We start from the raw sequence: 72,089 nt of genomic DNA on the forward strand, positions 1-72,089 counted from the left end.
CAGCTCCACCTTTTCTCTTTTTAGTGTGGTGTCCACATACTTCTGGCCATGTAGTGTAGTTAAATATCACAAGAACAAGAGTAAGCTATTGTTGCTGTCAGTGGTGGAAGAAGTACTGAGATCTTTTACTTAAGTAAAAGTAGCAATACAACAATGTAAAGATACTCCATTACAAGTAAAAGTCCTGCATTCAAAATCTTACTTAAGTAAAAGTACATAAGTATTGGCAGCAAAATGTACTTAGAGTATCAAAGTAAATGTACTCATTATGCAAACTCTCCCCATTTAGAGAGTTATATTTTTCATAAATTATTGGAATATTAATACTGATTTATTGACATACATGTACATGTAAGCAGCATTTTAAAGTTGTCAACGTGAAGCTAATCTTAACAATTTAGCTATACTTTTGGATAGTCTAATCTATAACAATGCTATTTTATAGTTATTTTATAAAGATGATCAAATGTTTTAAATATAAAATATTGATCTGAAAAGTAACTAGTAACTATAGCTGTGAAATAAATGTAATGGAGTAAAAAGTACAATATTTCCCTCTAAAATGTAGTGGAGTACAAAGTAGCATAAAATGGAAATACTCAAGTAAAGTACAAGTACCTCAAAATTGTACTTAAGTACAGTACCTGAGTAAATGTACTTAGTTACTTTCCACCACTGGTTGCTGTAAACTAAATGTATTTTAATTTAACCCACTTGTGAGATGAGACAAGCAAGTCGAGGAATATGTAAGAAAAATTGCAAGTATGTAGAGCTTTGCTGGTTTTTTAAATGTCTTTTTAAAACAACTAATGTACACTAAAACGAAAGAAGGGGCAAAAACAATTTAGCCGGTATCACATCCGGGTCAAAAGTCGTAAGTCTTGTCAGTTGTACTTCTTCGCTGTTGGTTAGCCCTGTGTTAGCCTGCTAGCTGCTCTCTGGAAAATAACTTCTACCATTTATACAGAAAGTAGCCGTTGTTTTTACCAGTTGACGCGGCATTTTTCTACGAAAGGAAAGAGGTTTAAAGTCCCTGGGCAGAACCTGTAAGCTATAAAGTTACTAAGTGTGTTTCTGTTTTAATTTGTTGCTGAGTAGTTTTAGTTTTGGTAGCTAGCTAGTCGTCAGTTCCTGTTTAACTTGAACGGCTAACCTGCTAGCTCGCTTCTCCGAGACACAGACACTTTAGATTATTATAAAACGGATTTGACAAAGTTGATGGACAGGCAGCATCTGGCCGGCTGGCTGTGAGCTGTCTGGACTGGAGTTGTCGGTTTGTAAATCAGCTGTTGTGGGAAAAATAAAACGGGAATAGAGAAATTAGCTTGCTGTCTCCAACAGGAAGTGGGATTCACTATTAGATTGAAGTCAAATATCAGTAAACCAAGTTACAGTCTGCTGAGACAAAGTCTGCAGGTTATAAATATTAAAATAAACCAAACTAGGGCTGCACAATTAATCGGAAAAAAAAAAAATTAAAATCTTCATATGCTTCAGTTGCCAAATCGCAAGAGGCTGCAGTTATTTAATCAGAGTGTCTCCTAAACAAACTGATGCTGAGCCCAACTTCTGGTCTATAAATTAAATTGCACATTGGAAAAAAATGTCATTGCATCAGACACAACAAATCTTAAACCACAACTAGGGCTGAACGATTTTGAAAAAATATCTAATTGCGATTATTTTGACTGATATTGCAATTGCGATATGATTTGCGATATTAGAGGGAATGATAATTTTTACACCATTATTCTCATTTTCATTGAAAAACGTATTAAAATGATTATGGTGTGATTTTTGCGGGGATCTGTACCAAACAAAGATGTTTTCTTAAGTCTGTAGAATATGATGTGTAGGCCAGGACATCTCTGCAGCACGACAATATTTAATTTAAAATGGTATTTTGACACACATTTCACCTTTAACAAATATTGCGCCTCCTGCGATTTGAAAATTGCAGTAGGCCATATTGTGATTTCAATAAAATTCCAATTAATTGTTCAGCCCTAGCCACAACATCTCAGTTTTTTATTAAAACGGTTTCTTTGCTGAAAAATCTGAAACATTGAACAATCTCTGTGTTAACCGTATTTGCAGTTTATACCGCAATATTCAGCAAATAATCCCAAAATGATTATTTGTCAATATAATGCAGCCCTAAACCAAATGCTGCAGCAGCACATTTCACTGAGTGAGCTGCTGTAGTTGGTGCTGACTTGGCTCTTCATGGCACATGACTGGAGATCACTGACTTAAAATATGTAAGTAAGTAGTAGGGATGGGAAGATATGCTTATCTCACGATACAATTCGATATGCGATTCACGATTCAATACATTCAACCACGATACATGTAATAAACAAAAGTTCAGTGACAACAAAGTGACTGTGCAGAATTATGTTTATTTCTGAGACACAAATCTTTCTAGCGATGCCATTGGCTGCTAGAATGTAAACAACAATTTAAAAATCTCAATACAAAGTGACAATAATAGAATTGGGATGGAGAGCTTGTGAAACTGTGATGGTCTCATTTGTGATTACTACAGCAGAATAACATGGAGCTGATATCACCATTCATGTTCCTGACCCACGATACGTTTTGTCACATTTTCGTACTGCAATATACTGAATTTCGATATATCGTCCCATCCCAAGTATATAAGTGTTTTCTTCATGTTGACTGACACTGATTTTCCACCATGTTTACAAGTAGGGCTGCAACTAACGATTATTGTCATTGTCGATTAATCTGTTGATTATTTTCAATGATTAATCGATTAGTTGTTTGGTCTATAAAATGTCAGAAAATGGTGAAAAATGTGGATCAGTGTTTCCCAAAGCCCAAGATGACGTCCTCAAATGTCTTGTTTTGTCCACAACCCAAAGATATTCAGTTTACTGTCATAGAGGAGGAAAGAAACCAGAAAATATTCACATTTAAGAAGCTGGAATCAGAGAATTTTGACTTATTTTTCTTAAAAGATTACTCAAACTGATTAATCGAGTATCAAAATAGTTGGTGATTAATTTAATATTTGACAACTAATCGATTAATCGTTGCAACTCTATTTAGAAGGCTGAAGGTTATCAGTGCATCGTAACTCTCATCATTCAATTTTGAATGGCGTTCATGTGAAATTTCCAAGTAGGAAATGTGTTTTTCAGATGCGTCCCCTGGCACGTGAATGCAGGGTGAGTCAGTGAAACGAGCCGCTGTAGTGTTCGGGAGTGAGAACCTGCAGACTCTCGGACCTTCGCGGCTCCCGGCTGCCCCTCCCCCTGACCTGCCGTGACCTCATTTAGGCCGCAGCCATCCCAGCCACTCCCCCCCTTCACAGCCTGTGAAATGTAGAGCGACGGCGTGACATTCGGCGTGCTCGCGACAGTGGCGTTGAACCGTGTCAGATGCGTAGAGAGCCGAGTCACACGCCGTCTGTCAGGCTCCAGATCGGGAACCGCTCAGCCGGGAGAGCGGCGGCGGCGGCGGTGGCGGCTCGATGAAGCGGACCGGACACGGCGGTCCTGAGGACGCCCGTCGCCGCGGTAGCAGCAACGCCGCCAGTTTCTCTGGTTTGATAGCGAGGGAGTTTGCTGGGACACAATCTGATTTTTCACTGAGCTGTGAACTCGAGTTTTGTTGCGTTTCATGTAGGGCTGGGCGATAATTCGGCATTATCGTTTATCGTCTTTCAGTGGAATCGTATGGTGATGATCCGGTGATTTTGGGATATTGGTGTCTAAATTGATGAAATGTTATTTAAAAACTGATAAAATGAGGTATGAAACATTTTAAGGAATATTATTTGAAAATTTCGGAACATTTCCATTCGGTTCAATGGGATGAACATTCGATTATTTAAAGTGATTTTGCGTATGTGAGCCATATTGTGATATATATCAATATCGAAAAAAATCCTTATGATTATCGTGATATTGAGTTCAGCCATATCGCCCAGCCCTAGTTTCATGGGAGCTTTTACTCCACGCTGAATTCGGTTGTCAGATCAGGTTGCTGTCTGATTCATGCTTCCAGTGTGAAATATCTGGAATTTCTACCGCGTTGGGTCCGGCTTTTCACCGCTTTTTGTTTTTGTTCACTTATTCAGTTCTCATGTCTTCATCTGATATTCTACAGGTTGCCAAGTCTGGTCCAGGGTCATTGAGCGGTTAATGCACAGAGTCAAGAGGCTGAAGCTTGAAGACAAAACAGAAGACAGACAGAAAAGGTACGGAAGAGACACATTTTTCACTCCTATCAGTCTGGACAGGATTAATTTGGTTTCATTCTGATAAAGTCAAATATTTCTGCCATAGCAGAGTTTTGTCTGAGTCTTTTCTGTATTTCTGCAGCATATTGGACAGATAGCTCTTTCATCTGCCTCAGTGGCTGCGAAATCCCAAAATCAAGAGAAGTTCGTAAGAGATGAGACTAATCTTGAGAAAATATTGGGGAATTGCAGTTAAGAGCCTTCTTAAGAACTTTATAAAATTTCTTCTTAGGTAACTTCTTAAGATATATCTTAAAGGGAAGGTTCAGTTGTTTTATAAGCCTATCCCACTACTATAATTGGAGAGCGGTTTGTGTGTTTGTGTGTCCCGAGAGGAGAGGAGAGGAGGAGAGGAGACAAGGACAGGAGAGGAGAGCAGGAGAGGAGACGAGGAGAGGAGAGGAGAGGAGACAAGAACAGGAGAGGAGAGGAGAGGAGAGGAGACAAGGACAGGAGAGGAGACGAGGAGAGAGGAGAGGAGACGAGGAGAGGAGAGGAGAGGAGAGGAGAGGAGAGGAGAGGAGAGGACAGGAGAGGAGAGGAGATGAGAGGAGAGGAGAGGAGACAAGGACAGGAGAGGAGAGGAGACAAGGAGAGGAGGAGGATATAAATTCTAGTCTTATTAATCACTAATCAGGCCCCGTCGTAGAATGTGTCAGAAGTTTTTACATTAGAGCCTGTGTTTCTACTACCTCCTATTATCATTTGTTAGCGATGCTAGCACAAGTCAATGGGGTGTGAAACCATAACTCTTAAAATCACTTGCAAGCCATTCCATATACTTCCATAGTTGTAGTAATAGTAAGAATATGTAATAGAACTTGCTAGCAGGAGGCTCGTGCTGATTTCTCAGAGACAAAAACTCTGATGTAAAAATGTTTCGACTGTGATAATAGGTGATGAATAGTGATAATAGGTGATGGTTGGTGATAAATAGGACAGGCCTTTAAAACCACTGAACCTTCCCTTTAAGAGTGCTTTAGTGAATCCGGCCCACAATGTGTTCTTAAGATAGTTCTTAAGAAATGACATAAGAGGGAAATTTAGGAAGTTCTTAAGAAGGCTCTTAAGTGCAATTCCTCAATATTTTCTTAGTAACAGTCTCATTTCTTAGGAATTTCTTTAATTTTCCTACTTAAGAACTTAACTTAACTTAAGAAAATAGGGCCTGAATTAATTCTGGTTAATAAACTGGCTTACTGCCATTGAGGCTAGGAGGCTAGGAGACAAGGTTAGGAGACAAGGCTAGGAGGCTAGGAGACAAGGCTAGGAGGCAACCCAAAGTCCTTCCATCTACAAAACAATTGGGGAAAAACCTATTTAGGGCAACTAGAGCAAAGATTTAAACATTGGTTGCTGTTGGTAACTGTAAAATTTGCAGCTTATTTTCAACAGACATGAGACAGAGGCCTACCTGACCCTACACCAAATAAAGCTTTACAATAAATGTTCATCTTAATGTTAGGTGTAGGGGAAGCTATGAAGACTTTGAACTATAACCTACTTGTCTAAAATGTGTTTAAATATATGATATTAGAGGCTTACCTTTTCACTGTAGGAGTTTTAAGACAGGTGAAGGGCCGTCTTAAAGTTAAGAAAAAAATCAAGAACAAATTTGAGAACTTTCATTTCAAGAATACCATTTATTCCTAAATGTTTTCTTAGGAAGAAACATAAGAAAGTTAAGAAAACATATAAGAACTGTTTTTGAGAATAGCATTTTTTCCTATTTTTTTTCTTAAGACTAAAGTTAAGAAAAAATGGCACTTGAGAAGATTTTTTTTCTTAAGAGGGTTTTGTGAATCTGGCCCAGATCTTGAGAATATTGCACTGGGTGTTTTGTTTTCACTGCTTTACCAGCCAGCTAGATTTTTAGAATAAGTCTTCCATATGACGGTCGCTTCCCTGCCAAAATGAACGGTGGAAAAGACAAATTCACCATCTTCAGTGAAAGATGCTGCAGCATTTGGCCGGCGGCTGGTGTTAGTCTCCCTCTCTGACTCTGCCGTATGTCCCTCTGTTTCTCCGTCCACACAGTTACTCGGCGGCGGACATGACGGCGGTGGACGAGCTGTCGGACAGCACGGAGGTGGTGGAGATGGAGGACGTGAACCCCAGCCAGTTCTTGGTGGAGAAGCGGTCCTGGGACGGCCTGCGGAGGATCATCCACAGCAGCCGCAAGAACACGGGCGTGGTCATCAGCAAGGCGCCGCACGACTTCCACTTCGTCCAGAAACGAGACGAGGCCAGTCCGCACACTCACCGCCTCTACTACCTCGGTGAGCCGGGGAGCCGAACGCTGGGCTCCGACGCTGGTCTGGAGAAACCTGGAAAACAAATTTGATCATTTCTGTTTTGGATTTTTTGTTTATTTGTTTCTTAAGATCCCCATTAGCCCACGCCATGATGTCAGCTAGTCTTCCTGGGGTCCGACACAGAAAACACACATTTTAACAAACAATTATATACATTATATACATTCAGACAACACATTACTTACAAAGATCCACCATCAAATCATTAGACACTGCAAAAAAAAAAAAGAAAATCAGCAAGCAAGATGAGGCATCTACTGTTCCTTCAGTACTCTTTTATTGTTTTCTTGAAAGCAGCTCTGGTATTTGTTTTAATAACGTGATTTGGTAAGGTGTTCCATCCTGTAATGGCTCTGTAAATTACAGTAGATTTGAGGAGATTTGTCCTAGGTCTAGGTGGTAAGAGATATTCTAAACTGGCCTGTCTGGTCAGATAGTTGTGTTTGCTTCTGATGTACACTACTTGGTCAGAAAAATACTGTGGTTTCTTGTCATTTTACCATTGGATTAATCAATAAGGACCACCGTCACACTGGCTGACTTTCTAAGCCGATAACAAATTTACAAAATTGTGAGAATTTTTCAGCTGTAGGCTGATATGGCCGCTATGCATCATTTTGAACATGGATTAAAATCTTCAACCTAAGTCAAGAGGTTTAAGTCTGGAAAACACACACAGACACAAACACTCATTCAAAACCTCACTGGAAAGTTTGTTGAAGTTGCGTGTGACATTTTTTTTTAACTGTACGGTTATTACTTGCATGGTGACATGAATCAATTTTATTTCCTCTGTTCAATTAACATCTCAGTGACAGAGGGAACATTGTATTGTTAAGAAACTAAGAACCAGTTCTTAAAAATACTTGACCAAAGCACCGTCTGTCTCCAACTGACTGCTACACCTAGTAGTTTAACATGTACCAGTCCACAGGTTGTAGTGTAACTATCCCTTAAGCTGGTAAACTAGGGTGAGTGTGGCCGGATTCACCAATGTTTTCTTAAGACAGATCTTAAGAAATGACATAAGAGGAAATTTTAGGAAGTTCTTAAGAAGGCTCTTAAATGCAATTCCTTAATATTTTCTTAGGAACAGTCTCATTTCTTAGGAATTTCTTTAATTTTCCTACTTAAGAACTTCTCAAAATAGGGCCTGAATTAATTCTGGTTAATAAACTTTAGGCTTACTGCCACTGAGGCTAGGAGACAAGGCTAGTAGGCTAGGAGACAAGGCTAGTAGGCTAGGAGACAAGGCTAGGAGGAAACCCAAAGTGCTTCCATCTACAAAATAATAGGGGAAAAACCTATTTAGGGCAACTAGAGCAAAGATTTAAACATTGGTTGCTGTTGGTAACTGTAAAATTTGCAGCTTATTTTCAGTAAACATGAGACAGAGGCCTACCTGACCCTACACCAAATAAAGCTTTACAATAAATGTTCATCTTAATGTTAGATGTAGGGGAACCTATGAAGACTTTGAACTATAACCTACTTGTCTAAAACATGTTTAAATATATGATATTAGAGGCTTACCTTTTCACTGTAGGAGTTTTAAGACAGGTGAAAGGCCGTCTTAAAGTTAAGAAAAAAATCAAGAACAAATTTGAGAACTTTCATTCCAAGAATACCATTTATAAGTTTTTTCTTAGGAAGAAACATAAGAAAGATAAGAAAATATATAAGAACTGTTTTTGAGAATAGCATTTTTTCCTATTTTTTTTCTTAAGACTAAAGTTAAGAAAAAAATGGCACTTGAGAAGATTTTTTTTCTTAAGAGGGTTTTGTGATGGCTGGATGTTAGGTTGAATAGGCCCTCGACACCTCCAGTAGGATCAGTAGAGGCTTTCACAAATCTGCTGTCAACTTTGTCTGGCTGCATCATGGAGGAAGATTGGAGAATTGTCTGTTAGTTAATAAAGTAAATCTGTACCAAGCAGCTAGAAACAGAGAGCAGCTGATGCAGCTTGTTGTGGTGTGGCTGTAGATCCATTCAGTAACGTTCTCAGTAAAAGTGAATAGTCTGAAATGGTCTTTGGTACCAGGTGATGTCACCTTCTATAGAGTACAGGTCGTGACATCACCTGGCACCAAAGATCAGCCAATAGCAGATGGCCATTTCAGTACCCTACTTTTAACCGTTAGGTGTCGGGCTTCACCACAGATTTGGGTGGGGTTTAGTTACTTTTTAAGTGCGGTTGAAAATAACCTGAATTATCCATTAAGGCAGTGATGCTCAACCTTTTTCATATCAAGGACCCCTAATTTAGTCCACATTAAGGCCACGGACCCCCATTTGATGAGATTTTGTCTCTCAGACCCAAATCTGAGAATATTTGTATTGCTAGATATGATTTTGTCCAGAATTCCATGACTATCTGTATTGTAGGTAGAGAGATAACAGTGAAATTATAATCAAAACAGTCATTCTTCTACATTCTCTAACTGTGTTAATTTCTTGTAAATGAAATAATGGTGAAGTTTAACAATTCATCAATTTGCTGTGGACCCCCTGGAACCCCCTCAAGGACCCCTGGTGGTCCCCGGACCCCACATTGAGAACCACCGCTTTAAGGAGTCTGTCTGTCTCTGCTCTCTGTCCCTGCAGGAATGCCTTACGCCAGCAGGGAAAACTCTTTACTCTACTCCGACATTCCCAAGAAGATCCGCAAAGACGCTCTGCTGGTTCTGTCATGGAAACCGATGCTGGATCACTTTCAGGTGAGGAGACCAGTCTGTCCTCTTCCTCCACTCTCTGACATCCAGACAGAAATATTAGACGTTTCGCTCCAAATTATATCTACTATTATGGGAAAAATGTTGCACTTAGTCTTAGAAAACATTGATAGAACAAGATTAAAACATATTATAGTACCTTTTAAAGGCAGTGTAAGTCCTAGGTTGACAAAATGATAACACTTCTACAGACTGGGTCCTCTAGATATTAGCGGTATTGAAAGATGAACTTCATGTCGTGTTTTTCCTCCAAAATGTATAGGAAGGGGATTGGACATTGACTCTTCATTTTTCTCTTCTGGGAACACAGTCACTCACACAGGATATTTCCTGTCTGCAGCTCTCAGCAGAGCGGATGTGTCATAGTATAGTGTGGTGTAAAACACACATGGGTCAACTGAAAGTCACTAAGGCTGCTGTGATACTCCTGTCATCTGGCTGCAGCAGCAATCTGGTGACTCATCTTGGGCTAGTCTGTATGTCAGACTATTTCAGATTCAGAAAACTATATTGTCTATCGCAAGCATGACAGAAAATTGTCTTTGTCTTTGATGTGGCTCATAAAAAAGACATACCACATAAAAACAAATAAACAGACATAAGGGTTAAAAACATACATAAGATTAGAGGTAAAAGAGTAAAAGTGCAATGTGGCAACATGAAAATATGACAGCGTGCGAATGTTTTTCATTGTTTGTTTAAAATGCTGATGCCAGTTTGAGATGAAGGAGTTCTTATAAGTGTTCTATTTCAAATTCATCTTTATAATTTCAGTGTATCTGAACGAGGTAATCTGATAAAGGGCTGTGAGTATTCAAGCTAAGATTTTTATGCAAGAATCCAGCCGTCTTATCAGAGGTGGAGACTCGAGTCACATGACTTGGACTTGAGTCAGACTAAAGTCACAATTTTAGTTGCTTGAGACTTGACTTGATGCATGAAGAGAAGACTTGAGACTTGACTTGACTTGGGTTCTGGTGACTTGGGACTTGACTCTGACTTGTACTCTGATGACTTGAAAAGGTTTCTAAAGTCTTGACTTGAGATCTTGTGTTTGTGTAAATGACTTAGATTGAAAGTGATGAGATTTGTTCCAGCAGACGACTGAATTTAAATACAGTTTTCTGAATTTGTATGGAATGATTGACTTTATTGAAGTTGAAACTGATTATAGAAATCAAACTCATGATGCTCTTACCAAGTTTGTATCCTATTAAAACCATATTGCATTGAAAAGTCCTAGATATTTAGTTTTCTTTAAGATATTAAATTGATACTGGACTCTTGATTTGTTCTGACTTGACTTGGTGTTCTACATTTAGACTTAAGACTTGACATTAATGACATGGACTTGACTTGGACTTGACTTGGTAATCTACATTTAGACTTTTGACTTGACCTGAGACTTGTGCCTCAAACCTTGAGACTGACTTGGGACTTGAGCAAAGTTGACTTGGTCACACCTTTGCGTTTTATCAGCCTAAATCAGAAAGTGTGGCTGCAGCAGAAGAGCCAGCTAACCGAGACACGGTATATTCACCTTATTTGCCCAAATTAAAGTCTGGTGTCAGGTACGGACACTTCTCAGCCTGCAGGAAGAGACAAAACGAAACCGAAGAGTGAAATCCAAACTAAACAGCAGCAGAGAAAGCTGGACTCACCAACGTTAGATCTTTTCCTCTCTCGTCTCTTTGGTTTCCTTTGGTATAAAGCATCACAGACCGGCCGGGATGGGAAACCGTTTACTGATGACACCTTAGAGGATTTCTGGGTATTGAAGTTCAAACATTTTTCAAACAGTTACCTCTCGCTGCCATTTGGAGCCGCCAGTGTGCAAAGTTGCCTCGTTTTTGCAGTACTTCTTTGCAGGACTTGGATGGAAGATCAGGGGCCGGATTCACAAAGCCTTGTTAAGAAAAAAAATGTTCTCAAGTGCCATTTTTTTCTTAACTTTAGTCTTTACTTTCTGCTTATGTTTCTTCCTAAGAAAAAACTTAAGAATAAATGGTATTCTTGAAACGAAAGTTCTCAAATTTGTTCTTGATTTTTTTCTTAACTCTAAGACAACTCTTCTCCTAACCCTAACCGTAACTTCCTATAGTGAAAAGGTAAAGGTAATTTTAAACAATTAAGTTATAGTTTAAAGTCTTCATAGGTTCCCCTACACCTAACATTAAGATGAACATTTATTGTAAAGCTTTATTTGGTGTAGGGCCAGGTAGGCCTCTGTCTCATGTCTGTTGAAAATAAGCTAAGAAATTTTACAGTTACCAACAGCAACCAATGTTTAAATCTTTTCTCTAGTTGCCCTAAATAGGTTTTTCCCCAATTGTTTTGTAGATGGAAGCACTTTGGGTTTCCTCCTAGCCTTGTCTCCTAGCCTCCTAGCCTTGTCTCCTAGCCTCAATGGCAGTAAGCCTAAAGTTTATTAACCAGAATTAATTCAGGCCCTATTTTGAGAAGTTCTTAAGTAGGAAAATTAAAGAAATTCGTAAGAAATGAGACTGTTACTAAGGAAATATTGAGGAATTGCACTTAAGAGCCTTCTTAAGAACTTCCTAAAATTTCCTCCTATGTCATTTCTTAAGATCTATCTTAAGAACACATTGGTGAATCCGGCCTCAGGTGTTTATATGACGATTCTCTCTTTAACTTAGCATCGTAATGTTTTGTTCACTGTTTGTTTGCCTTCCATGCCCTGAACAAACTCTCAAACTCCCTCGGCCTCGGTCGGGCAGCTTTGTCACGCTGTGTGTCCTCCTGTCGCCCTGACCCCAGGCCGGCCCGCAGCACGGCGCCTTCTCCCGCGAGGAGGAGCTGCTGCGAGAGAGGAAGCGTCTGGGCGTCCTGGGCATCACCGCCTACGACCACCACGGCCCCAGCGGCCTCTTCCTCTTCCAGGCCAACAGCAGCCTGTTCTACTGCCGCGACGGAGGAAACGACAGCTTCATCGTGAGTTAACAGGGGGAATAAGGAAGATTTTCACTGCTGCGTAGAACAAAATGATCATAATATCAATGACTCAAACATTGCTTGGCTGGGTGCTGAGATTTCTGGCTTTCAAAACTCACTTTCTGGCCTGTACTCTGTTTTGGAACAAAAACTCCTCACTCAATATGAATTTCAAGACCAAAAAAGCCTCTTTCTAAAGCCAAAAAAGCAAATGACAAAGCAGTTTTATTATTCTACTATTGTGCATGGCGATACATCACCTCTTCACTAGACGTTTCTGTTGGATTTCTGCTCTAATTAGCTAGCTTATCCTCTCTATTGTGAAAATGTGACTTTATTGTTTATGTCAATCCCAGGCCATCATAGCTCAAGGGAATGGGAGGTGTTGTGTGTGTGTGTGTGTGTGTGTGTGTGTGTGTGTGTGTGTGTTGGAGAGGGGGGAGGGATAATGATGAATAATTAAAAAATGAAATAAGGAATAGTTGAATTTACTAGAAGTTGGCTGGTTGGTCTCCTCCATTATAATAATAATAATAATAATGATGATAATGATAATAACTTTATTTATATAGCACTTTTAAAAACAAAGTTACAAAGTGCTTTCCATAAAATAAAATAAAAGATAGGAAGAGTAACAGTTACAATAAAAAACAGACAAAGGAAAACATGCAACAGGTAATGAATAAAAGAGGCAAATAAGATTAAGCAATGAAACCATAAAACAATAAAACCATAAAACAGAGATAAAACATAGGTAAAAGGGGTGCGGATAAGAAATAAATTCAATAAAACTATAAGAAGGCCTTTGTATGAAAGTGAGTCTTAAGAAGTGATTTAAAAGACGACAGATTATCTCCATTGTTATCTCTTTACTATTTTGACTTTATTGTGATTATGTATTATCTTGTCTTGTGCTGCGTTGTTTGCCTTGCTGCAAGCCAATTTCCCTGTTTGGGACAATAGAGTCTTGTGTTTTATCTTTTGCAGACTTCTCCCATGAAGCCAGTAGAGATTAAGAGCCAGAGTTCAGGCACCCGCATGGACGGCAAGATCTGCCCCGGGGACCCCGACTTCATCGCCTTCATCAGCAACAACGACATCTGGGTGACGAGCATCGAGACGGGCGAAGAGAGGAGGCTGACACACTGCCACAAAGGTCAGGGCTCCCATGGGTCAGCTACGGTGGCCCACAGGGGACAGCAGCTGCTTTCTCATATAGAGATGGGACAGTAACCGGTATTAATATATATCGTGGTATAAAACAATGGTTATGACAACGCCCCTAATTTGTATTACTGTGAACTCCGACTTGTTGGGAGGCTGAATAACAAACACAAAAAGTCAAAATATTTTACATAAATATTTTACATATGTTCTACAGTCTACAGTACTTCTACAGTACTTTAAAATGTTTAAAAAAAGAGAAATGTCTTGCGATTGATATGATAAATTAGTTAAGTAATTGAAGCATATTACAGTCCGTTTTTAAGGGTTTCATCTTATTAATAATTATCGAGATAATATTGTCTATCAAGCTAATTTTAAAATTTTCAATTTTCATATCCGCACACAATATTCAGGTGAATACTTGACAACTCAAAAGCAAAAAGCATACTTTATCTGTTTTTTGTTTTTTTTTGCCACCTCATTTTTTATTTCATCAGCATTTTATGAACCTAAGGACATTTTTGCCCCTCAATTTCTGAACCTCTGAGAAATTAATCTTTCAAATTGCTTATGGGTTTGAATGAGCTGGTAATCATTCTACTTAAGGGTGGTGTCAGTCCATCCTTAGGAACCTGTAGACAGTTTTATGATCTGATCCTCTGGGACTTTCTGCCTTGGTTTGTCTGCATGTTTGTGGAATGGATTTGTGTTTTTCAAAGGCCATGAAAACCTCTGAAATGTGTTTTGTGTGAGCCGGAGTGAGACTCAGATGTTGTTTTCACTGGTTTGAAAGACAGTGCGGTTCGGTTCTCTGCTTTTGTCACAGTATTTGTCTCTCTGTGTGTTTCAGGTCTGGATAACCTGAAGGACGACCCCAGATCTGCTGGTGTGGCCACCTTTGTCATCCAGGAAGAGTTTGATCGCTTCACAGGATACTGGTGGTCTCCTGCTGCTGCTGAAGGTGAAGGAGGAGGGAGTAATACTCAAATAATAAAAATAATACTCACATTACAGTCACAATTTGCTTTACAAAGGAGTGTTATGACTACCATTATTATTATTACTATTAATACTAATAGAAGAAGAATGATCGAAGTTGGAAAAACGCTTAAATTGGAGTTCAATTTAATCTTATTATAAGTAATAAGAGGAAAACGAAGAAGAAGAAAAATGACAATAAAACTTGGTAGCGAACTTTTCTAAAACAAAGTTTACAAAGACTGGTTCTCCTGGTCTCTGACTGGTTCTCTTGGTCTCTGACTGGTTCTATTGGTCTCTGACTGGTTCTGCTGGTCTCTGACTGGTTCTCCTGGTCTCTGTCTGGTTCTACTGGTCTCTGACTGGTTCTACTGGTCTCTGACTGGTTCTCCTGGTCTCTGTCTGGTTCTACTGGTCTCTGACTGGTTCTTTTGGTCTCTGACTGGTTCTACTGGTCTCTGTCTGGTTCTACCGGTCTCTGACTGGTTCTATTGGTCTCTGACTGGTTCTATTGGTCTCTGACTGGTTCTACCGGTCTCTGTCTGGTTCTACCGGTCTCTGACTGGTTCTGCTTGTCTCTGTCTGGTTCTGCTGGTCTCTGTCTGGTTCTCCTGGTCTCTGTCTGGTTCCGCTTGTCTCTGTCTGGTTCTGCTCGTCTCTGTCTGGTTCTACTGGTCTCTAACTGGTCGACTGGTTCTGCTGGTCTCTGTCTGGTTCTGCTGGTCTCTGTCTGGTTCTGCTGGTCTCTGACTGGTTCTACCGGTCTCTAACTGATTCTGCTGGTCTCTGACTGGTTCTACCGCTCTCTGACTGGTTCTGCTCTCGGTCTCAGACTCGGACGGCGGTAAGACTCTGCAGATTCTGTACGAGGAAGTGGACGAGTCGGAGGTCGAGCTGATCCACGTCCCGTCTCCGGCTCTGGAGGAACGCAAGACCGACGTCTACAGATACCCACGCACAGGTACACACACACACATACACACATACACACACACACACACACACACACACACACACACACACACACACACACACACACACACACACACACGTTTGTTCTGACACTGCCAGGGTTAGGGGTTTCTCACTGGAGATGCTTTGGATAAATGTGTTCACTACATGGTTCCTATGCAGGTCTGGAAAGTCTGGAAAAGTATTAAAAATGAATTTGATCATTTCCAGGTCTTGAATAGTTTGGGAATTTGAAAAAATATCTGGAAAAGTATAGAAAATGTTGCGGTTCAGGTCCGATACACACATAATTCTAGCTTTTATGTTGTTGTAGAGCCACTTTGAGTCCACAGGTTTTGTTGATGTGAAGAATAATGTTCAGATAGAGGGACGCTCTTATTACCCAGCTGCTGTCAGCATGCATTATATCAAATACCCACCAAAATCAAATCCGGTCAAGAACATAGGGTCTGGGAAAAATATGGAATTTTAAAATGGAAACCGTGTAGGAACCCTGCCAATCATCTCACATATTCTGATATTTGTCACTGTGAAGAACAATCTTCATCTATACAGTGATATGACCTAGTTAGCAGGGGCAAGATGTCTATCTGCGTAAATCATATTGAACACCAGACAAAATCTTCAAAACGAATCAAGGTCTGGAAAAGTATGGAATTTTTTAATTGAAGATGTGTAGGAACCCTGTCACTAAATGGCAGATATTCTATAAATTTGACCTTATTATTGTGGAATTTGCTTCACTGGCTGTTGCCCTGCTGCTTCTTAGTCTGCTCATCCGGAGTCCTGTTGGTATCAGTGAGGTTTCATGATGTACAGTATGTTTCGTTTTGGCTCATCGCTGCATTTCATTTATCTCTAGGCAGCAAGAATCCTGAAATTACTCTCAAACTAGCAGAAATCAGAACGGACCGTCTGGGCAGAGTGAGTACACATTCAGTGCTATGAAACGTCCTGATATGTTGTTGATAATATGTTAATCCAGCTGCAGTAAACAGTTAAGTGTGAGCTGAACTGAGGTCAGCCTGCTGTTTCTCCCTCAGATTGTCAGCACTCAGGAAAAGGAGCTGGCTGTTCCCTTCAGCAGCCTGTTCCCCGGTGTCGAGTACATCTCCAGAGCCGGGTGGACAAAAGACGGACGATAGTGAGTTTCTTCACCAGGAGATAACAAAATTAAACCTGAGACAGACGACCTATGTTTTTTCAAATGCACCACATAGCACCCATAGCCTGTAATCTTAAAGTGCTGTTGAACTTTGGTAGTACCTTAGGTTGTGTAGCTTCCTGGCGATTCTCTGTTATCTGTTGCTCCTGTGCTCCATGAGAGGGGATTGAAGAATAGTTTTTCTCTCTCCATCACTGCCGAAAAAAAGTGGGAGACAGGACTTTGACAAAGCAGATTCTGCTAATATATAAAAAACATGTTTTTTTTTTACTATTTATAATTATTGACTCCTCTGACTGGATTTCGGTGTTACACTTTTTCCTTTTCATGTTCTGTTTCAGTAAGATGTGACAGACAGTAAAGTTTTGTTTGACCTCTTCCTGTGCGTGTGTGTGTGTGTGTGTGTGTGTGTGTGTGTGTGTGTGTGTGTCAGTGCGTGGGCGTCCATGTTGGACCGGCGGCAGCAGCGTCTCCAGCTGGTCCTGCTGCCTCCGGCCCTGTTCGTCCCCGTCCAGCAGGAGCCGGCCGGCCGGCAGCAGAGCCTGGAGGCCCTGAGAGACGTCCAGCCCTTCATCATCTACGAGGAGACCAGCGACATCTGGATCAATGTGAGGAGACACCACACACCGCAGCTCAAAGTCTCACAGTTCAGATTTTTTCTCTTCCGTGTGACTCAGATCTGATGTTCTCTAATCAGTGTGAACAGCAAAAAGCCGCATGGAGTCGCAGTTTTGCAATTCTGGATATGTGGTATAAAATCAGATGCTGAGTATGGCTGAAAAAATCAAATTAAGATTATTTGACAGAATTTTGCAATTGTGATTTAAACTCCGATTTATATCATCACAAGTCGCCTTGTCATACATTTTTTAGAACTTTAAAATTGTTTAAAGAAAAGTGATTTTGCTAAAAAAAATAGATGTCTGTGCAGAATTTAGTGCAGGGTTTGAGTCTGATGAAAGGTTTTGATTCATGGACCAAAGATTACCTGCAGCTCTAAAACACTTTGTTTAGAAATCCTAGTTTGACCAAACTCTCTGTTAAGAAATTAATTGCAGCCTCTACAATTTGGAAATTGCAGAAGTTCATATTCCTATTTTGTAATTGTTCAGCTCTAATCCTGAGGCATGCGACTTGTATTTGAACGCTCAAATCGGAATTTGTCAGCGTTGGCATCACAATAAATAAATCTTACATTATTCGCCTGAGACAATGAGAGAAAGCCAGAAAGCCTTGATTGTTATTTGGGGAGACGCCTCTCAGTTTAGTTAAAACTTTATGATAGACACTGTAACCGAATGTGTTGGAAACAAGCAGGAGAAGCATAGATGCAACCAATAATGTAACGTCTTTTGTTTTTGTTATGTTTTTTCGTCATCTCTGTCAGTTCATATTGGGGATATGGGTTGTCCCCTAGAATAGATATGAGCAGTCATCCAAAAACCTCAGATATGAGCAGCAGTTCAGCTTCAAGGCCCATGGTGTGAATGTACTGTGGCCTAAATCTGGAGCGTTATATTCCAAAACACTGTATATCTACTTTTTGGAAAACATAAATGTGTCCAAAATTCATCAAAGTTATAAATATTCACAAAATATCTGTGATTTAGGCTGATAAGATGGACGGATTTTTCCATAAAAATCTCGCCCAGTGCAGCTGTAAGTGACACAGAGCGTCTCCATGTCCTGCAGGTCCATGACATCTTCCATCCCTTCATCCAAACCAGCGATGAGGAGATCACCTTCATAACGGTGAACGAGTCCAAAACAGGCTTCTGCCACCTGTATAAGATCACAGCTGTGCTACAGCAGGGCCACTATGACTGGAGCGGAGGCTACACAAACGCTGAAGGTAACACACACACACACACACACACACACACACACACACACCAAAATGTCCTTATAAAAGGTATTATTACCATATTTATTAAAATTAGATGAATTTAGTTTAAACATTTTGAAAAAACACCTTGTGGTGCTATCTCCAATAGATAGAGAGAACAGAACTTATCAACGATGATCAATAGAGTATCACAAAAATTTTAGAAGCAGGCTTGTGACCAGAAGGTTGCTGTGATGTTTCTGGACCAACTGAGAAAATCTAGACAGGGAAAGTTAATAAGAAACGCTCTCCATCGTACTGGGCAGCTCCCAGTGTCCAGCAGTAGAAAACCGGTTGGGCAGTAATGTGTGGAACTGTGTGACAGCAGCAGACTTGGTGATTCAGTGTTCCCAGGATAAATATAGATGTTAAAAAAGACTTTCATTCATCCACTCACATGACATCATCCCTCCTTTTGTTTTTTCCAACTTAGAAAAATTTCAAAAATTAGGTCATTCCTATCTGCCAAGAACTTAGAAACAGTAATTCATGCATTCATCTCATCCCGGTTAGATTACTGCAATGCACTCTTCTCCTGCCTCACACAACCAAACCTCATTAAACTTCAGCTGATTGAAAATGCCGCAGCCAGACTCATAACCAGGTCCAACAAGAGAGAACACATCTCACCGGTTTTAAAATCACTTCATTGGCTCCCAGTCCGTCTTAGAATAGATTTTAAAATTCTAATGATCACTTTTAAGGCTCGTAGAGGGTTAGCTCCAGAATATATAGCTGACCTCCTGAACTCCTACAAGCCCAGCTGCACCCTGAGATCCTCTGGTAGGTCGTTCCTGGCCATTCCTCGGTCTAACCTTAAAACTAAAGGTGATCGGGCCTTTTCTGTTCGGGCCCCTCAGTTATGGAACGACCTGCCAGAGGAGATCAGGGAAGATAACACATTGTCTTCTTTTAAGTCACTTCTAAAAACTCACTATTTTAGACTTGATTTTTATTGATTTTACTGTTTGTTTTTTTGATTCTACTGTTTGTTTTGTTATCTTTTGTTGTATTTTATCATAAGAATTTTATTTACTGTTTGCCCATTGCCTTTTTTCTAATTGTATATAAAGTGCTTTGTAACTTGTTTTGAAAAGCGCTATATAAATAAAGGTATTATCATCATTATTATTATTATTGTTATTTCTCACCAGACGATTTCAAGTGTCCAATCAAGGAGGAGCTGACACTAACCAGCGGGGAGTGGGAGGTGCTGGCCAATCACGGAGCGAAGGTAAAGCCCCGCCCACACACATCAGTTAAAAGGGAACTGTCACTTTGCCATCATGTCACCATAAAACCACTCACCAGGACAGGGCCTTTTAGGTTTTTTTAGGTTATATTTTAGTTTAGTTCTTACACTGATCTGGAAAGTAAAATATGGAAAAATATTAGTATTGTCCTGATACAGATGTGACTACACATTTTCTGTGTTTTCAGACCCCTGTCATCTTAACATATTCTTATATTTGTTGTTGTGAAGAATCATCGCTATATATAGAGTGATGTGGCAGAGTTTGTAGGGGCAAGATGACAATCAGCAAATCAAGAAAATAAGAAAAAACCCCAAAAAGGGACAAGGATGACTAACAAACTAATGTTTATTGTGTATTGATAAGGATCCCCATTAGCTATACACAAGGGGGTCAGCTATTCTTCCCGGGGTCCCACTGTGTATTTTACTCTAATACTAATAAACCTGTCAAAACGGTTACAAAGTGCTTTAGGGAAATTAAAAAAGTAAAACATAAGCACCGTACAGTATGATAGACAGTAAAGAAATCAGAGATGAATTAAAAACAAAATCAGATAGGAATAAAACAGGCACACACAGAAATGGAAGGGAAATGAGATGGATTAAAAAAAGACACCAATCTAAAAAACATGATGATTTTTTTTTTCCCGCCTGTGACAAAACAAAGTAACGTTATTTCTTGTTCTGTGGTGTTTTTCTGGCAGCGCTCGTCCTCTCCTCAGATCTGGGTGGACGAAGCGGCCCGGCTGGTTTACTTCCAGGGAACCAGAGACTCTCCTCTGGAGCATCACCTGTACACCGTCAGCTACGACTCTCCGGGCGAAATCATCCGACTCACCAAGCCCGGCTTCTCCCACAGCTGCTCCGTCAGCCAGGTACACACACACACACACACACACACACACACACACATACACACACACACACACACACACGACTATGTTAATAATTCACACTGTGAGCAGCTTGGTTGATGTGTTGCTCTGTTCTGACTGGTTGTGGGCGGAGCCAGAGGAAGCTACAAAGTTTTGAAAAGGCAAATCATGTGTTTTTTGGTGCTCTGGTGTTGCCTTTCACAACGTTACATTGTTTTGATGAATTAATATAGCTAGCAAGTTGCTAATTAGGTAGTATTAGTAAAGAATAAACAACAAATCACTTGAAAAATGACTTCAGAGATTACCATCAACCCCAACGACGGATGCAACCGCTTTCCAAGCATTGTTCTTGAGGCGTTTACTCCTTTTAGTCTTTAAAATAAAATAAAAGTTGTAGAGAACTGGGAAGCTTTGACTGGCTGGAATCAACTTCTCCTCCATTTTGTACTTGTCAAGTGGAACTAGTGTCTAAACTGGCTCCTGGAAGAAGTGAGGAGCGGCCAAAAAAAAAGTCCTAGTCTTGCTCAAACCAGTTCTCACAAGGAGAGCAAAACAAGTACACACACACACACACACTCAGAAACACTTAACTATATTTGTTTATATGATTTGCTATTCCTTGTTATTATGTATTTTTATAAAACACTTTGTAAACTCTGCTGTTAGGTAAGTGCTATATAAATAAACTTGATTATTATTATTATTTGTATTATTATTATTATTATTATTAGTAGCAGTAGTAGTAATAGCAAAAGTAGTAGTAGTGATAGTAGTAGTATAGCACTTATGTATAAAAGGGAGAAAACAAACAGTAAACAGTCAGCTGTTATACAGACAAGACTGGAGACTGAACTTGGTGACTGAGACAAATGATTGACCAACACATCTGTAGTTTAATTTATATGTATCATGCATGCAGGCAGACATGCTGTAGATCAGTGGTTCTCAACGTGGGGTCCGGGGACCACCAGGGGTCCCCAGCAAATTGATGAATTGTTAACTTCTTGTAAATGAAATGATGCTGAAGTTTAACACAATTAGAGAATGTAGAAGAATGACTGTTGATGATGATCATAGTGATCATAGTTTCACTGTTATCTCTCTACCTACAATACAGATAGTCATGGAATTCTGGACAAAATCATATCTGACAATAAAAACATATTCTCAGATTTAGGTCCAAGAGACAAAATCTCATCAAATGGGGGGTCTGTGGCCCTAATGTGGACTAAATTAGGGGTCCTTGATATGGAAACGGTTGAGAATCACTGTTCCAGATCTAGAGCTGCAACGATTAATCGATTAGTCGATTAGTTGCCAACTATTAAATTAATCGCCAACTATTTTGATAATCGATTAATCGGTTTGAGTAATTTTTTAAGAAAAATAAGTCAAAATTCTCTGATTCCAGCTTCTTAAATGTGAATATTTTCTGGTTTCTTTACTCCTCTATGACAGTAAACTGAATATCTTTGGGTTGTGGACAAAACAAGACATTTGAGGACGTCATCTTGGGCTTTGGGAAACACTGATCCACATTTTTCACCATTTTCTGACATTTTATAGACCAAACAACTAATCGATTAATCGAGAAAATAATCGACAGATTAATCGACAATGAAAATAATCGTTAGTTGCAGCCCTATCCAGATCCAAATGAAGATCCAAATGAGAACACATTGCTACCTGAAATTCATTAGTCAACCTTTAAAAACCCCAGATGATTCTCTCCTCTCAGAAATATTTGGCAGGCAAATTAAGCTCTTCATATGACTAATAACTACAACAGTAACCCATAATGTGCTCCACTGTAATGACAACAGTCATTTTGTAAGTGAAGGGCTGAATGTTTTCAAACCATCTCATGTTGAAGGGAAACTAATCTGGTGCTTTCAGTGGAGATTTGTGTATTGAATGTAGTTTAGTGTGTGCAGCCCAGCAGTATGTAGGTCAGGGAGAGAGCCTGTCTGTTTTAAAGCCTGGGGGAAACATTATGGATGGGTTCGCCTCACTGCAGGCTGCTTATACTCTACACCTGCATTACTGCTTATGTTGCATTATGAAAATCCATGCAGGGTCCTGTAACGTCTCAAAACTCTGAGTGGAGCCCAAAGTTAGTTTTGTACCAACACTGGAACTTTCCTAAACTTTTCTAACTCTGTGAGAAACCAGTCGCTGAGGTCCTTTTATTTTGTACAGTTTTATTTTTGTCTTGTTTGTCTGCATAGAAAAGTTGGCTGCAGCAGAAGTTTCCACCGATCATGTATTAGCATTATATTTGCCGTTATATAGTGGTGTATTTCTTTCTTATCACAACAATATTGATGCTAAAGCTAGCAATCATCTAGCTAAAATTGGTCCTTGAAATTAGTGATATAGACAGATATGTTAGTTTGCCAGTATATGGGGCCAGTAGTGTCCTTTTTATTAAATATTGAATATCGGCCAGTCAGTGTCTCCACCTCTGATATGATGGAGGTTCCTCCTGACCTCAGATACAGAGAAACGGACTGGAAAACCTGACATGACATTTGATTTTCATTGCACATTTTATTTATGCATTTAAGTGTTCAGTAATGTTTTCTGTGAATCAATTCTTCATTTAAATTCAGTAATGTCTCCCAGAGTTTCTCTACCATTGAATAGGTGTGGTGAGTCACTCTGCCTTAAAGAGCTGCTGACACTAAAAGCATTTCATCATTCTGGGTTTCAGTGGAGAGTTTTAGTGTCCCGTGATGCTCTGAACGCTGCCTCAGAGGCTTTTCCACCCTGATGAGAAGAAAACTCTGGGGGGAAACATGAAAATGAAACATGAACATGGTCATATTTAAAATATCAGTATGGTCTCTCATACTCTCAAACTCATATTGGTCAAACCCTAACTGAAATGCACATTGGCACCTTATGTTCCTGCACTGAAGTGTGTCTTTTGCTATCTTTGTATGTATATCTTTCAGTAGAAACATGGATGGATGGTTCAGTTCAGTTCAGTTTATTCACAAATCAGTTAAAATACAAGTAAAATCATATGAGATATAATGGAGATGTGAAATGGGACACCCTGATAAGCTATCTGAAGCTTGAGGCCCAGACACTAAGCAGATAGTGTTTAAAATATATGTTTACTAACACGTCTAGATTTGAAAAAGTGCATGTATTATACAGTAACACTTACAACCTACAAAACACTAAGACTAACCTAAGACCCTAAAAAGTACTACTAAATGGTCCTAAGACATTTATTCCATCAGTCTAAACATTGATTAAATAGGTGAGATACAATAAATAGAGACATATGGAAAGTGGAAATAACAGAACAATTTGAATGGATTTCAGAGTAGAGTAACTAGTTTAGAAGTCCCGAGCCGTTCAGGGTGTTCAAGCTTCAACATATTTTAGCAACAACTGCTGCCTTAAACTCTTTTTGAAAACAGACACAGATAATGACATTTTTATAGTGTTATCAAGCTCATTCCACACCTGTGGACCTCTGCTAACCACACACTAAAGCTCATACATTTAAGTTTACGTTTCTTACCCTTTTATAAGATGCTTTTTTCTAGTCTTATATGTATGCGAGGGAAGGTAAGTCGGAATAAGGTCACAAAGGCTCAGTTTGACCCCCCCCCCCCTTCTCCCTTCTCTCTTCTTCTCCTCAGACCTTTGACATGTTTGTCAGCCATTACAGCAGTGTGAGCAGTCCGCCCTGCGTTCACCTGTACAGGCTGAGCGGCTCCGACAGCGACGGCCCGCGCAAAGAGTCCGAGTTCTGGGCCAGCATGATGGAGTCCTCCGGTAAGAAATCACTACTGAAGGCTACTACAGTTCGGTTATGACATGAAACGATGTCTTGCAACTGTTAGGCAAGCATGATATTGACAAAAGAAAAAAAATCTTTTGTAATTCTTTTGTAAAAGATTGCAAAGCACTGTGATTTTTTTTTTTTTAAGTAACTTCTTTTTATGTTATGCAGCTTTACGTTTCTCAGTTTGAATAAAAGGAAAGATTTTTGTCCAGCATGCAGTGTAGTTTGCAGGCCAGGGATTCTGCACTGTGCAAGAACACCTCATTTAGGCAGCTTTTCTTCTAAAAAAAAAAAAGGAAATTGAAAATTAAAATTGCAGTTGTCAGTATTTTTCTGATCAGTTGTACAGCCCTCTTTCTGTTTAATATGACAGGGCTTTAGGCATTTATACTTATATTTACTTATATAGAGTGCCTTAAAATGAGTGAAGTGAGAGTTGATAATGAGTACAGTGAGTTTAACAGTGCCTTCTGTATAGGGCTGAACGATTTTGAAAAAATATCTAATTGTGATTATTTTGACTGATATTGCAATTGCGATATGATTTGCGATATTAGAGGGAATGATCATTTTTACATCATTATTCTCATTTTCATTGAAAAACGTATTAAAATGATTATGGTGTGATTTTTGCGGGGATCTGTACCAAACAAAGATGTTTTCTTAAGTCTGTAGTATATGATGTGTAGGCCAGGACATCTCTGCAGCACCACAATATTTAATTTAAAATGGTATTTTGACACATTTCACCTTTAACAAATATTGCGCCTCCTGCGATTTGAAAATTGCAGTAGGCCATATTGCGATTTCGATAAAATTTCAATTAATTGTTCAGCCCTACTTCTGTACTGATGTTGCTGCTGTTCTTCCTCAGGCTGCCCGTTAGACTACACTCCTCCAGAGATCTTTAACTTCACGGGGAAGTCGGGCTTCCAGCTGTACGGCATGTTGTACAAACCGCAGCAGCTGCTGCCCGGCAGGAAGCATCCCACCGTCGTCTTCGTGTACGGAGGCCCGCAGGTTCGCTCTCTCACACTGACAGATCAATGTCCAGCAGGCTCAGAAACTACAGAAAGAGGAAAAGAAAGTGTCGGTTTTATGTGTTTTTGTTAGGGCTGGGCAGTATATCGATATTATATAGATATCGTGAAATGAGACTAGATATCGTCTTACATTTTGGATATCGTAATATCGTGATATGGCATAAGTGTCTTTCCTGGTTTTAAAGGCTGCATTACAGTAAAGTGATGTCATTTTCTGAACTTACCAGACCGTTCTAGCTGTTCTATTATTTGCCTTTACCCACTTAGTCATTATATCCACATTACTGATGATTATTTATCAAAAATCTCACTGTGTAAATCTTTTGTGAAAGCACCAATAGTCATCCCTACAATATTGTCGCAATATCGATATCTTGGTATTTGGTCAAAAATATTGTGATATTTGATTTTGTCCATATTGCCCAGCCCTAGTTTTTGTCAAATGAACGCATCTCAAAAGAATTTGAGAAGTGATACCTCAGTCCTAAGTTCTGACTTGGTCACATTCAAAGCCGTTATAAAATAATAAATACACATCTGTGACCCATAACGGTTAATTTAAATTTTAAAGCTGCTCTAGGAAATATTTTTATATAAAAATACACCTGTCCTATCAGCCTAAATCACAGATTGGTGCTGCAACAGAGAAGAGCGTCCCATTCCCCTAATTTAGACTTTATTACTAAATGATTTAGTCACTCAGATCAAATATGAATGTAATCGGATTATACAGACAGACGATGCCTACCTGCATTGTCCATGGAAGACAAACATTTTTTCCTGCATTTGATAACACATTGCTGTAAATACGTTTTTCTTCCAGGTCCAGCTGGTGAACAACTCGTATAAAGGAGTGAAGTATCTGCGGCTGAACACGCTGGCCTCTCTGGGCTACGCTGTGCTGGTTCTGGACGGGAGGGGCTCCTGCCAGCGGGGGCTCAAGTTTGAAGGAGCTGTGAAAAACCAAATGGTATCTATCCCATGATGCTTTTCACCAGAATACATCTCACTGCCTTAGAAACTTTGAGAGAGAGAGTAGAGATGTTTCGATACCATTTTTTCCTTCCCGATACCGATTCCGATACCTGAACTTGCGTATCGGCCGATACCGAGTACCGATCCGATACCAGTGCGTTAAAAAAAATAAATATTATTATTATTTTTTAACAGCTGTATACTACTAACCCTGTATGGATGTGATATAATTGCTGTCATTGTTGTATGTCCTGGCTCAGGTTAAACCCTAAATACATACAGAGAATGAATGCCATAGAACTTTATTATCTAGTTTGACAGTCATAACTGAAAAAAACATAAATAAATAAATCTAGGAATAAACAACAATTCCTTTAAAAAACTGTTTAGTGCAGCCACAATTTAGTAAAATAAAAGACATTTAAAATTTTAAATAGTACAGTAACAGTATAAATTTAATATATAAGTATAGATTTTCGGGAAAACGGCTGTTTTATCCGGGTGAAGCTACTTTAAAGTTGTTTTTTTTCGGGGCTAATAAATTATGTGATATCGGATCGGTGCATAGACTCGCGTACTCGCCGATACCCGATCCAGCATTTTAGGCTGTATCAGAGGCATTTCTGGTACGGGTATCGGTATCGGAACAACTCTAAGAGAGAGAGATGGATAGGCAAACAGACAGACGTATAGGTAGATGGATAAAGATAGACATGAAGTGAAAAACAAACTAATGCTTAAAGTTAATGTAGTTGATGGTTACTTTTTAATTCAATCATTAAAATTTGGTCATGGAATTTAAGGAAAAATGGGTCATGGGGAAGTTTGAGAATTTCATCAGTGAAGGAGTGGGAGCCCTGGACATGTAAACGGTCAGTGAAGGAAGGTTTCTGCCTGCTGAGTCCTCTCCCCTCTGCTCCCCCCAGGGCCTGGTGGAGATCGAGGACCAGGTGGAGGGTTTACACTACGTTGCTGACAAGTACAAGTTTGTGGACCTGAGTCGCGTCGCCATCCACGGCTGGTCGTACGGCGGCTTCCTGTCGCTCATGGGCCTCATCCACAAACCCAGTGTCTTCAAGGTCCACACCACAAACATTCACTTTACTAAATGTAGATTATCAAGTCAAGTCCATGTCATTAATGTCAAGTCTCAAGTCTAAATGTCGAACAGCAAGTTAAGTCAGAACAAATCAAGAGTCCAGTATCAATTTAATATCTTAAAGAAAACTAAATATCTAGGACTTTTCAATGCAATATGGTTTTAATAGGATAAAAACTTGGTAAGAGCATCATGAGTTTGATTTCTATAATCAGTTTCAACTTCAATAAATTCAATCATTCCATACAAATTCAGAAAAACAGAATTTAAATTCAGTCGTCTGCTGGAACAAATCTCATGTCACCGTCTATACAGTCGGGCTTTACACAGATTTGGGTTTGAGGTTTAGTTTCCCTTTCAGAAGGAGATCCTCCAGCCTCTGTCTGTCTGTCTTCCTTGTTTGTGTCCAGGTCGCCATAGCCGGAGCTCCGGTGACGCTGTGGACGGCGTACGACACGGGCTACACAGAGCGCTACATGGACACGCCCGACAACAACCAGCAGGCCTACGAGGACGGCTCCGTCGCCCTGCAGGTCGACAAGCTGCCCAGCGAGTAAGAAAAACAAACTTAGTGCATAAATACACCAATCCTCCAATGTCTCCCACCTGTTAACCACTTGGATATACCTCCAGCCGTCCGCCGCCTGTCTCTTAGCAACCCAGGTTTCTACATCTCACAAAATAGCACAAGTGGTCGTTAACTTGCATCCTGCGTGTTGGTAAATGTAGGTGTATTATAGAAGTACACTACCAGTCAAGTTGGAACACACCACAGTTTTCTTTATTTTTACTATTTTTCACATTTCAGAATAATAGTAAAGACATAAAAACTATGAAATAACACAAATGGAATTATGCAGCGACCAAAAAAGTGTTAAACAAATCAAAACTGTCTTATATTTTTGATTCTTTAAAGTAGCCGCCCTTTGCCTTGATGGAAAGGCAAAGGCTTTGGAAAGAAATTCATACATAGGAACAACTTCATTATTTATATTTGTCTAAGAAACTAATTTGAAGCATTTAAGCAGAGGCCTTTAGATCAAAATGGCTTTAAGAGAATGAAAAACATAGAACATTCACTCAGGGTCATTTGACTCTGATTCTGCTTTCCTGTTTACTGTAGACTGCTGCAGCTCTAGGTGTTAATATGAATAAATAAATTAAACAAATTCAAACGTTACATTTCCTCTTCCTTGCAGGCCCAACAGATTGCTGATCCTCCATGGATTTCTAGATGAGAATGTGCATTTCTTCCACACAAACTTCCTGGTGTCCCAGCTGATCCGGGCGGGGAAGCCGTACCAGCTGCAGGTAAGAGGAGATGCTCACATGTTGACTCGTATTCAGACTGTGGTAAACATGTGGATCATGAATATTTGGCTGCTGTGATTGGACTTAAAAGAGGCTGGATGGGCTTAATTCCTAAACCAGCGCAGGACAGTATTGCCGTGGTGTCCAGGGGTTAGAGAGGACGTCCTGTAACTGGAAGGTCCCAAGTTTGGTTCTTGTGAGCGAGTGTGTCCTTGAGCAAGACACTGAACTCTTTCCTGCTCATTGATTTTAAATCACTTTGGATAAACTTCAGCTAAATGCCTAAAATATGAATGTTAAGGCAAAGTGAGGAGCAAAATGCTTAAAAACTGGAATAATAGCCAGTAATCTGAAAAAATGAATCCAGCAGCAGTAATGAGCGTATCTCAGCAATACATCCTTACCCGAATTTCCCCAAGGGGATTAATAAAGTGATATCTTATCTTATATTGATCTGGGTCTGCTGTGTAAAGGTGCAGTTCGCCCGTTTTTTCCCCCAGAGTGCAGCTTCTCCAGTTTTTCCAGTGTTTCAATCCAGTGCAGGTTTAGAAAGAAAAGAAAATGAATTTCCCACTCTTCAAAAAAGGTTGTGAATCAAACAAAAAAAACACAAATGACATCTTACACACTTTATGATAATTGCTTGTGAAGAATAATCTCCTGATAAAAGTATGTAGTTTTGAGTTGTAAAATGTGTAGGAAGCAGTTTGTCCATTCTGATCATACACATATCTTTTTGGGGTTCCTGTTCTTTCAGATTTATCCTAACGAGCGCCACAGCATCCGCTGCCCCGAGTCTGGAGAACATTATGAAATCACACTGCTGCACTTCCTGCAGCAGAACCTCTGATCATTCCTCCACTCCTCCTTCCTACCTTCCTACCCTCACATCCTCCCTTCCTACCTTCCTACCCTCACATCCTCCCTTCCTACCTTCCTACCCTCACATCATCCCTTCCTACTTTCCTACCCTCATATCCTCCCTTCCTACCTTCCTAACCTCATATCCTCCCTTCCTACCTTCCTACCCTCACATCCTCCCTTCATACCTTCCTACCCTCACATCCTCCCTTCATACCTTCCTACCCTCACATCCGCCCTTCATTTCCTCCTTTCCTACCCTCTCATCCTCTCAGATCCTGCCTTCCTCCACTCCTTCCTTTCTCCCTTCCTACCCTCCTACCCTCCTCACCTACCCTCCTATCCTCAGATCCTCCCTTCTTCCACTCCTTCTTCCACTCCTTCCTTTCTTCCTTCCTACCCTCCTCACCTACCCTCCTAACCTCCTACCCTCAGATCCTCCCTTCATCCATCCCTACTCTCCTACTTTTCCCGTGTCTCCTCCCTTCCTACCCTCACATCCTCCCTTCATCTCCTCCTTTCCTACCCTCACATCCTCCCTTAATCTCCTCCCTTCCTACCCTCTAATTCTCCTTTCCTCCCGTAATCCCCTCCCTTCCTACCCTCACATCCTTTCAGATCCTGCCTTCCTCCACTCCTCCCTTTCTCCCTTCCTACCCTCCTCACCTACCCTCCTAACCTCCTACCCTCAGATCCTCCCTTCATCCATCCCTACTCTCCTACTTTCCCCTTGTCTCCTCCCTTCCTATACCCTCCCTCCCTTTTCCCTTCCTATCCTCATATCGTCTCCTAAAGCCTTCCCTTTCTCCCTTCCCCTCTTCTCTTCGTCTCTTCTTTCCTCCTCCTCCTCCTTCCATCCCTCCTCCTCCTCCCTTCCCTTTTTATATCTGCTGAATGGAAACTATGCCAAACCTCGTTGCCCGGTCAGTCAGCGATCCGCCTCGTTTGGCCTTCGGGAAGCAACTTCTGAGCGATTTCTCCTTTTACTTTTGGATTTTTTTTGTGCCATTCCTTCTATAGCAAACTCACTTTTTCCCTGGGATCTGGCTGACAAAATTTTCTTTTTTTCCGTCTTTGTCAGTGGAGAAACACTGGACTGGAAATAGTAAAAATCAAGCTCTGGCAACATTTAACTACACAAGCACTTACTCCCCTTTCTCGTGGTCCCTATTGTCTGTTTTTTGGTTAGTTTGTTTTTGGACTGTGCTGTCATGTGTTATCATGGATGACTGGATGTTTCTTCATGTAGTGCGGATCAACGAGCAAAAGGCCACATGCGGCATCTGCTGTTTTTAAGTGTGTATTATTAAAAAGAAAATATTTTTTATTGATTCCTATGCATTTATAAAGGGTGGGGAACCTATTTTGACTGCAGTCTCACTCAACAGCTCACTCTGATTTTCTTGGAAGTTTTTTTTAAGTTTTCCTTTTGCCTTTTCTTCTGCTGCTGAGGACTTTGATGTGTCGCACGTTTTTCTTTTGCACAGGATGCATTTGCATCGGCACCCAGGAAGCCAAACTGACCTTTAAGACGATGTTGAACAGAACTGCTGGCAGTCTAAGGTGCCTTGTGAGGGTTTGAGAGTAGTATAATATCAGGGAATCCTTTTGAGGACCTATGACCATGAAATTACTCGATACTTAGAAAGTGTCTGGCAACCATTTGTAAGAAGAGCTGCTTCAATCTGTCCATGGAAAGTAATGCACTTAAGTGATGGAGAAATAAACAGAAATGAATCAACATTCTCAAAGTTTTCTCTTCCCCCAAAAGCAATTTTGAATTTGATAAACAAAGCATTTCACTGTTTTTTTTTGTGGAATAATAAACCAGAGAAATGAGAATCTGTTTAGAGTCCGTACAACAGGCTGAGACAGTTTTAGCCTTTTTATTTGCAGTGATAAAACACAGAAGAGAAGTGATGAAAGTGAAACAGAAAACAGACATTGCAATAAAATGCACAGATTTCAGTGAAAACCCTCAAGGGACTTATAAATACATCAACTCTCAAACAAGAAGAAAAAAAATCACTTAATTCAATTCCAGGTTTATTGTCCTGTCAATCTAGATTGCTGGTAACTTGTCATTGCATATTCACATTAAAAAGAAGTGTAGATTGTCAACATCAGGAAAAACTACGGCTGTCCTCTGTCATTATTTCATGCCCTCCAGTAGTTTCAGTATTATTTCTCTGGTCTTGACTGAAAGGGAAAAAGCAGCAGAACGGAAGAGAAAGTAAGAATTTGTGAGTCACTGGAAAGACCAAAGAGTCTCGTCTTGTTTTCACTTTTCCTGTGATTTTTGGAGCTATAATACTAACAATTAGACATACAGATTCACTATAACCAGTTTATCTATTTACCAGAGTGACAATGTGTTTCTTCTTGTGATTATTGAGATTAGATTGGTTCATTTCAGAGAGGGAGATTCAGTTATAATTTGTCATCTCTCTGTCAGACATAGAAATGAACTCATGGTTGGTACTTCGATCCTACTGCTTTTCTTCAGTCAGAACGAAGCATCCATGTTTTATCTTTTCCCCAGCAGGGAGCGGTGCTGCTGCATAAAACCTGCACATATACAGATATACTGGACATATACTGTATATTCAGCTGTATGGGACCTACTGTATGGGACATTTAACAAAATTGCAGCATGCAACAAATCATGCATTTGAAAAATAGGACTGGGAGAGTCACTGTTGATTCAAATTCTCTTGAAATAAATGTTATAAATGACCCATGTTAACCATATGAATGCCCATGCAATCTTTCAATTCAAATAAAACAAACACCAAAATTGTGATTATTTGTTTTGCACCCAACAGCAGTTCTATAGGATGGGAGCTTTAAAGTGCTAAAAATGTTTCAGAAACCTGTTAAAACCGTGTTGTCGCTAATATTTTGAGTTCAAACTTTATTGTCCTGCAAGAGAAATTTGGTGTGCAGTGTTTGCAGTAAAACTTTGGTAAAACTACACTACACATCTCAAAACACTGTTTGCAGTAAAAAAAAATTGTATAACTACAGTAAAAAGAAAAACACACAACGTAAAAACACAACTTCCCTCTACATATACTTATAGAGGCCCACTTCACTTGATAGGACCAGACAATCAATCATTCAATAAATCATTCATTCATTATTTTTTTTACAATTAGCCATGACGGTACATCTTCAGGTCATTTTCACCGATAACTGGGGGAGTTGTGGTTCATTTCCAATGCTGCAGTAACTATGAACTGACACAGACATGGATCTCTCTGTGAGGCCGAGTGGCTTGACAGACTGCAGCCGACGCCTCACAGGTTCCTGCTGAAGTGTCCTTGAGCAAGACACCGAGCTCTTACCTGCTACCTCATTGTAAGTCGCTTTGCATAAATGTGGTTAAATGCCTAAAATGTAAAATGCATTTTTCCGTTTTCTATGGCTTTATATCCGTAGATTGGGCTCCAGTAGGGGGCGCTCTGTTTGCACGGTGAGCATAGTGAGGCCTGCAAACAGTAATATAGAGCCAGAATGTACGTTTTTCAAAACTTTATTTTCATCAATTTGACTCATAAAATAGGTTTGAATAGCATTTGAAGCTTGTAAATGACAAAAATATAAAACAATACACATAGTTAAAGAATATATACGCATTTATAAACAAGTTTCAGAAGTATAGCCCTTATAAAGGGAATAACATAGCAGTCATTATGACTGAACATATCCACTGAGACAGTGAGTTAACATAATGGCATAGCATATAAATAGCTGACTATCCAGTGCATTTTCAGGACAGATCAGTAATGTGCAGATTGCAATAAGCAATATGATGCTTTAGTTCATGGTAGTTCAACATCTTGTTTTGTATAAGCATCACTGGAACTAAGTTGAATATGCTCATGTTGGTCTATCTCAACAATGTCTTTGGTCCACTGGTTTCAAGGCAGACTGATCCACCTATTGCTTGACTGTGGCTGGTGCAATCTTCAAAACGGTGGTCTTCAGAGAACTGTTGCGTCCTTTTGCGGTCGTCCAAAACATCCCTTGTCTCCTGGACTGATGGCTCGGCCTTCTGGGATACTTTCCGTTGAGGTTCGACTCACCGCAGCTGCTGAACCACCAACCTCCTGCAACAAAATAGTGTCCTTGTTAAAGATTGTGCCCTAAAATGTAATTTTTCATTTGGGGGTGCAGGGTGGACTAAGGGTTACAGTAACCATCTGATAACTGAAAGGTCACAGGTTCGATTCCCATGCTCATAGTTGAGTCTGGAAGAGTTCTTGAGCAAGACATTGGAACTTCTACCCGCTCGCTCATTGCTCTGAAGAGTAAATTCATTTTAAGGATGCTCATAGATGTTCCTTGCAATGCAGGTTGATGAAACATATAAGCTTTATTTTATTTTATCCTTCATTCATCCCAGCAGGATCTGCTGAACATCCCTAATCTCTCTCAGCAATGTCTTGGTTCCCATTGTAATCTATTGGTTGACCACTGAGGAGCTTCACTGGAGCAGCTGGAGTGTAAGTGCCTTGCTCAACGGCACCTCAGTGGGAGAGCCTATGGAAGAGGTTAACGAATCAAACCCACCTGAGAGAAGCCCGGCACAGTTGGTGTCTGCACTGAGGTCATTGTCTCTGTCGGAGGTGGAGAAGGGAAGACCGGCGGCTCCGGTCGTCATGGTGTTCTCCTGAACCCCAGAAGAAGAGTCCTGGTCCAAGTGGAGGGCGTACTTCTTCTCTTCTCCGTCCAATTTGAACTGGTAACGAGTCGACTGCTCCTGTCCCGCCCAATCAGAGAGCTCCACCTGCAGCGTGTACTGGCCTTGTTTGGAGAGAGAGTGGATGTTCTCCAATCCCAACCAAAACTCGCCTGACGAGGAAGGAAAAGGATTAAGATTAGTGTTTGTGACTCAAGGAAGAAGACCTGCTACTGTTTGATGATGAGGATCTTGTAATCGATTGTGGAACATTTGGGCTCACCAATCAGGCTGCCGAAGCCTTTCTGATAGCTTTCCCACAACTGGTTGAAGTTCTGGGATCCATCATGGCGTCTCTGGATGACGGTCCATCCAGCTTCTGTGTCGGGACAGACAGAGGGGAGAAGAGGTTAGGCCAGGCTATAATACACTTTTCACAAAACAAGTCTGTCCCAAAGTGCTTTACACGGCTTTACAATTAAAAACATAGTTTTAAGATTCAGTGTACCACCACAGCAGAGCTCCAGCATTTTGGACCTTATCCCTATCAGATTAAAGCTGAAGGATTCATTACCCAGAAATCAAAACATGACGTCAGTAATGCACATTCCTCTGACCTAACTTTTTTCTACTTAGTAGCTGGTAGGGGTAGAGATGGTGGAAAGAAATCTTTTGGCAGCAAGTTCAGCTATCATTAATAAGTCCAGCTTTTTCTGGAAGGATGATGGACCCTGATTTGTGATTTAGGCTAAGACGGTGTATTATTACATAAAAACCTTGCCTAGTGCAGCTTTAAAGCTTTGTAGCAGCTTTGTCACATTAACTGAGACCTTTGGCATAGTTTCTGCTGGACTCACCTGACGTCATTTCACAGAGGACACTGAAGGGCCGGGAGTCCTGCGGCTGGATGGTGTACACTCCGCTGGCTCGCTGCCCCTGCACAAACAGCTCGTGGCAATCTCTGGCCAAACCTTAGAAAACCAGAACACAGAGAACTGCTGTCAGATGATTCAGCACATTGGACCTCTGAGGTCATTGTTCCCATCGGGGCTCCTGAGTCGATCAGGGCAAACAGCCAAATACTGGTGAATCTTAGCTGTGGCTCGTACTGTAGGTTTGATTACCAACCAGCTGTCACGTAAAGGTTTGGTTCTATACAGCTGGTAAAATAGTCAAAGTGGTTGGTGAATTTTAGGATTTCAGTAGTAAGAACGCACACCCAGCGAGGTGCAGACATGAGGCTTTTGTAATACTTCCACTTCCACATAAAGAAAAGTCTATATGACTCATGTAGCTGAAATGTTTGGTGGGATAAATAAGGCACGAAACTAAAAGAGAAGAGAAGATTTCTAAATTTGGGGCTTTGCCAGACACTTTGGCCATGATCTTGTGTGTTGACCTGTTTAATGTCCAAGGCCTGCTAATCGCTAACAGTGTCCTAGCAGTGTAGGGGAGTTGAAAAAGCTGCTGTCCTCATTTTCATTAACCTTTGGACTGACTGAGCTTCACTGCCAGCGAGGTAGTTCTTGTAAACTCAGGGACAAAGGTTCACTCTTATTCTCCGTGTCACCGTGCGCTACGTGACGTACGAGCGCACTCTGACACAGTTGGCACGCTCGTAAATGCCCGTTCTTGTCGATGGATGCAAACTGGATGACATTTCTTCAGGATGAATCACAATTTGTAATGAGTGTTGGACCTTTACACTCTTAAAGAGGATGTGTCATTTGTCAACACTGTAGGTTGATTTTGGGACAACACACATAGATACCTGTACAGTGTGTGTTGAAAATAATATCCTGAGTCTGTCTTTGTCTATTGTTCATACCTCAGCACTTTGTTTGAAAAAAAGAAATGTCAAAGTCCTGATCTCCAGCCGTGTGTTAACCAAAAAGCATAACAGTACAGGATTTGTACTGTTTAGTGCCCAGATAAAGAAGTTCAGAACCAGGCTTTGAGCAAATGAGGGGAAAGGTTGCTTGCTGCCTAGGGACGGGTTATGAACTTTAACATTTTATTTTTTCTAGAGCAGCTAATATTTTCAGCTTTCAAAAGGATCTCAATCAGTCTGACTTTTAAGAGCGTCTACCACTGTTGGTGAAAGTCTTTTCTGCATCAACAATCTTTTCATAAACGTGACTTGTTAAACACTTTCAGCGTTTAAAAAGGTGTCAAACATGAGAAGCCGGTTGTCGTCTCACCTGTCGGAGCATTGCTCTGTTCTGCCTCTCCCTTCAGCACCGTCTCTTCATCTCTGCGTCTGTGTGACTTGATTCTCTTCTGTGCAACCTGAGGGAAAAGACCAGGGTTAGAGGAAAGCATCTGTAACTTCTGTCCCTAATCGACAGTATTTTAACACAATACAACACTTCAGCAAGGCATCCTGTGTCTGACAGATCACTCTAACACCCAGGTGCCCTGTTGAGTGTTCATGTCCCCTCCCTGCTCGGTCATTTTCAGTATCTCTGGACGAGCACATCGGCTAAAATGCGTAAAATATGAACCGTGTTTGCGGTGTAACGCACCTTGCTCTGGAGCGCCTGCAGGTGCAGACTCTGCTTCTCCAGTTTGTCTTGCTGCTGCTTGATTTTCTCCACCAGGCCGTCGATGCGTCTGTTCTGAGCCTCCAGCATCCTCTGGAAACAGCAGGTAGAGAAACACCTTGTCAGCTTCACAAGTATGTCGAATGTAACATTTGTCTATCTGGGGTGAGGAAGAACCGGTAGGTGCCAAGATGACAAACGCAGCTAAATTTGGTTTGTGAAAGTGAAAGTGTCTGGGGAATTTTTGGAACTGGTGGATGAAAAGATTTGTTCCCACATCGCACAGTAAATATTCCAGTTTCTAATCAGAGTTGACAAGTGTTGATTGGAAAGTTGTTAGTCTGCTCATAGAGCTGATTTGGCTCTTGGGCAGCTGTTCAAAACTATATAAACGTGTTAAATTAACTGGACTGATATAAACGCTGGCACAGTAATAATTTCTACACTCTGAGTTAAATTATTAGTCATGATTTTGCTGTTTACTTTCAGTTTTCACTCATCACGGATTCCCATATCTTTTTGAAGCATAAGTATTAAGATTTTTTTTTCCCCAACAAACGAAAAAATGAAAGTGATATTTCTCTCTCACCTGGATGAAAGGGACTCTGCTGTGATCGCTGTCGTTGCTCTCCACCTCCGGGTCTCTCACCGCTCCCTCCACCTTCTCCTCCAGTCTGTCCATCCTGGAGTGGATGTCCTCGCTCTCCGCCTTCACCTCCTCCACCTTGGCCTTCACCTCGTCAGCCAGCTGCTCCACCAGCCTCTCCCTCTCCTCTACCTCCTTGCTTCTGGCCTTCAGATCCCGGTCTTGCTCCTGCTGCCTCCTCCCCAGCTCGGCGGCGGTGCTGTTGAAGGCCTTCAGCTTGGCGTTGACGTCTCTCATCTGGACCTTGGTCTTGTCCACATGCTCCTTCAGGCCCTGGCCCAGCTGCAGCAGGCCGTGCGCCACCACATTGACGTCGTCCCAGGAGGCGTATTTGGCCTGCGACCCTCTCCTCTCCGTGGGGAAACTGGTTCCCGCCTGCACCAGAATGATCAAGACTAGAAGAAGAAGAAGTGGCGTCTGCATCTTTGTGGTCTTGTTGAGGTTTCAGTACGAACGCTCGTCTCGGCTCAGATGTCTCTCTGTGTTTGCTGCTGGTGAAAGGCACTGTGAGGTTTATATAACCTGCTTGCACAGTGCAACTGGAGGGAGGCCGCTCTGATTGGCTGCCAGTGCTGAGGGGAGGAGTTTCTCTCATAGTGGAGTTGGACCATGATGCAATGAACTGTCTGAATTACTGGTTAAACACTCAGTGTTACTGATATATTTTCAAAGCTCAAACAGACTTTCACACCAAAGCACTTCAAAGAATTTTAGAAGTCAGGATCTTTTCTTTTAATAAAATATCCTGTTGTTTTTCATGGGTAAAAATCAAGGAAAAGTAAAAGAAGCTTAGGAAAGAACAAAAGTTGGGGAAAATCCACAGGATATGCATAGAAAGGTCATCAAAAGGGAATCCCCAAAAATATAGTCCATGGCAGTCTGTCTCTTTCCAAAAGTTAAAAAGCCTTTATTGGTTATATGACAAGGAATATTAACAACATTGAAACAACATGTTGCTTTCATCAGAGAACGAATTTTAGAAGTCTGTATCTTTTCTTATAATAAAATATTCTGTTGTTTTTCATGGGTAAAATTAAGGAAAAGTTATCAGTCTGTTGGCAGTTGTGCTCCCACTGCGCTTGTGTTTGCTATTCAAATATATCTATTTGCATAACTACAGCCTATAATACAATGTATATGCAAATCCAGCATGCAGGATTCCTAATATAACATCACTACATCCCCAACAAACAACTAAAACAGTATTACAGATAAACAGTATTATATTATAATTATAGTTTATTACAGTGGTTTATATGGTTTATTATAGTGACTAAAGCAGGCCAGTTGCTGTCAGTGTTCACCATAAATCTCCAGTAAGACTTCCCAGCCAGGAATGCTGTAAAAAGCTCTATGGGACGGACGGAGCCACTGTGAGAAGTAGGGGAAAGTTCAACGCTCAGAGCTTTTTACACACTCATTCCTCACAACAAGATCTGACAATCACACACACACACACACACACACCCCCCCTCACACACACACACACACACACAGACAAGGCACGTGGTGTTCTGATGAGGTACAGATGGCATGTCGAACACTGGAAAAGATGTCTGGCATGTTATGGCTTTGTGACGTTCTATCAAACAAGTATTTACATGCAGTTTTCTTTTGAGTTGCTGCCATGTCCCAGATCCAAATCTTAAGAGTTTATTTTGATGTATAAAGAATGAATGATTGTGTAGATGAGATAAAAAAAAAAAAGGGGGGGCTTGTAAAATGATTTCACCTCAAACGAAACAAAAATCGATGTGAAATTAACGTTCACATCTGAATAGGACAAAAGCAACTAAATCACAGCAAAACTCAAAGTTCAGCTTGTTAATCTTTGCCTACAGTAACGAGAGTTAATATCCAACATTTTGTCCATCCTTCCCCGCTCCCTCATTTCTGTAATTATGGTGTAAAGAAATACAATAATGGATAATTTTCAGAAACTACTAATGCTGCAAAAACAAAGGGAAATTAGACATTGATTTCATCTCTAGACTGATTTATTATCAAACTGTGATCCTCCAAACTCCCCACCCATTTTCTTACAGTTTGTAGTTAATGACAGAAAAAGGAAGCAGACAGCCAAAGCATGATCATCAAAGCAAATATGAAGAAGAAGAAGAACAGCTATATTTGTACGGCACTTACCAAAGTTACAAAGTACAGTAAGATAAAAGGAACAAAACAAACATTGACAGTCGTCTAAAATAAAGAACTGGACTCCTGATTTCATTTGTATTTGTACTCCAAATATAGCTTCAGTTACAGCTCACTTGTAGGTCACATTCATGCAGATCTTTTTGTTCCCTATGATGAAATCATGGGAGGGAGTATATGGATCTGCTCCCGTCCGTCCGTCACGCACCAAATCTCAGGCGCCACTGATCGGATTTTGACAAAATTTAGGGAATGATGCGTCTCATTGCGACATTCTGGCATTTTCAAAATTAGACTGATTGACCTAAGGGGGACGCTTCAATGTTAACTTGTCTGAACTGTTAACTTTTTGCCTTGATTGGACTGAACACAGTAGAGAGAGACAGGAGAGACAGCGGGATGACTTGCAACAAAGGTCCCAAGCTGGATTCAAACCCGGGACTTCACAGTTTCATGGTGTAAGCCTTAACTGAGCCACCAGGACACCCAGGTTTTCACTAACTTAAGGGACTGATGCTTTTCGTTGCTCTGTTTCGACATTTTCAAAATCACACTGATTGGTCAAACGGGGACACACCATTTTATTGTCTGTACGTCATTAACAATATCTTGGACGCTACTGATTACATTTTGACGAACTTTTGAAACTTAGTGGAATGATGCGTCCCATTGCTGCGTTCTGCCATGTTCAAAATTGCTCTGATTGGCTAAAGGGGGGCGCTACAGCGTTTAATTGTCTATACATCACAATATCTTGGACGCCAGTGAATGACTCTTCCTCTTACTCTTTCCCTGCTGCAAACAATCAAGAAACATGAGCGAACATGAGGACGCCATGTTTACTGTTTACTGGCTTATATTGTCTTACGTGTTGCTGAGGCGATCCTCTCTCCAAGCATATTACATGGAAGAAAGGGGGACTTTTATTTTGTAGACAGGACAGTACTGGGACCAGTACAGTTCCTGATGATGGGACGGTCTGTGTGTAAGAGCACGTATCCCTGAACCTCCTGCACCCAGCTGACGTCCGGCGGGGCGATGGGTTCTGCCGGACTCGGCCGGATCAGAACAAAATGTTCGACTTGCTAATGGAGTTGTGTTTGGACGGACCGGCGCATCTCCGTCGCCTGGCCCGGTTACAATAACAGCTGGTTCCTGAAAGTTGGAATAAATGTGTGATTATGATGCAGAGGTTACAGAACAGTTCACCAAACCACAAACTAAGGGCGTTGGAGGGTTTCTGGTTTCAGATGATTGCAGAAAAATTACCGTTGTTTAAATCTGTGGTTATGGTCATCACACAGGCTCATCTTGGACTGAATGTGTGTTAAAGATTCAGGAAGTTATGAAACAAGTTCCCACAAACTGAGAGCGTTTGAAAGGCTGGCTATGGGTAAATGTTTAAAAGTCATTCTGGTTTAACTGCATCTTGAGGTAGAGTTCAACCGATACAAGGTTTTGAAAACCACCATTGACATTTAGGCTGTTGATAGCTGATATTTTGTGCCAATATTCAAGATCTCTAAATTGGACCATGTTCATGACAAAAATTCCAAGTATTCAGAGTTTCCCCCAGAGTTTTCTTCTCATCATCTCACCAACTCTCCACTGAAACCAGACTGATTAAATTCTTTTAGTGTCAGCAGCTCTTTAAGGCAGAGTGACCCACCACACCTATTCAATGGTGGAGAAACTCTGGGAGACATTTATGGAGAGAGATTAGTACCAGCAGAGACTGTATTTGAATTGTAGAAATTTGAATTTGTCACGCTGTTAAAGTAATAATCACATTCAATTTCAGGCCACTGCATTCAATTTCAAATTCTGCCTTACATATTCAAATTGAATTAATGTATTCAACAAGTCATTTTTTTTTAATTCAATAGTTTAATATGATAAATGCAGTCTCTGATGGCACTAATCACTTTCCATATTCATTAGGCCATTACGTGAATAACCAATTTAAAAAAAACGGTAAGACTTTACAGTAAGAATACATTAATTAAGGGTTAGTTAATAGTTAAGTTAACTTAATAAGCATTAACTAACCCTTAATTAACAGTTAACTAATGTGTCTGGTAATCATTTACTAATGGTGTTCATGTTAACTAAGGTATTCATTTATACATTATTTAATAGTCATCTTTATAAACTATTAACTAATGTATAAATTAATAACATAGTTAACATGAACACCGTTAGTAACTTACACATTAGTTAACTTTAATTAAGGGTTAGTTAATGCTTATTAAGCATTAACTAACCCTTAACTTAGTGACCCTTATTGTAAAGTGTTACCAAAAAAGCATTATTGAACAATCAAATGAATAAAATGGGCAAAGAAAATCAAAAGTCTTGTCAGGTTTTCTGTATCTGTGGTCTGGAGGAACCTCCATCATATCAGAGATGGACGACATGACTGGTCGATATCTGATATAATAAATAAAAGGCCCGATATTGACCTCAAATATCAGTCTATCTTGGGTTAACTGCAGATGATGCTACAGAGGTAAAGCTCCACTCCCCTGTTATCACAGCTCTAGTAGGAAGTCAGCTGGGTTTTTGTCGTCTAACATCTGAAACGTTGCATCATTGTTTCTGTGCCGGCAGGCCGCCGTAACTCTACAGATTACAACAACATTATCTCCATCTGACAGCCTGTCCTATCACACTGCTGCACATGTACAGTACATCAGCTTCCACAAGCAGGGGAGGGGAGGGGAAGGGAGGAGGAGGGGGGGAGGAGGTAGTGTTTTTAGGCAATAGCGGGTTAGTGTGTGAAAGGTGAGGATTGGATCACGTGTTCGGTACTTTGCAGCAGCCTGGCGGGGGCAGAAAATACCCCCTGTGTCTGTTTGTGATCAGACACGCACAGCTGGAGAGGAGAGCCAAACCCCGTCCAACAACAACATCCTCCATCACCGCTGGAGCTGAGAGGACCTTTCACTTACTGTACTGGGCCGCCTTTATTGTTCATGTAAAAAGTGTCATGTAACAACAGCCAACAAACCCAATCAATTCCTAGAAGAAAAAAAGATGAAGGAAAAAAAACAAAACATAAAACACAGAGTAAAAAAAAAAAGCAGTAGGCTAAAGGTCAAGTCAACTTTAGCGATGCTGCAGCAAGACTGAAAACACCCAGTGGAGTACTAGAATATCAAGTACTCAAGTAGAAGTACTGTTACTTTGCTGATATTTTACTGAAGTAGAAGCAAAAGTACTGGCATAAAAATCTACTTCAGTTAAAGTAAGAAGTGTCTGATTTAAAATGTCCTCAGAGTAAAAGTTCCTGAGTTCCTCTTTAGAACAGAGAACGGTGCTAGCTGTGATCTTTTCCATGTGATTCTAAAAGGAGAGAGGACAGAGTTCAGACTGGATTCTTTTCACTGGAAACATTAGAAATGACAAAATAAAGTGCAGAAACAAAGTAAAGTCAGATTCCTCTTCTCACTGTGAATGGATCCACAGTTTGATCGATCCAGTTTCTGCTGCTGATGGAGAGACACACAATCTGTTCTGTGATGGATGAGATTTAAAATGTATACATACAATACACTTGACATTAGTTAGATTAGATGAAGTCCAAGGGAGATGTCTCAGCAGAGGCTTTCATCTGCAATATTTGCATCATAGCTTTATAGTTTAGTGCTGCCAGATCTTTATTGAAACTGTCCTGCTTTTACCACAGAGCATATGTTTTTTCAATCTGAGGGAATGCATTTATTCATCTCTGTAAACCATTTTCCAATTAAGAGAAAGATTTTCCAAGAATCAGACTCACATGTAGCTGCAGTGCATTTCTGGCTTTACAAAGAGCTTTGTCTCTGGATCTCTCTGCATTTTCATTTTAGGATTTGTCCTTATATCGTTTTGCACTGATGCTGGTACAGTTTCCTAAAATATATAACTCAGGTTTGTTATATAGGAAGCTGGGGTTGAGATTTTTTTAACTTATTGTGTTGAATAGTTTGACTTTATAGATGCACAATATTGTTTTTAGAACTTTCTTTGGCCATCAAAACCTTTCATATATTCAACATTTCATGTTTTAACCTTTCATAGCCTCAAAATGCAAGTAATATTCATGGTTAGCTGTCTCTTACTGTCAGTCCTTGTATCAAAAGTTCAGACAACACGTCATTTCAGCATAAAAAAAAGTTTTCAGTCCAATGAATCACTACTTAAACAAAGCCAGTACCTGTCCTGGATTTGAAGATTTCATTTTCAAAAGATACGTTTGAAAAAATGTTAACCTTAAGTTCATCGTAATATTTTCTTAAATTATAGAGAATCCAGTCTGTAAAACTGCTATAATTGTTTCACCCAAGGACGTGAATTATCTACTGACTCAATTTTGTGCTTTCAGTCTTTTTCTAAGACCAGGTGTCATTTTTCTTTGAAATAGTAGATATGTCATTTTTGAATAAAACTCTTAAAAGTTGGACTGGGTCCTTCTGTTTACGTCAGGAGGATCTGATAATTGCGTTTGGCAAAACAGCTCAGTGAGTGAAGGGTGGCGTTTACACACGGCCCCATATGTTGATGTCATGGGGGATTCGTTTTGTCCTGGAACCAAAAGCAGCTGTTATTTACTATTCAAAGGTTGAAACTCCATTCAGTTCCATCGGGCTGAACCTTCACCCAGATTCCAGACGCACAGCATCTGCATCCTCCTGTTCCTACTCGCTTTCAGGGCTTTCTGCCTCTTCTGATCCGTCTGCCCGGTTTGCACTTTCACCTAGAAAGCAGCGTCTTTCCTCTGAGCGTCAAACCTCAGACCACAGAGCGCACACAAGGCTTATACTCTAATAAAATATAAGCCAGTGGTTGGCTTTATGAGTTAATGTACTCGTTTTGAAATAGATTTGTTAAAGACAATTAAGTTGTATTTCAAAAACATTATATATACACATTTTGGGGGGGGGTGAAATCATTAGTTCTTCCCCCAGAATGTTGAAAATAGGGAAAAGAGAAGAAGTTCCAGTTTATAAAAGTGTCATTTTGTCAGCCAATCTACTACACTTTCAAAAGTACCGTCATTCATTTAATTTTTTTTTTGTTTTTGCTATCAATCCTTTTGTTAAAACAGATGCCACTGATCTCAAATGGTAGACGTCTCTTTGGAACAAAACTCTTCATGTTATACTCATTTTTTCTACTGACACTGTTGTCGGTGTGCAGCTCGGACACTGAATGGGAGTCTGGACTTTGTGGAGTTTTGGTGTTTCTGTTACACATTCATATGAGGTTGATATTACAGAACTGCTGTTGGTTCTCAATCTGAAAATGCTCTTGGATCAGGAAAATCACCTGAGGCCGTCACAGTCACCGCTGTCTGTCTTTTTTGAACTCAATATTTGAATCAGAAGGAGTTGCCACACTCTGTTAGGTAAATAAGGTAAATAACACTCACTGTCTTTAAAGATGCTGTGGTTAGCATTCATTTTGAGACATTAGTATAATCACCTAACAAAGGCAGGAAGCACCAGGGCTTATGTGAAAAACGCTTACACTAACAATACCACTGGTGTGAGATAGAGACCACCAATCGTCTCCACTATGCTCTTATTTGTTTACGATAATTATCACAATTAATGTGACAATGATATACTGATTTGATGGTGAAGGCCCTGGTTAGCTCTGTGCTCTCTCTTCCTCCTCCACCTTCCCTCTGTGGCTGTTTCAGTTCTGTGATGTTTTTTTGGGAGGTGCAGAGCGTCCAGCCTCACCTTTCTTAAGGCGGTCAGACAAGCAAAAACCTACACGGAAATGTACTTCCTGTTGACGTCAATTGAAAACCATGCAAAGGGCGAATATAAACAATTGCTTCCGGTTACGAATCAATTTCGCACTTTGTCTTTATTTATTATTTATTTGAATTTTATTTGATCAGGACGATGCAATTTTCAACTCTTGTCCCTAGCTGGGCTTTTACATGTACAATGTAATTAAAATATACAGCTTTCAGTATCATAAAACCACAATACACTACAGATATGGAAATACAATAAAATACACATACCACAATACACCAATACACATACATCATACACCAATAGTAATTTAGAGTACAATTAGCTAAAAATGAGTACAGCTTTGGTTTGCTTTTAGCCAGCACTTAACCTTTGTTGTAAAAGATTTTATATCTGGAATGAATTTGATTTCAGTTGGTAATGTGTTGCAGAGTTGACAGCCCTTTATGGAGAAAGCTGATTGTCCAAATTTAGATCTACGATGTGGTATGTTACAGTTGCCATTCACCATGCTCCTAGTTACTCTGTTACTGTCTTGTCTTCGGATATATCTGGAAAGAGGCTCTGGGGCTCGACTGTTGATACATTTGAAAACTAATTTGAGAAAACAAAAAAGAGTAAAGCTCTCAAGGCTAATATGAAATATAATATGAAAAATAAGAGAAAATCTTTCGTCTTCGCGCAGAGTTCAAATTCGGTGAACTTTGACCTGCAAATTTGCGCACCCGGCTGATAGAAACACTTGTTTGACCTTGTTGACCTCTGAGGAAAACAAGCCTAAGAGTCTACCAGCCCCGCAGCGTTGAATTTTGTGGAAGCATCTCGGCCGGGAATTGAACTCGGCTTGTTCTGGCGGCAGATTTAACAAATAAATTTGCCCCCAGAACAAGCATGAGTCTTATAGCCTACTGTGCTCGGGGCAGATAGGACAAGACTGCCTACACACCGGGGGAAAAGCAAGGTGAAGGTGTTTATTTCTGCCTATTTCTGTTAAATAAAACTAACTATGCTATGTAGCCAGCTAAAGTTAGCTAGAATACAAGCCGTGACCAAAGAATATGCAGCTGGCTGTCTAACTGATCTCTATGGCCGTGACCAGACCGTAACTACTAGCTAACAGCTAACTTGTTTACATAGTCAGCAAACTGTTACACCTGAGCACCTGTCTCCTTCTATTTAATAGGAAAGTTGAATGAAATACCTACAAATAAAAAGCAGTTGTGTTAGCTAACTTAACCTCTGCCTGCTCTGCCCGTCATGGTCCTGCTTGAAGTTTCAAATTGGCCAGCCTCCTCTCTTTTTTGATTGGTCGCCTGATTGAACCAATTATAACAGTTTCTGCCCTGAGAAGATGTTTCAATAAGCAAAACACCTATCTGCTGCTGTCGCGGGGCTAAAAATCCAACATGGAGGAATCCATAAAATTGTATAATATAGACGGTACATTCATGGTGTTCCTGTTGAAATGTAGCCTACAGTTAACATTAGCTAGCTAACCACATAGCATCAGAGTAGCTACGTTAACTTGCTAACCAAATAATGTAGAATCGGAGTCGAGCGATAGCTTGTTAGATACTTAACCAGCTACTAAAGAGTGAATAAAGATTGATGTGAGGTTGTTCAGAAAGTGTAATTTATTGTAGAAACCATGGTATTTGTATTCTACCGATCTCCTCTGGTACAACTTTGAAATGCCACCTGACACAAAGCACAGCGTTCGTTGCGATGTGTGAAGAGAAAATGCTGGACGGATTTAGGTGTGACCGGCCCGATAGATTCTAGATCTCACATTACTATCAAGAGCCTTTTACTTACAAAGCAGAGGCATTTTAGGGAATGAAAATATCTGTTTTTATGTGTTGAACAGTGAACTTCAGGTAACATTTTTATCCCAAATCCATATTTTTTGGAATGAAACTCTTCAACTGTGTGTGTCACGTGGATTGAAATATAAATAGCCTGCTGAACTCTGTCCTATTTCAGAAAATAAAACCCCTGTTGACCTTTTCATGGAGGTATTAACCTCTGCTTCAGCGGTCCAGACGTCTATTTACTCATGTGGGCTGCTGGTTCATTGCTCCCTCCATCCCATTACTTAACGCTCTGCTTGGCCTGGCCGTGACTCCTGCTGTGTGAAGGGCCATTCACTCTTTTCCATGTTTCACCTTTTACCTAGAAACCAGAAGGAAAGCCCCAGGAGTGTGTAACCGAAGAAAAGAAATTCACACGTTCATCTCAAATGGGTTGTGTTTGTAACAATAGACAGACAGAGACAGAGCTCTCCGATGTACACAGAGAGTACAAAGAGAACAATGTTTGATTTTCCTACCAACTAAAATTCACTCAGTATTTGGGCTGGGCTATGTTGAGTAAATATATAGTGTTTCATAGTGTATAAGTAGTTTTGTGTGTTTTTGTTTGTTCCGAGATGAGATAATTTAATTTTTTTTGGCTTTTTTATCTTTCCTGCTCAAATTTGATGTTTTTCTTCTATTTGGTGTGTATTATTTATTTATTAATTTTTTAAATCATTTTTAGCTTGGGTTTAACCAATACTGACATTTTTAGACTGAAATCGCCAATAGCCGATATTCAACATCTTTAAATTTGACCATTTTCATGCCAAATAATAAAATATTCATTGTTTCCCCCAGAGTCTTCTTCTTGTCGGTGGAAAAGCCTCTGAAGCAGCGTTCAGAGCATCATGGGACACTAAAACTCTCCACTAAAACCAGACTGATGAAATTCTTTTAGTGTCAGCAGCTCTTTACGGCAGAGTGACCCACCACATATATTCAATGGTAGAGAAACTCTTTAAATAAACAATTGATTTACAAAAACATTAGATTAATGAGATTAATTAATTGAATGGATTAATTAGATGAATACGGAAGCCGAGAACGGCCGTGCTTGCAATTTTTTTTTTTAATGCCGTTATCTCGAGATCACAAATTGATTTTCTCGTGATCTCGAGAAAACGAGCTCGAGATAATCAACCTGTTATCACGAGAAAACAAAATGTTGTTTCCTCTTATTACTTATAATGTTTATCAGAGATCAGGAGCCATGCCAGCATGCAGAGATGGCGTCTTGACAACTGACAACAACGTAACTGCAGCAAACAAAACTACACATTTATGCCTTGACTTCCTGTTCAGTTCTGAATCCTCCCCGACAGTCATGACAGTGATCCTGAAGGCTGAAATCAGCTGTGATCAAATGAACCAGACACTCATTTTCGAGTTCTCCATAATTATCCCGTGATCTCGAGAAAACAAAAGTCGCTTTCTCGTGATAAATTATCTCGTTATCTCGAGAAATCTGCCTTTTGTTTTCTCGAGATAACGAGATAAATTAACCCGTTATCTCGAGATAATTAACTTGTGATCTTGAGATAATGGCACTAAAAAAATAATTGCAGGCACGGCCATTCTTGGCTTCTGTAGACGAATAAACGTATTAAGAAAATGAAATATTGTATAACCTGTTTCTTCAGCTGTGTTCAGGGAGGAACCTCCATCATATCAGAGGTGGACGACATGACCGATCGATATTTAATAAAACACCAATATCAGCCCAATATATCAGTCTAACCCTACTTCTAACACGTTTTTAATACTGATATGTTTTATGAGTGTGCACCAAAACTAAACTTTAAAACAGTAATAAAGGTACATAGCCTTGTCTCCTGAAGCATGTTTCCCTTTTCCCAGGCCTTGAAGCCCGTGCGGGTGTTTACGGCCGCGTCCTGTGCGGCGCGGCTGGATTCTCCTTGAGGACTGCGCTAATGAAAACATGTTTTGCTGTCGGCGTCTCTGGACTTTGCCGTGGCCTCGCAGGCGGCTGACGGACAGGTATCCTATCTCTATCCTGTCAGTACGGCGGCGTTGCCACTCGCCGCTCGACGGGGAAATGAGTTTACGGCTCATTGTTCTGATAAAGAGCTTCGCGTTGCCAGATCTCTTATCTGACCTCCAGCTTTGTTTTCCTCTCTGGTCACCGTGCACAAGGGTTGACCGTGAAATTACCGTTAAGTTTTATATTTAGCGTTAGCCATGTAGCTGATGATGATGACAGCCCACGACATGGCTTCCCTTTTCTAACCAAGTATTGTGTTTACATTTCTCCAGACCCCCTTCATTTGAATCGGAGGTGTGGCTACGCAAGATTAAGTAGCATTAGACTGAAGCCCAGTGAAGAAGACAAGAGGTAAGAGAGGAGGAGGCTAGTGTTATGAAGCCTCGTGCTCTAACTGAACAGCAGCTGAAACTGAGCCAAAGGAGAAATCCCACTTTATTGAAGATGAGTGATATGACATTACTCATGAGGAAAAAATGTCTGTTCTTTACCCAGCAATCCTACTATAAAATGAGGAAAACTCTGTCTGTCTGCATCCATTTTGCTCCTCAATGGGTTGGCCAATCAATCTGAAACTGCACATGGGCATTGAGCATTGGCATAGGCAGGGACTGATGAGGCAGATTTTTCCATTTTCCCAAATTTACGCTGTTTATGCACATTTTTTGTCTGCATGTAGTTGTGGCGCGTGCATCCCCGGGTATGGACTAGTTTTGTTTAATACATAATTTAAGGGACAGGAATATTTGCTCCATCACTTGTCTCGATCCTGCTCATTAAATAATCAAAGATATGCAGAAAACAGACCTAAATTCTACCTTTTCTCATGGTTCTTATTTTTTTTTACCAAGCACTTCTCTGTCATACGTGATTATTGTTTTGTTTTAGTTCTACGGCTCTCTGTGGCAGAAATAAAGTCCATTGAGTGAAAGCTCAGTGGTTTACTAACTGGTGGTGTATTTGGATGCCAAATGAATATCCGAAAGTGCTCTCCTTCTTTTTACGGATCACACAGACATGTAGAGTCACTGTGGAGAAACCAGTGAGATCATTGTTCAGCCTTGTTCCATTACAGGCACTTTCAGTATTTCACTGTTGAATAAAAGGCATTCTCATGGAAATCATGACTCAGACTGAAAGCAACAGAGCCAGTTCTTCACCGTGGCACCCGCCCATGTTCTCTGGGAAAACTGAGTGGAAGTTCAGCTGCTTTGAGGCATTTGGGGAAAAATTAAGGTGTTTCCTGCACAATTCATGCTGTGATACGAGGAAAACACTCAAATGTGGGTTAGGGTCGGACGCCTTTTAGACTGCTGCACTGCCAGGATGATGATGGATGGACCGTTTACAAGGCCAGTTATGCAAAGGGTTTCTTATCAAAATGACCTCATATGACATTACAGTACTTTACTTAAAGGGGCAATAACTAAACTTTTTACTGCCCCATAGCACAAAATGACCATAATATATCCATGGAGGTTGATAGTGTTATTGATCAATACCAATGACTCAACCATCACTTCACCACCTGCTGAGAGTTCTTGCTTTCAAAACTCATTTTCTGGTCTGAAGTCTGTTTTGGAACAAAAACAACCCGTCTGCTGCAGTTTAAAAACACTCCCATCGCTACACAAGCTAAAAGCTTGTTCTCAAGCCAAAAAAGCAAATGCCAAAGCAGTTTTATTATTCCAGTATTGTGCATGGCGATATGTCACCTCTTCACCAGATGTTTCTATTGGATCTCTGCTGTAATTAGTTTACTCCTCTCTGCTGTGACTTTATTATTTGTGTCACTTAGAGGCTGCCGTAGCTCAAGAGGACCGGTGCAGGAGGAAATCAGCTCTATCAATGTTGTTGCAGTTCCTGCTGTTAGACAATACAGGTCAATAAGCATCATAGATCACTTATTGCCCCTTTAATGTTAATTTGCCTGGTATGCTGTGTACTAATGCTTACCTAAAATTGGGGAAAATATCCACAATTAGTGATATGGTAACACTTTACAATAAGACATTAACTAATGTGTCTGGTAATCATTTACTAATGGTGTTCATGTTAACTAAGGTATTAATTTATACATTATTTAATAGTCATGTTTATAAACTATTAAATAATGTATACATTCATACCTTAGTTAACATAAAGTTAACTGTTCATTAATTAATTAATGTACCCTTATTGTAAAGTGTTACCAGTGATATTTTCTAGCGTGTCACAAAAGCTTGTCAGGGGCAAAACGTGAAGAAGTTTACTCACTAAAGGTTTACAAGTAATCACTGAATTTATGACTGGCTGAGCAGCAATTAGTCTGGGTGCAAGTTTAAAAAAGAAAACAGTAAATTGCTGTACAATATCTGCAAAAAGTATGTTTTTCAAGAATGAAAATAATGCATAATTTCTCATTTACGCTTGTATTTTTGAAGTTGAACAACCGGGTTTTAGCAGATTTCAAGGATGATGAAACTCACTCAAGACCTAAATAACCTGTAATCAATTCAAGGAAAATAAAAACACCACAGTTGCAGTCGGGTTTAGCCGACAGCAATGAGATGCTCAGTTTATCAGCTCATCTGGACGGGGGGGCGGGGGGCAGGCAGGGGGTGGGGTGGGGTGGGGTGGGGCTTCTGTGTCCTGGGGGGCCATCCAGTCCACTGTGACCATCTGAACCAGAAGTCAGGCTGACCTGTAGGAAAGAGTCAGGCTGACCTAGAAGAAAGAGAAGCCATAAAATGTGTCGCTGCTTCAGCTTCCTCCATCTGGACGCTCTGACAGAAAGCTACTCCTTCTTTTCAGTGGGAAGGACACACTGCTGCATGTCCTGTAGGGTGTTTAGAGCTTTCATCAACAGGTAAACAGATAGACATTCAAAATATTTCAATTTTTAGCAAAATATCAGATTTTGAGTCGTCTCATAACAACAGCCCACAAGAAGCCCACATGTCCTGCTATAGCTGAAAGGAGGGAGTGGATACAGAGCTGAAGATATGACAGGTGGCTCTTCTCTGACAGATGTGAATGTTGTATATACTTCTATACCACAGGAATAGCATATTTTAAAAGGGCATGAAAGGACAATTCTGGTTATTTTCAACCTGGGCCTTATTCTGCTTTTTGAGTTTTCCTTTGCCCTGTTGGGCTGTATTGGGGGGCAGCAGAAGCATCGTGGCAAAAACTAGGGAAATATGGCCCAGGTTGAAAATAACCTGAATTATGTTTTAAGAAAGCAGCTCCAGAGGGAAGATGAGCCGGGTCACTGAACCCAGACTGAGCTGACTGGTTGAGGTGCAGGGTTGACTGATCCTGAACGCAGATGGAATAGTTCAACCCAAAAATGAAAAATCCATCATCATCTCCTCACCCTCATGCCAAATGAAACACAGGTGAAATTTGTTAGTCCATATAACACACAGGGAGGCTGCCGCACAACTTGGTAGCAGCCTTCTCCAAAACAACTGAAGTCAATGGGGACCTGTTCTTTAGAGCTCCAAAACAAAAACAGCCAAACAATCACACTGTGAATAGAAAGACCTATACACCATTATTTGTTGCAAATCAATCAGCTGTAGTTAAGATTTGCACTAAATGATGGTGTAAATATACTGTAGGTCTTTGTGGAACTCTGAAGAACTGGTCCCCACTGACTTCAGTTGTTTTGGAGAAGGCTGCTATGGAGTTGTGCTGGCAGCCTCCCTGTGTGTTATATGGACAAACTTCACCTGTGTTTCAACTGGCATGAGGGGGAGGAGATGATGACAGGATTTTCATTTTTGGGTGAACTGTTCCTTTAACAGCAGTTTTCGCCTTTGGCCCAACAGTTATGGCAGAGACTTTATTTTGACGGATGATTTCTGGGTTTCTGTGTGAAAGGGCCGCGATTACAGAAGATGACAGATGGGTCTGAGACGAGAAACAGCGCTCTTATTTTGAAACACGGGCCTTGACATCATATTACTCAACTGATCCAGATAAACTTTTGATATGCGGATAGATGAACCTTTAAGCTACTGTTCTGCAGTTCTTCGTAGCACTGTAATACTACATACTACATAGTTCTGTTTTTGGATTTGTGTAGTTTGGTCTGTATTACATGGTTCCTCAGTGGAGCAGTCCAATAATATTTACATAGCAATAGCAATACATAATGAATTTGACTTGAAGAACCTGAGTAGTTTCATACAGATCTGGGGCCAGATTCACCAATGTGTTCTTAAGATAGATCTTAAGAAATGACGTAAGAGGAAATTTTAGGAAGTTCTTAAGAAGGCTCTTAAGTGCAATTCCTCAATATTTTCTTAGTAACAGTCTCATTTCTTATGAATTTCTTTAATTTTCCTACTTAAGAACTTCTCAAAATAGGGCCTGAATTAATTCTGGTTAATAAACTTTAGGCTTACTGCCACTGAGGCTAGGAGACAAGGCTAGGAGGCTAGGAGACAAGGCTAGGAGGCAACCCAAAGTCCTTCCATCTACAAAACAATTGGGGAAAAACCTGTTTAGAGCAACTAGAGCAAAGATTTAAACATTGGTTGCTGTTGGTAACTGTAAAATTTGCAGCTTATTTTCAACAGACATGAGACAGAGGCCTACCTGGCCCTACACCAAATAAAGCTTTACAATAAATGTTCATCTTAATGTTAGGTGTAGGGGAACCTATGAAGACTTTGAACTATAACCTACTTGTCTAAAATGTGTTTAAATATATGATATTAGAGGCTTACCTTTTCACTGTAGGAGTTTTAAGACAGGTGAAGGGCCGTCTTAAAGTTAAGAAAAAAATCAAGAACAAATTTGAGAACTTTCATTTCAAGAATACCATTTATTCCTAAGTTTTTTCTTAGGAAGAAACATAAGAAGAAAGTTAAGAAAAAAAATGGCACTTGACTTTTTTTCTTAAGAGGGTTTTGTGAATCTGACCGCTGACAGGTTCTTCATAATACTGTAATGGTTCCATATATAAATGAATGGGATTTATTTGGTCTGCAGTGATTCCATACAGACATATTTGGTGTCGGGTGAAAACCTTGTATCTCCAAAATGTCAACTTTTCAAGTGTATAGTTGAGTCTCTACTATTCTGTATTAGTTGTTTTTCAGTAAATAGGCATAAAACTTGATATCATTTCTCAAAACAAGGTCTTTACCAAAGGTGTTTTGAAAATGATTAATAGCTAAAGAGCAGCTATTTGGTATTGATAAGTATCTTTTTCTCCAGCGTGGGAGGTTTGACCGCAGTGAGGTTAGAACTTTTGTTCCCATCACTCCCTCTGTCCTGCGACAGAGGGAGTGAGGGTGTGTGTGTGTGTGTGTGTGTGTGTGTGTGTGTGTTGTGTTTTGGCGATGTCATTATGGCGACCTGCCAAACCCTCCATTGTTCCCTCTGGTCTGCTGTAACCGAGTCTTCCTGCCCGCCGTTATGTTTCATCATGCAGAAAAAGACTTGATGTGGGAGCCAATCCTCACCGCTGCAGTTAAATTCATACAAATAACATTTTCCCTCCCAATGACGCCTGAAAAATAAAGTGCCAAGATTTCATTTTCCGTAAAGTGTTTTTTTTTTTAGTCTCCATCTTGTGGGGACTCGAGTCACATGACCTGGACTCGAATCGGACTTGAGTCACAATTGCCTGAGACTTGACCTGACTTGGGTTCTGGTGACTTGAACTTGACTCTGACTTGTACTCTGATGACTTGAAAAGGTTTCTAAAGTCTTGACTTGAGATCTTGTGTTTGTGTAAATGACTTAGATTGAAAGTGATGAGATTTGTTCCAGCAGACGACTGAATTTAAATTCTGTTTTCTGAATTTGTATGGAATGATTGAATTTATTGAAGTTGAAACTGATTATAGAAATCAAACTCATGATGCTCTTACCAAGTTTTTATCCTATTAAAACCATATTGCATTGAAAAGTCCTAGATATTTAGTTTTCTTTAAGATATTAAATTGATACTGGACTCTTGTTCTGACTTGACTTGCTGTTCTACATTTAGACTTGAGACTTGACATTAATGACATGGACTTGACTGGACAACCACTGATATGAACAAAAATACAAACAAACATTTTCAAGGCAAGGCAAGGCAGCTTTATTTGTATAGCACATTTCATACACTGAGGCAATTCAAAGTGCTTTACAGAATAATAAAAGATTTACAATTAAAAAGTGCAAAAGTACAGACAAGAGATACAAAAGATAAAAGACTTAAAAAGTAAACTAGTGCAGTTCAAATCAAGTGAAATAGAAAGATAAAAGAACACAACCAATATTCCCACTTTTAGATACACATTGTGATTTCACAAAATAAAGAATACATTTTTGTTTTCTCTGCCCTTAAAAAACCCTGTCCTCATAAACTTCAACAGTTTAATACTACTGACTATGATGTATAACCTACTATAAATTTAATTTAAGGTTTATGTCAGGTCCAAACAGCTGGTAGACTCTATTCTGCAGTTAAAATAGTTTATCTGGTTCACCCTGCTTTACCTCTCTGGGCGTTCAGTTCCCAGTCATGTAGTTATTAAAATGAATGATAGACAAGACAAAAACAGAGCTGTTTATGCAATCCCAGCATGCCTTTCACCATGCCAAACCACCAGGGTGAGCTTTCACCTCCTCTACCCGGGTCAGGCTGTTTATTAGAAACTGTAAATCAGTCACTGTGCTATCTCTGACTCCCTCTCTCCTGTTTTAGCAGCTCAGTGGCTGCTGTATATCTGACACCTGGTGACTGTTTCTGTAGTAAAAAGTGATGAGTGAACATAGCGTCCTACATGTGGAAGTTCATTCCAGTTCATTCATGGAGGCTTTTTCCAGAGAGCAGGAAGGCCTTAAAGGAGAAATCCACCTCTGAACCTTCCACTGGTTTATACATCAGTCTGTAATCAACACATTCCAGCAGTTATTTAGCGATGAAGTGTTGTAATTTACTTTTTTTGGTGAACCCACTTTCCCTCAACTTGCCTCGTCTGCTTCTACTTCTGTTAGTGATTTCCTACATTTCCCAGAATGCCTTTCAACAACCCGCAGAGAACAGGCATGAACTTGTTTCTTTCAGCTATGGGTTTTATGTGTAGGTGGAGAGAGAAATATCAATAGCGGAGCGAGAGTTTTTCCATCTGAGAAAAAGTTAGTCTCCCCTTCCTCCAACCCCAACCTGTCTCTCTGCTGCATTGCATTCTGGTCTCTCTCCTGCTCCTGCTGGTGGAGAAACTGGTCTCTCTCCTCTTCTATGATGGATTTCTCCCTGTATGATTGTTGAACGTCTCTTGGTGCAAAATGGCGGCTCTAGAAAGAAGCCCTCGCTCTTTGATTCTGAGGGACTGACACCAAAACCTGACGTTTACCGCTGAGGTTTTACATCCTGAAACATTTTCTCATATCAAACTCTGGAAATATCTGGAGGTGACGTCACCTCGTCTACGATTGGCCGGTTATCCACCAAGAAGAAACACACAACAAACTACTGGATGGAGCCAGGAATGCAAAGAACTTCACCAACAGCTGTTTTAGGGTGAACTTTTCCTTTAAAGCAGTGATTCTCAACCTTTTTCATATCAAGGACCCCTAATTTAGTCCACATTAGAGCCACAGACCCCCATTTGATGAGATTTTGTGTCTCAGACCCAAATCTGAGAATATTTTTATTGTTAGATATGATTTTGTCCAGAATCCCATGACTATCTGTATTGTAGTTAGGGAGATAACAGAGAAACTATGATCAAAACAGTCATTCCTCTACATTCTCTAACTGTGTTAACTTGTAAATTAAATAATAGTGAAGTTTAGCAATTCATCAGTTTGCTGGGGACCCCCTGGAACACCCTCAAGGACCTCTGGTGGTCCCCGGACCCCACATTGAGAACCACTGGTTTAGAGGAATCTGCCATCTGAAAGACAACAGCGCCCCCAGCTGCTGGGAGGCGGAGCTACAGTTCACCAGCCTTTATTATGGCTTTTCTAGTTGATTCAGTTTTGACTGTAGCTTCACCACTAATGAATAATAATATGATATTTTATTGCGCTCTGTAGGGAAATCCTCTTATCTCTTGTCCCCTTACAGATTTCAACCACATTTAGTTCTGTTAGAGAGGCTCTGTTACAGGAATTCACGTTTTCCTCTATTCATGATTACAAATGCTTAATAAAGGTGTTCAATTTCATTTTGTTTGAGTGGTTAAATTTAAAGTTTATTGCATTTTCAAAAATCCGTCCATTTTTTCCATGCAATTTCAGACTCACATCACATCACTGGACTTGGTCTTGATTGGTTCTGCTCACTAAACAAAATCCTAAGAGTTGGGGGGGGAAAAATAGTAGAAACCTCCTTATTGTTTTTCTCAGTTCTTCACACCAGAAGCATCACCTGAAGTGTGAAGTCTTGTTTTCTCCACTTCCTGTTGAGCGGCTGAAGCCTGTGAAGTTCTGAGTTCTGGGAGCGATTAACAAAGTCTGGGTCAGCGTTTAGCAGAGAGGAACCAGCAGCTCCTGATCGAGGCAGGATGCTCGTAAAAAAAACAAAAACAAGGCAAGTTGTTGTTTATTTTAACACTTCTGGAAGGCTGCAGGAAAACAAACTGGTACACAGAGAGAGAAGGAGAGAGAGAGAGAGAGAGAGGGAGGGAGAGAGACAGAAAGAGAGAGGGAGAGAGTGAGAGAGAGAGGGGGGAGGGAGAGAGAGAGAGAGACAGAAAGAGGGAGGGAGAGAGAGACAGAAAGAGAGGGGGAGGGAGGGAGAGAGGGACAGAGAGAGAGGGAGGGAGGGAGAGACAGAAAGAGGGAGGGAGGGAGAAAGAGACAGAGAGAGAGGGAGGGAGAGAGAGACAGGGAGGGAGGGAGAGAGAGACAGAGAGGGAGGGAGAGAGAGACAGAGAGAGGGAGGGAGAGAGAGAGACAGAGAGAGAGAGAGGGAGAGAGACAGAAAGAGAGAGGGAAGGAGAGAGAGACAGAGAGGGGGAGGGAGGGAGAGAGGGGGAGGGAGGGAGAGAGAGACAGAAAGAGAGAGAGGGAGGGAGGGAGAGAGAGGGAGGGAGAGAGAGACAGAAAGAGAGGGAGGGAGTGAGAGAGGGAGGGAGGGAGAGAGACAGAAAGAGGGAGGGAGGGAGAAAGAGACAAAGAGAGGGAGGGAGCGAGAGAGACAGAGAGAGGGAGGGAGGGAGAGAGAGAGACAGAGAGAGGGAGGGAGGGAGAGAGAGAGAGAGATATTTTTTTTGTCTACATCGATAAAGATGCAGTGGCATTTTGTAAAAGCTGCCAGTCTCATACATAAGTGTGTGTCAGTCTTAACGTCCCAACCTGTACACAATACACACTTTTTCTTCCTGTATCTCTTTCACAAATAAAAAAAAGCAGATATTAAAGCTGCACTAGGCAAGATTTCAATATAAAACTGCAGCCGTCTCATCAGCTTAAATCACAAATTGGGACTGAAACAGAAGAGAAGATTCACCCAGTTTGCCCAAATGACGTTCTGCTGTCAGTATGAACTCTGATGTCCACACAGGGAGCGATGAATCCAAACTGAAATCCAAAAATGAAAATGTTGTCATTATCTCCTCACCCTCATGTCAGTCAAAACACCAGTGAAGTCTGTTAGTCAGTATAACACACAGTGAGTGAGCTATTGGGCGCTATCGGATATATCGGAAAAACGAATTTCCTACTTGGAAATTTGACATGAACATCGTCCAAAGTCAGATGATGAAGTCGGAAACTTCATCATTTTGCTCGATCAACTTTGTCATGAATACTTGGCTTTATAAACTGGTCTAAGGACATAATTTTATTTGATACAGCCAATTACATTTAGTCTGGAGTCATGTCCAATGCTGCTTGGCTGTTTGCCAGTAATGTACAAAATGGACAAAGTTCAGTAAAATGAGATTTAGACTTTTATAGTTTTTCCAGCCTAGCTGTGAGCTAACATGCTAATGCTATTCCCACTTGGAGATGTGCAGATTTTTCAACTTGTTATGCTCATTAAGAGATGTAACTGTTATGGTTAATTTTATTTTCCCATAGACATGAAGGGTGGAGTGGATAGTGACATCTGGTGATCAAACTCACACTTTCAACACATTAACTCTTTCTAATGAATGAAACTTTTTAACCTTTCATGGTGGAACTATGACACATATTTTCACCAGGAAATTGACTTTTTGTCATCTTCTTCTTCCTCTTCGTCTTCATTTTCGTCTTCATCTTCTTTCTTTCTTTATTTTAACCTTTCAAGTTGAAGCAACCACAGTTCCAGCTGCTTTCAGCCAATGCCCATTGTCTTATGAAATAGATTTTTTTTTTTTTTTTATTGTAATTATTTTGTTTTATTTTATTTTAGCTTTTCAGATGGAACCGATAAAGTGTCATTTAGTTACATTATAGCTCCTGTTGTTGCCATTTTGGCGCCATCTGACCAAATGGATGAAGTTGCCCCGCCTCCTCTGTCGTCACCAGCCAGTCGCCCTGGATCTCCCTGCTCATTGGACGGTTCGGCTGTCTGTCATTGACTCGTTACAGCGGCGAAGCGTGGAAAGCGCAGGAAAGCTGCGTCAAGCTAAACAGAGTTATCCAGGGTGAGACAGGAAAAGAGGCGATTCCGCCTTCAAAATAAAAGCGCAAAATGTATTTGTCATTTGAAAGAAAATCGGTTATGAAAGTATTGTGGCATACAGAACAACAGACATCATTTCCAGGCAGCCTTCCTGCAGTGCTGCAAAGAGTACAAAGAGTATATTAAATAAACAGAAGTACTGTTCATTTGCCAATTTATTAAAAGTAGATTTTTCACTTTTTATGTAGAGTAAAAGTTAATAGGTTCCGTTTTCATAAAAGAGATCATTGTTAAATATGATCTTTAACATGCAATGCAAAACTGACAAGAGGAGAGAGAGTTCTAGGTTCTTTCAATTAAAAAGACAAAACAAAGTGAAGAAAATAAAGCCCTTTATGTCTTTGCTGACTGAAGTAAAATTAATGGCATAAAAATACTGAAACCTGCAGTAACGAGAGTAATTGTAATTTGTTACTCCCTTTGGTGTAAGTTTAGTGCTTGAATCTTTGTTTTTGTATTTTTGATAATATGCAGCACTTTCATTGTCTTATTCTGTCTTGACACAGAGGACCAGTTACTCTGCTGTCAAGTTGTCTGGTTTATGTTTTGTGCGTCTTTCTTTCGGTATTTTCTTCAGCCCTATGAATATGTAGCATCTTGCATAGGCATTTATGGCCATGAATATATGCTGTGAAAAGGGCTTTTGGGAGAAATTTATTACAGATGGTAAATTAATTGTTAGCTAACTACTTCTTCAGTTTGTTAGGACATCAGTCAATTTCTAGCTAGGTTTGACACTGTAAAGTTTGTGTTTTAAAAATGAAAAACAAGTAAACATTAAAAAATAGAATTTCATATGACGCGCAAAATGATGTAGACATGTAAGAATGTAGACACAGAAATAACTGGGCTGTAACTCTAAATGACACCAATGTTCTCCTTTAAGAAAAGTCTTGCAGCACGTTTTTTATTATTTATGTGGGTTTTATTTTGAAAGTTCCAACCGGACGTTCTGCTTCACATTTCAGCTAACTTGACGCTGGAGCTGGAGGCAGAGGGGTAGGAGTGTTTTTCCGTCCTCCTCCCAAACTTTATTACCTTCTGCCTGAATGCCATGACAAGTTCCAGTCTGAGAGGACAGAGGGAAGCCACAAGGTAAGAAACAGCCCGAGGGATCGATTAATCCGCATCGATTAACCTGCATTGACAAACCTTTCCCTTCGTTATCGACTGACTTGACAAACGGCAAACTAGTCAGGAGCTCAAGTTAGTCTGTGTGTTTAAATCAGGACTTGTTTCAAAGTTTTATGTGGTGGAAAATATATTAAAACTAAAATTATTGTCTATTCACCGTCTATAGAAACGATTGGGAAAGTTATTCATACATTTACTGTTATGATCTGCATTAGTTAAACTGTGTATTACAGAGTGTTGTTGGTGTCCAGAGCCCAACCCGAATGAATAATCACAGTAATATTCATATAATAATCCTATAATATTCCTATATGGACTTCCAGTGTGTCTGAGATGCTCAATAGTGAAGTTTATAGTGACTTTGTTGTACTTTCTGGTATTTTGTTTTATCTTCTATGGTATCACTATAATATGTCTGGAATATTTCCTATAATATTTCTGTAGGGACGTATAGTGTGTCTATAGTACTAGTATGTCTATAGTACTAAATAGTGAGTTTATAGTGACCTTATTATACTTTGTTTTTGTTTTGTTTTTAACTCCTATGGTATCTTTGTAATATTCCTATAATAATCCTATAGTGACTACAGTGTGTCTGGTGTTCAATACTGAGTTTTATGGCTTTATGGTGTTTTTAAATTCCTATGGTATGGTATAATATTCCTATAGGGTTGATACTTCTGCTGTGCTATCCGTAGGCTATAATATCCTTCTAAAATTTATTATAGGGTTACTATAGTTCTTTTTTGTAACCACACCTATTTTCATAACTTCGGGAGTAATTATTGTATTGTTGTGGCATTGATTTATTTTTTCCCCATCTGGTTTGCATCTTCCTTTCACAACAAAGCTTTAAACAACACACATTAAATGTCAGGATTATATTTTGTCTGATCTCATAATCTCAAGTGGCTTCTTTAGATTCCAAACAGGATTGAATAGAAACCATAAATGTGCCACAAACAAAGCAGTTTATGGTTTAACACGGTGTCGTTGTGTTGCTTTGAGCAGAAATCTGTGTTGTAATGTGAGCTGTAGCTCAGACTGTCAGCCTGTGACTGCGGCACATGATCATATCATGATCCTGAAGACTGAAAACAGAAGGTTTGTCGGGCTGAAGTCAGGAAGCTCAGCCGCCTCTGATTATTTCACAGAATAAAACAGTTCCTATAAAACAATGGGGGTGAGACTGCAGTGCAACATGGGACGGAAATCCCCCCCTATTGTCAGAAGTGAGTTATTTCCACTCTCATCCCCTCTGTGTGTCGCATGTCTTTCATTATGTTGTGCATCATCTGGCCTCCTCGGTTTTCTCCTGCAGACCTTATAATCTGCGGTCGGATATTCAGCGAGTCACAGATCAGATCGGCCGTTTTCTCCCTCGATGCTCCTGACGCCTCGCTGCTGCTCATCATGTGAGTCCAGTTTCTGCTGCTGCTGGGCAGAAAGTCTGAGCTGGATGTTGAAGGAAAAAATCCCCTGAAACACTTTCACTCGAATCTAGAAACAGCTACTGGTGAAGTACGCTGCATTCCTGGTTTGCTGTGTTTCTGTGCTGCATATTCCTGCAGCTACACTGGAGTTTGATATCAGATCTAAAACCTCAGCGGTAAACGTCAGGTTCTGGTGTCAGTCCCTCAGAATCAAAGAGCGAGGGCTTCTTCTTTCTAGAGCCGCCATTTTGCACCAAGAGACGTTCAACAATCATACAGGGAGAAATCCATCGTAGAAGAGGAGAGAGACCAATTTCTCCACCAGCAGGAGCAGGAGAGAGACCAGAATGCACTGCAGCAGAGAGACAGGATGGGGTTTGAGGAAGGGGCGAAAAAATTTCTGGGAAATCACTAACAGAAGTAGGAGCAGACAAGGCAGGTTGAGGGAAACTGGGTTCACCAAAATATATCTTTATCTCTTTATCTGCGTGTAAAACCCACAGCTGAGTGCAACAAGTTCAGGCCCATTCTCTGGGAGGTTGTTGAAAGGCATTCTGGGAAATGTAGGAAATCACTAAGTGCAGTATAGAAGCGGACGAGGCAGGTTGAGGGAAAGTGGGTTCACCGAAGAAGTAAATCACAACTCTTTCATCACTAAATAACTGCTGGAATTAATTGAACACCACAGACTGATGAGCTCAGACAGTGAAGAGGATCAGAGGGGATTTCTCCTTTAATAATTTGTTGCTTGTTGCTGGAACTGAAGCCTCCGATGTAAAAATATCAGTCTAATGAACAGAGTTCTGTCGTCCGCTCTGTGTCTCACAGTCATGTGAGAAGCCGCCGGGACAAACAGCACAAACAGACCGACACACACCGGGACAGACTGACCGGCTCCACTGTCTGTTGCCTCCTCCAGCACTTAGTATGACTTGGTACCTCATATCGGTTATATATAAGTGTTGAATTTATCTCTGCTGCTATAAGTTTCCCCTTCCTTGATTTAGGGCTGGGCTATATAATAATTCAATATTATGGTTTATGGTCTTTCAGTGGAATTATATAGTAATGATATGGTGATTTTGGGATATTTCTGCTGTCTAAACAGATGATAACAAGCTAATTTTATTTAAAAACTTTAAAAACTTTACATCACTCCCTCACATTACTATTCAGTCCAGTGGGATGAACATTCATTGGTAATGCTCATTAATTATATTATAATTATGCTTATTAAGCATTAAGTAACTTAATTAACAGTTAACTAATGTGTCTGGTAATCATTTACTAATGGTGTTCATGTTAACTAAGGTATTAATTTATACATTATTTAATAGTCATCTTTATAAACTATTAAATAATGTATAAATTAATACCTTAGTTAACATGAACACCATTAGTAAATTACACATTAGTTAACTGTTAATTAAGGGTTAGTTAAGCATTAACTAACCCTTAACTTAGTGACCCTTATTGTAAAGTGTTACCCATTCATTTGATCATTTAACATGTGATTTTACATATATGAGCCATATTGTGATATATATCAATATTGAAAAAAAATCCTTATGATTATCCTGATATTGATTTCAACCATATTGCCCAGCTCTACTTTGATCTGTGCTGCAGAGGCCGTGCCAGACGAGATCCGCCTTGGTTGATCAAGAAAGCATGAAAACATAATGGAAGGGAGAGGAGGAGGAAAAATATATTTCTAATCATTTCAGCCACCAGAGCTGAACAGCTAATTGGTTGATTGACAGCTCCATCTCTCCAGCCAGTTTTACTCTGTTAATTGATGTCATGTTACTGCTCATCATCCAGGAGGCTGACAGGAGCAAATCAGACACGTTAAGCCTGTGTGAGGCTGAAGTGTTAAGCTGCTCGACACGCTGAGGGGGGGGAAACACCGTCTTTCTGCAACAGAACCCCGAGGTGTGACTTACTGCTCACCGCTAAAATAGACCCACTGTAAATATAGTGAGGGGTGTTGAGGGGGGAGGGGGGAGGGGGGGGCTCTGATCCTCTATTGAGAGAAAGATCAGTGGCGTTAGTTTTTCCTCTACATCTTCACATGTATTCCCTTCCTTTTTTTCCTTTTTCATGCATCTGCCTTGGTTACACCTTGGAAAACAGTTGGTGGATTAGTTCAGTTGTTCTGAGTTGAGCTGAGTCTGGCTTCATGTGGACTCAGTACATGCTGTCGTGTGTCTTTTTTAGCCGTATGGCAAGTGGCTTTCATTCCAACGCCTCTATAAGTTATTATATGCAGCATGGTGGCCTGATGCAGCGAGCAGAGGTCCAAGCTGCTCTAGGCCAGTGATTCTCAACCTTTTTCATATCAAGGACCCCTAATTTAGTCCACATTAGGTCCACAGACCCCCATTTGAAGAGATTTTGTCTCTCGGACCCAAATCTGAGAATATTTTTATTGGAATTCCACTTCTATCTGTATTGTAGGAAGAGAGATAACAGTGAAACTATGATCAAAATAGTCATTCTTCTACATTCTCTACATTGTGTTAACTTCTTGTAAATGAACAACGATTCATCAATTTTCTGGCGACCCCCTGGATCTCCCTTAAGGACCCCTGGTGGTCCCCGGACCTCATGTTGAGAACCACTGCACTAGGCAACATTTGAAGGAGTCACATCTCCACTAACTGAGAGACGCTGTGGATTCACCCGTTTTGCCGAAATGAAATGCTGTCAGTTACTTCTCCACACAGGAGGTGAGGAACAGAAACTTAAAAGCCCCCATGAAGCTGCATGGAGAGCATGATTTGCTTCTGTGTATCGACGTGTTTCCGAATGAAACAGAAAGTTAGGGCGGGAAGCGGCAGGGGGAGGGGCTTATTTGAATATTAATGAGATATGGAGGAAGTGGCTGTGGAGGAATATTCTCCGCCTCTGTCGCTCCGTCTGGGGAAAAGAGTTTTAGGTGAAGCAGCCAGAAACAAAAACACTCCTTCGTCCATGTTGCTGCTGAACTGAGCTGCATGCTGGGAAAGAAAACAGCAGGGGGGCCGGGCGGGGGGGGGGGAATAATTCCAGCGGTTATCAAAATTTCATTGGATGAAATGTTTGTCTCCGCCCCCCGAGTGCAGGAGGAGTCATCAACAGAAATGTGCTGTTTACTGGAAAGAGACGCTCTGTTCATTTTGAGATATAATTTCTAGAAATCAACATTTCTTGTCTTTTTTTTTTGGCCTGTATTGGTGAACAGGGGAACACTAAGACCAGCAACATCGGCAAAAAGGTAAAAACTATATATATATTTTTAATTTCATGGCGCCTTTAAGAGCAAAATCCAAAGTGTCCCCTGACCAGCAGCAGAGGAAGCTGGACTCACCAACGTTGGATCTTTCTAACGTCTCTCGTCTCTTTGTCTTTTAGTAGAAAGCATCTCAGACCGGCCGGATTGGTAAACAGTTTACTGAAGTCATGTTACAGGATTTCTGAATATAAAATTTTTCAAACAGTTACCTCTGGCTGCCATTTTTGGTCCCCCAACAAACAAACACAGTGCAGCTTGAACCCTGCCAGTCTAATTTGGAGCCATTTGTTTGTTATTGTACAGAGGGATCTTGAAGACACAGTTTTAACAAATCCAGAATCAGTTTGTTACTGCAGCACTGAGTTGATATCCACTGATTGCAATCATAACAATAATTCTAGGAGAGGCTTTCCTAAACACACTTATTCTCCGCTCTATGAAAATCACTGCGGTTCGTTTATCTTTTAAAGTTCAAGCATTTTTTTTTTTCTCAGGGCAGCAATTAGCGCTAAGTGTCGGGCCGACGTGGAACCTGATAGCAGGAGGCTTTCACCATAATTAGCAGGCATCCAGGCTTTTGGAAATGGAAATTGCCACTTTCTGCTTCATGCCAGATTCTCTCTGATTGGAGTGGCTTTTTCCAAATTCCCCCCCGAAAGGAGGAGAAGCTCTTCAGAAGTTCAGCTCAGTGTTTTTGGGGGAGAAGCAGCCGGCCGCTTCTCTGCCTCCAGCTGCATCACAGATCCAACACGCCGCTGAGCCACTTGATTTCATGTGATTTGTCTCAATGGAACGGACATCTGTCTCTGTGTACTAAGTGGGAATGCAAGACGTTTTTGTTGGATTGAATGTGAAGTCTGTCACTGTGGCTCAATCAGAGTTTCCTCCCTCAGCTATCTCCAGCGCATGAGAAACGCCGAATGAAAAATAGCGAGCTAAAAATACTCAAGTCAAGCAGTGAGAGGGCTTGGGAACGAGCCACTAATCAAACTGTGCAGAACATCATGCTGGGAAGTCACCACCAACCAAATCCTGGTAGATTTTGGCTCTACATGGTAACTTTGTTTACTCTACCAGCCTCTTTGGCAGGTTGACCCCTCATTCAGAGCTCATAATCTATTCTAAAAGCCTTTTTGGCCGGTGAAAGAGTGAAAGTGGCAGGCTGGTTGTGAGCTGCAGCAGCCACTGTGGCCTGTAGATAAAAAGCAGATTAGATTCCTGTCCTGCCTGAGATTCCCAAACTTGAAGTGTGAGCGACGGCTTCTCGCAGGAAGAACCAAAACCAAAAACCGCTTTTGGAAACGCTCTCTGGGCTGCGGCACTGCAAAGCTTTCAACCTCCTTTCATTTCATTTATGGGTCAGAGAGAGAAAGTTTTGTCTGACGCTGAGAGGAAAGAAGTTCCTCTTAGGACGTTTTCTCTTGTGTTCAGGCTTTCTCTTAAACTAACTCCTGATTTCAAGAGATTTTGCTGTAGACTCTGATCCTGGAGAAACGTCTTTGTGGGCAAAGTGAGGCCTTGAACTTGAGGTTCACACTCTAAACTCTGGGCCTGGTTTCCCAAACCCTTTGCTCATTGGCTTATGATGGAACCAATGTTATGTTTGCACTAAGATGCTTTTGGAAACACATCCTGTCCTATGATGTCGTATAAGACAATACAACTCAAAGTAGAGCTGAACGATTTTGAAAAAATATCTAATTGCGATTATTTTGACTGATATTGCAATTGTGATATGATTTGCGATATGAGAGGGAATGATGATTTTTACATCATTATTCTCATTTTCATTGAAAAAACGTATTAAAATGATTATGGTGTGATTTTTGCGGGGATCTGTACCAAACAAAGATGTTTTCTTAAGTCTGTAGAATATGATGTGTAGGCCTGGACATCTCTGCAGCACCACAATATTTCATTTAAAAACTCCTGCGATTTGAAAATTGCAGTAGGCCATATTGCGATTTCGATAAAATTTCGATTAATTGTTCAGCCCTAACTCAAAGTAGAGAAGAACAACTTTACCATGACGCTTTTTCACTTTTTGATTTAGCCATTTTTTCAGACTCTTAACTTGCAAACAGACTTTGTTCTTCATGATCTCTCAAAGCCTTATTACATCAGACCCATCGCACATCCAAGTGTGTTTCCTTGCTATAGAGCGTCTTGAGGTCAACAGCTGCAGGACTAATGAGCAGCTCAAACTCATGAAGTTAACTGAATCAGTACATTATGGATAACTGCATTAGAGTCCACAAGCTCAAGCATATTCCACTGCAGTCAGGTGTAATGTCAGCAGCCCGGTGGTGTCGGAGGCTGTTTTTCGCGGAGCTTCAGAAGACGTTTCAAAGACCTGGATCCTCTCTGCCTTGTCATTAACCGACCCCTTTTCAATCAAAGACATGCTGCAGAATTGGTATAATTTCCACCAGTGAAGGAAATAACACGCTGATAAACACACATTTGAGTTGTTTCTGAGCAGACAACAGCACCGGCTGACATCTGGTCTTGTTCTGGAGTTATGAGAATCAAACATCTGGAGGCTTCAGCTGCTACTGCTGTGGAGATAAATGGGTCACAGTCTGTAGGCCAAATATCTGGGCCAGCTTAGCCGGGTTTTAGTCTTTTCTTAAGCTAGTTTAGTTATTTGCACAGTGATAAAACACAGACGTGATAAAGGAAAAGAAAAGGAAAGAAAAATACTGTTCAAATCTGTTCAGTTGAGCTGGAAAATCCCACGGGGAGAAAGAGCTGGAGATGGTATTTGAGCCAAACGCTTTTCCAACTTGCAGTCTCTACAAAGGTTCAGTTTGTCATGTTGGAGAAACAGGCCTGGATATTGTGTCTCCACATGGATGAAAACAAGGAGTGTTTGGTCCCAAACGCAACGTGACTGAGTGTGACAGCAGAGCAGAGCCGGAGCTGGAAACAGCAGCTAATTGGGGGAAAAACTGGATGTGTGAGCGCTGCTTTGTTTCAGGGAGGAGCGCTTGATTCGTCAGGCGGGGGAGTTCCTCAGCAGACTAAAACCGGAGCCTGCTGCTGCGCTGTGATGGCTCGGGAGGGTTTCTAACTCGCAGACCGGTGCCAAGATCATCGTTTCTGGAAAGTGACATATTATGTTGTTACGAGAATTCATTCATGTCCAGTCAGGTCTTGAGTTCTGCAGTTATCCACGTTTGAAATTGCAGTGTGTGAAGTTTTGGGTGCAGTCCTCCTCACTGAGGCTGGAAGCTGTTATTGGACCTTGGCATCCATCGACTTTGGCCTCTCTTCATCCTTAAAGGAAAAATCCACCCTAAAACATTTAAACTGATGTTCCTTTCATTCCTGGCTCCATTCAGTAGTTTGTTGTGTTTTTCTTCTTGGTGGATAACCGGCCAATCGTAGACGAGGTGACGTCACCTCCAGATGTTTCCAGCAGCTTCAATGGAGTTTGATATGAGAAAATGTTTCAGGATGTAAAACCTCAGCGGTAAACGTCAGGTTTTGGTGTCAGTCCCTCAGAATCAAAGAGCGAGGGCTTCTTCTTTCTAGAGCCGCCATTTTGCACCAAGAGACGTTCAACAATCATACAGGGAGAAATCCATCGTAGAAGAGGAGAGAGACCAATTTCTCCACCCACAGGAGCAGGAGAGAGACCAGAATGCAATGCAGCAGAGAGACAGGTTGGGGTTTGAGTCAGGGCCTCGATCATCGACACACCCCGATGTTCAGGAACTAGTTGGCTAGCTTGCTGTATTTACATGCCCAGACGCCCAGCTTTGACTGAAAACAAGAAGTTCACGCCTGTTCTCTGGGGGGTTGATGAAAGGCATTCTGGGAAACGTAGGAGATTACTAACTGAAGTAGAAGCAGACGAGGCAGGTTGAGGGGAAAGTGGGTTCACCAAAGAAGTAAATGACAACACTTCATCAGCAAAAAAAACTCCTGGAATTCCCTGAACATCACAGACTGATGAGATCTGACAGGGGAACAGGATCTGAGGGGGATTTTCTCCTTTAAAGTTTTCTTTGCATCTTGGCCTCTGTCTGATGACTGTCAGAGGAGTCAGAGCAGCTTGTTCAGGACAGTCTGAGGCCACATCCACACTAATACGTTTTCGTTTTAATACGCAGAACTTTTGCTACGTTTCCGCCTAGCCTCCACACTACTCCGGCGTTTTCAGACCCCTAAAACGGAGACTTTTGAAAACGCCGCTGACCCCGTTTTAGTTTGAAAACTCAGTCACGACGTGTCCTTCCCTGATTCGTCAGGGAAGGACACGCCCCTATCATGTGACCCTTTTCCGGAAGAAAACAAACGACATCAGCCTTGACTGCCAGTGGTTAATTCAACATAACATAAAGTAACAGTTCCACCTCCTCGTCGGTCCAAGCAAAGAAATCTCTGGTCGTACTTTTCTCCATTGCTGTTCTTCCTCCGCAGTATTTTCTGCAACTAAGGAACCAACCGCAGAGAAGACAATCTGCTTCCTGTTTACACCGGCATGCACATGCCCAGTGTACGTGAATGGTCATGTGATATGTGTTTTCAGGCGTGTTAGTATGGACCGAGATTATTTCTGAAAACGCTCGTCTGGATTAGGGCTGGGCGATATGGACCAAAAATCATATCTTGGTATTTTTAGGCTGAATGGCGATACACGATATATATCTCGGTATTTTCTATGAAGTGGGCTAAATGTTCAGTTGTAAGTCAAAGCCACGTGTGAGATGTCACAAGCACTTTTATTAAAACAAGACTGATCTAAATAAAATGCAAAGACAGGGTTTCCTTCCCTGTTTTAGAACAGTCTGCTAAGTTCAGAAAATTACATCACCTTACTGTAATGCAGCCTTTAAAACCAGGAAAAGACACTTATGCCATATCACGATATTACGATATCCAAAATCTAAGACGATATCTAGTCTCATATCACGATATCGATATAATATCGATATATTGCCCAGCCCTAGTCTGGATGGAGAACAAAACGAAAAAGTATTAGTGTGGATGTGGCCTCAGAGGAGTCAGAGCAGCTTGTTCAGGACAGTTTGAGCCTGTGTGTGTGTGTGTGTGTGTGTGTGTGTGTGTGTGTGTGGGAGTCACGCTCACATTCGTATGCAAATAGAATCCCTAGTTTCACTCTGAGTCGGTCCTCCGGGTCAAGATGGCCGCCCGGCCGGACGAGGCCGGTCGGACAGCGCTCTGTGCCTCTTCCTCCAGCGGCGGACTTCCCCCCCCCAGGCTTTTTATTTAATTCACTTTGTGACATTTTGAACCTGGACACAGTGGGGAGGGAGGTGGGGGGAGAGGGGGGTGAGGGGTGAGGGAGCTGGGATGAAGAAAACAAGGAGGCCTCACAAAACTTTGTGAAAACAGCGTCGCCACCAAAGTGGCATAATGCCTCATTGTGGAAGCTGAATGTGGCTGATTGTGTTTGCTGGAGAATCGGGAAGGAAAAGGAGGAGGGGGGGGGGGGGGGGGGATATAGGATGCATGTGACGTTTGAAGTTAACCTGATTGTGATAAAAAAAAAGATATTTTCAGTGATATTTTCATACAGTGGGATACACAAGACACTAGTGAGGACAATGTGTGATTTAGTGTTGAGGAGGTGGGAGTCAGGACATAGAGTGAGGTGTCAGAGTGTTACTTCCTGTGTGTGTGTGTGTGTGTGTGTGTGTGTGTGTGTGTGTGTGTGTGTGTGTGTGCTAAGCCCCCAGCCCACACACACACACACACACACACACACACACAGACACACACACACACAAACACTCGTGTCCACCCTCAAACTAATTACATGTTATCTAAGTTCAGTGTGATGCATCATGTGATGTTAGCTTTAGCCCGGTGCTGCTGCCGGCTACAGGACACTGCAGTGTGTGTGTGTGTGTGTGTGTGTGTGTGTGTGTGTGTGTGTGTGTGTGTGTGTGTGTGTTCGTGTCACAGTGGCTCTGTGTTTGTTCAGCTCTCAGTTTTGCTTGTCTTCTCCCCGGCGTTTTCCTGCGGTCTTCAGGAAGCAGCTTTCAGGCCGCTGATGGGTTTCCTGGCAGGAGATCCCCCCCCCTCACACACACACATACACACATACACACACACACACACACACACACACACACACACACATACACACACACATACACACACACACACTCCCCTCCATGCCCCTGAGGAGACCTCCCATTGTCTCCCAGTAGGAACTGTGTGTGTGTGTGTGTGTTGGGGGGTAAGGCTAATGTATTGGGGGGTTCGCTTCCCTTCAGGAAACTGCAGATTTATCCCAGCAGCTGAGAGGCCCTCCTGTGTGTGTGTGAATGTGTGTGTGTGTGTGTGTGTTTGTGTGTGT

At 40.8% G+C, this 72,089-nt stretch overlaps 2 protein-coding genes across 3 annotated transcripts; one reads left to right on the forward strand and one right to left on the reverse strand.

Annotated features, from left to right (window-relative positions):
* Window positions 1–910: 910 nt before the first annotated feature.
* LOC139661302 (dipeptidyl peptidase 9-like) lies at window positions 911–30,995 on the forward strand. The gene is made up of 21 exons (XM_071539737.1): window positions 911–1,046; window positions 4,138–4,228; window positions 6,308–6,549; window positions 9,191–9,303; window positions 12,097–12,270; window positions 13,258–13,426; window positions 14,288–14,398; window positions 15,248–15,376; window positions 16,250–16,311; window positions 16,431–16,531; window positions 16,986–17,160; window positions 18,245–18,404; window positions 19,592–19,671; window positions 20,397–20,567; window positions 24,230–24,365; window positions 25,250–25,395; window positions 26,242–26,388; window positions 27,320–27,472; window positions 27,903–28,045; window positions 28,692–28,803; window positions 29,561–30,995. The coding sequence occupies exons 2-21, from the start codon at window positions 4,173–4,175 to the stop codon at window positions 29,651–29,653; spliced, it is 2,673 nt and encodes an 890-aa protein (XP_071395838.1). The 5' UTR covers window positions 911–1,046; window positions 4,138–4,172; the 3' UTR covers window positions 29,654–30,995.
* Window positions 30,996–33,222: 2,227 nt separating this feature from the next.
* Window positions 33,223–38,007, reverse strand: LOC139661303 (angiopoietin-related protein 4-like). Of its 2 annotated transcripts, none has more exons than XM_071539738.1 (7): window positions 37,481–38,007; window positions 36,874–36,984; window positions 36,550–36,637; window positions 35,206–35,319; window positions 34,632–34,727; window positions 34,240–34,521; window positions 33,223–33,776 (listed from the first exon to the last, which is right to left on the reverse strand). In XM_071539738.1, the coding sequence occupies exons 1-7, from the start codon at window positions 37,958–37,960 to the stop codon at window positions 33,607–33,609; spliced, it is 1,341 nt and encodes a 446-aa protein (XP_071395839.1). In that variant the 5' UTR covers window positions 37,961–38,007; the 3' UTR covers window positions 33,223–33,606. The 2 variants fall into 2 exon arrangements, with proteins under 2 accessions (XP_071395839.1, XP_071395840.1); XM_071539739.1 differs by having other exon boundaries at window positions 36,550–36,628; window positions 36,862–36,984.
* Between the last annotated feature and the right edge of the window lie 34,082 nt (window positions 38,008–72,089).

The sequence above is a fragment of the Centroberyx affinis genome, unplaced genomic scaffold, assembly GCF_046629955.1.
Source record: "Centroberyx affinis isolate AG114_WGS23_722 - 3 ecotype Tasmania unplaced genomic scaffold, CSIRO-AGI_Caff_v1 ptg003505l_1, whole genome shotgun sequence".
Taxonomy (NCBI): domain Eukaryota; kingdom Metazoa; phylum Chordata; class Actinopteri; order Beryciformes; family Berycidae; genus Centroberyx; species Centroberyx affinis.

What these genes read in the sequence shown, in the direction of transcription:
- LOC139661302 (XM_071539737.1), top strand. Translation starts at nt 4,173, where the DNA reads ATGCACAGAGTCAAGAGGCTGAAGCTTGAAGACAAAACAGAAGACAGA. An exon ending in GCTGACACACTGCCACAAAG is followed by an intron (nt 13,427 to 14,287) that starts GTCAGGGCTCCC and finishes TGTGTGTTTCAG; the next exon opens with GTCTGGATAACCTGAAGGAC. An exon ending in GGAAGCCGTACCAGCTGCAG is followed by an intron (nt 28,804 to 29,560) that starts GTAAGAGGAGAT and finishes CTGTTCTTTCAG; the next exon opens with ATTTATCCTAACGAGCGCCA.
- LOC139661303 (XM_071539739.1), bottom strand. Translation starts at nt 37,960, where the DNA reads ATGCAGACGCCACTTCTTCTTCTTCTAGTCTTGATCATTCTGGTGCAG. An exon ending in ACAGAGCAATGCTCCGACAG is followed by an intron (nt 35,320 to 36,549) that starts GTGAGACGACAA and finishes TGGTTTTCTAAG; the next exon opens with GTTTGGCCAGAGATTGCCAC. An exon ending in CCTCTGTGAAATGACGTCAG is followed by an intron (nt 34,728 to 35,205) that starts GTGAGTCCAGCA and finishes GTCCCGACACAG; the next exon opens with AAGCTGGATGGACCGTCATC.